Genomic DNA, 60,948 nt, shown 5'->3' on the forward strand with positions numbered 1-60,948 from the left:
CAGTGTGGTCTGTGCCTTCAAGGCATAATTGAGCCCTCACTTGGCTAATTGTTTTTATTCCCAGTTACTCTCCTAGAAGCCCCAGAAGGTTATAACTATGCAAATTAGTACTTTAGTCATATTCTTAAAGAATACATATGATTCATAGTACAATAGAAAGTGCTGTGAACAATGATGATTTCTCTTCTTCAGAAAACAGTAGGTGGTGATTTGTCTTGTATTGGTAAATCTATTTTAAGTAGAGAGGCTAAAATCAAAATGCCTTTACATGAACCAGCCCGAACTACCTTGGTTCAGATAAAATAATGCAGGATTGCAACCATCCAGAAGTTTTAGTTTCCCAATACTCGTGTTTTGTTTGAGTCCCCTATAGGCTTCCCCACTGACAAATGGATGTGAAGAAGAGCCTTCTGATTCCCCTCTCATTGTGGAAGGGGAGTGAAGTAATCAGGAACATGAAATTTTATCTGAAGACCCCTTTCCTGTTGCTCAGTGTAAGGGGGAGGACTCCTTTGTGAGTTCCCAGGCCCCTTCTCCCAATGGCCCAGTGCAGGAGTCTGAATAGAAGCCTTCAGGACCTCTCTGAGAGCAGAAAAGGATCTTCCTCCCCCATCTCAATCCTGTTTGAGGAGATTGAAATGGCCTATGGGCCTGAATACTATCTCACCCTGTCAAGCTAATTCTGGGTCCTCATCTCCACACAATTCCCCTCTAATGGGCACTGGCCACTTGCCTGAAATTGACTTTACCATACCCCTTCACCAGCTCTTTTCTTTTCCTTTCCGTAAATGTCTTCAGGGAGGGAAGCCAATGCTTTTTATCCCTTCCTCACATCTGATTTTCTTTTTTTGTGGGAGTTGCCTAAAGTTGGATTACTGCCCTTCCTAGTTCAAGAAGATCTTTGGATAAAGGACTCGGCAGTGGAAGAGCCAGGATTAGAAGTCAGGAGTTCCAGGTTCCCAGTCCTATACTTATTGTACTAGATCATGCTGCCTGTTAAAGTTATTGCTTGAATATAAAAGGCATATTCACACAATAACAGAATGCAATCTGGAGTCTGGAACCAAAACAGTATTGGACACAAGGTGTGTTTACCATGCTGCAGCCTTTCTACCTTACTCTGTGAAACATAGACAAGTTATTGCCTGCAAATAAATGCTGAAAGCATTTAATCAACAACACCTCTAAGCTATTATTCACACAAAGTGGCAAGATGAAATCATGAATAATGAGAAGTTGCACAAACAACATTGAAATGATGCTTGTGAAAGGAGAGCTTTGGTGGACTGGGTACATCCTTCATATGGGGAACACCGGGCTCCCAGCGAAAAATTTCCAAGGTGCAAAAGATCAAGAAGGAAAAGAAACAAAGTTTTGAAAACAAAAAGCATCACCTCTTCTGAGGCAGATATTAATATGCAGGAAGCTACTGCTGTAAACAAATTGGTTTGGCATCCTTTGGTATCTATTCAGGATGTTTTGAGATGTATTGAGAGCATTTTGCAAGTAGGAGTTGCAGATAATCTGTGTTTACTGATGAGTGAGTAAAACTGACTAATCCACAGGGTTGAAATGTGGACAGTAAAAATGGTGGCATTTGTGATTCTGACTTCCGTGCCCACATTCACAGAACTCCCCACTCACCATCCCTAGTACTCAATACTACAGACATTGCCCTGAAAAAATCCTCTGTGAAGTATTTCTGTATTGAGCCCCAGTCTTGCAACTAGAACGATGAGGACAGACCCTGTGCAGAGCTTTGTTGAAGTTCTCAGGGCTCCTACTAAATCTATGGGTTCACGTGCATGGATCTAGCTGCAGAATCAGGGCCTAAATGACTGCTATTTAATTTCAGTAATATTTGTTCTCTGTAATTCACTGCATCTAATTTGTATGTACTAATGGGATCTGTTATGACAAAAATACAACTGCCCCTATGAAATGCATAAAAATTGGTAGACTATTATAATTAAACAGGTTTTCACTAAAATATGTCTGTCTTTTAAAAAAAATGTTTAAACCCTTTGGGCCAAATTCAGAGGTGACAAAGGGTGGTGTAAATTACATGTTGGCAGCTGGGTGTAACTTATGCTGTGAAGAAACAAAAGGGGAGGGTGTAGCAGGATAAGTAAATTAATAGGAAGGTGTAAAATAACACAAGCCTCACCAGTTTTCATAGAATCGTAGAAAGATGGAAGACTTCATTAGATCACCAAGTCATCTGCCTACAGTACATTTTCCTAGTGTTTTGTTTGGTCTAGTTTTGACATTCTGGAAGGATAAGGCTCCACCACTGTCCAGGATTTCTCCACAGTGTCAGTGTGGAGATTTCTCCACAGTGTCAGTTTCCTAATATTGAGATTACATTTTCTTCTCTTAGGTTCATCTCATTCATCCAAGTTAAACCCTGGTGTATGACTATAAGTAATTCTGTCTCCTATGGATACTTGCAGATAAAACATCTATCTTACTTATTGCTGAACCAACCTGTATATATTTAGCTTTTAAAATCATTCTTCATAAATCAGTCCTTGCCCCCTTTTGCCATTTTTGTTCCTCTTCTCGGAACACCCTTCAGTTTGTCGGTGTCTTTTGGGAAATGTGGTGTCCAGAAGTGAACAGACTATTCCAGAGGTCATTGCACAAGAGCCAGATAGTGAGGGACTGCTACTTCTCCTGTTCAGTCCATTTTCACTTGCAGGTGGCTTTATCCATCAGAGCTTTCTGGCCTGTTTTCTCCCACTGAATATCTGTATTTAATGTTATTTTTTCCCAGGTATTTTACTCTGCATTTTTCCGTGATGAATCTCATTTTGTTATTTTCAGCTCAGGTTTCTAATCTCTTTGTATCATTTATCTGTCTCAGCTGGTGTTTAGAACTCCTCCCAATAGAATAGCATCTGATTACTCTTTCTTCCAGATTATTAATGAAGATGTTAAATAAGGCCTTTACTACCACCTGTCCCTCAATAGCTCACTAGCAGCTCCCACCAAGTAGATACATTGCAGTTATAATCACTATTTGTTTATGGTTGTTTTAATGAGTGTTCATTCCGCATAGAAGAGCTTTTGTCCAAGACAATTTGAAGTCTTTATTTAGACTTTTTGTCTTGCATCTTCATGCCCTCTCCTGCTACACCCTCCACTGTCCCATTAGTATGTAAGCTACACCTATTTATACCAATTTGCAACTGTTTACCAATATATAACCGACAACACCATTGACCATCTGTGAATTTGGCCCATTGTCTGTGCCCTAGATACTCTCTGCCCCCACATTACAGCCATATAACTTGTTTTAGACCAAGTCTGGGGCTTGGTTGCTTATAACTAGATATTAATGCAGATTATTTTAATCCTTATCGGATTCACTGACCCTCCAGACCTCACTATAAACATTGCCCAGAAAATATCACAAAAATACCACTGCTGTTATTGCCAGTGGTGTGAGTATTTAGGAAAATCACAGACCCAGTTGCTGGCAGTATAATAAACAATACATAGGTATACTGGCATCTTAGTACCAATCTTTTAAAAGGGGAACAAAAAGGAACCAGGGAATTATAAACAAGTCAGCCCAACTTTAATACTGAAAAGATACTTGAACCAATTTTTGATCAATCAATTTGTAAGCACCTAGAGGACAACAGGTTTATAAGGAATCACCAGCATGGATTTGTCAAGAACTAATCATGCCAAACTAACCTAATTTTCTTCTTTGACAACGTTACTGGCCTAGTGGATGGAGGGCGGGGGGCAGCAGTAGACATGAGATATCTTGATTTTAGTAAGGCTTTTGAAAGAGTCCGAGATGACATTCTCATAAGCAAACTAGGGATATATGGTTTAGAAAAATTATTATAAGGTGGGTGCACAACTGCTTGAAAGACCGTACTCAAAGAATAGTTATCAGGGGTTTGCTGTCAAACTGCCATGGCCTATCTACTGGGGGCCTGCAGGGGTCTGTCCTGGGACTAGCATTAGTCAATATTTTTATTAATGACTTGTATAATGGAATGGAGAGTGTGCTTATAAAATCTGTAGATGACACCAAGCTGGGTGGGATTGCTAGCACTTTGGAGAGCAGAATTAGAATTTAAAAGGACCTTGACGAATTGGAGAATTGGTCTAAATTCAACAAGATGAAACTCAGTAAAGACAAGTGCAAAGTACTTCAGTTAGGAAGGAGAAATGAGGGGCACAGCTACAACATGGGGAACAACTGACGAGGCAGTGCTACTGCTGGAAAAGGATCCGGGATTTATAGTGGATCGCAGATTGAATGTGAGACAACAGTGTGATGCAGTTACAAAAAAAGAAAGAAAAAAAAAAGCGCTAGTATTATTTTGGAGGGTATCAAAAGAAGAGTCTTATGGAAGACGTGGAAAGTACTCTAACTGGCAGTGATGAGACCTTAATTGGAGTACTGTGTCCAGTACATTAAGAAAGATGTGGACAAATTGGAGAAAGTCCAGAGGAGAATAACAAAAATGATAAAAAGTTTAGAAAACCTGACCTATGAGGAAAGGTTAAAAAAACTGGCCATGTTTAGTCCTGAAAAAAGACCTGAAAACAGGCTTCAAATATGTTAAGGGCTCTTATAAAGAGGACGGTGATCAGTTGTTCTCCATGTCCCCTGAAGGTAGGACAAAAAATAATGGGCTTAATCTGCAGCAAGGGAGATTTAGGTTAGATATTAGGAAAAACTTTCTAAGGGTAGTTAAGCTCTGGAATGGGCTTCCAAGGGAGGTTGTGGAATGCCCGTCATGGGAGATTTTGAAGAACAGACTAGACAAACACCTGTCAGGGATGGTTTTGGTTTACTTGGTCCTGACTCAGCACTGGGGGCTGGACTTGAGGAATTTCTCCAAGTCCCTTCCAGACCAACATTTCTATGATTCGAGTACTAATGGTATGCACTGGTACACATTATTGCTCCTCGAACAGTTCTCCACTATATTAGCTATAGGATTAACATTCAGCTCTTACGCACAGCACACAAAGTTGTGTAGTGCAAAGATGCAGCTGTCTGTCATGCTGTTTGAATCATCCTAGGGCAGTGAACTTTGGACACTGGGTGTGTGCAGCCACAAGCAGTAAGCACATCACTTATACAGCAAGTCACTGACATTTCAATATTTCTCTGTCAGCTCATTGATCACATGGGATTAGGAGCAGGAAGAGGGCGAGAGTGGGGTTATCTGGGCACAACAAAACTGATCTGGTTTTAAAGCAAGGGGTTGTACAATGGCACATGGTCTTGATTAGGGGCTGGGTGCACCAGTCCCTTTGGACCTGATGGGTTGACTTTGGGGTGTTTAGGCACATTCACTATTTACTTATTTATAGCATCCATGCAAATTAGCACTATGGAAGATTAAATGGAAATATATATACACACTTGATCCATGCCATACTGGGGGAATGTCCTGCTGTCCACCATTATGTACTGGTTCATACAGTGTGCAGTACATTATTGCCTAAGGTCATCAATAATAATAATTTGTTGACATGATTGTAACCATCACATGTCTTAGACCAGCAGCTGAATCACCTCCAATTTAAAATTACAGAGTGACTGGAAATCTTTGAAGAAATATGGCCTCCAATGTTTGATTTTTTTTTTTTTTTCAGTTTACATGCTGGTCTTATACAGCTGGTCTTATATGTTGTAGTGTTATAAAAACATAAGATTCCAAAGTGGTATGCATTGTTTCCTGCGGTGCACACTGTGCTTGAGGTGTTATGACATTGCACAGATATCTACTCGCAGGGGTATACGAAAGCATGGAAGCCTGTTTTCTATTCATGACTCTGCCTCGGGTTCCCCATCTGTAAAAAGGGGGTTTGTTGACCTACCATGTCAAGTGCTTTGAGATCCTTGAATGAAAGATATAAAAGTGCCAAGTACTATTATTTATCATTATTTGTTTGATGAGGTGTGTTTCTGTGTGATACCTATTATGGGGACATCAAACTTGGTTCCTTGCTCTGGTATTGGTATTATTGTCTTGAGCAATATGTGTTGATGTGATATTTTCAGACTTGGATCATGTTGCTGTAATGATCTCTGATGGTACTGTGCAATTAAGACCCAACCCTGCTTCTATACCAAAAGATAATTAGTAACTTGTTTAATAGCCTAATAAAGTATATTGCCCAACACTGATCCTAGGGCTGTGACACATCATGCACACTTTTAGGGACTGGATATACCATGATTAGAACCGAGTGAATAATTGATTTTTCCTTTTGGTGAGTACCTGGATCTAGCATGGTAGAATACAAAAGAAAGCTACGCAGAAAATGTAATAACAACAATTCTTGGCATTTCTATAGTGCCTTCCACCTGAGGATCTCAAAGTACCTCACAAGCATGAATGCATTAAGCCTCACGACACTCCTGGGAAGTAGGAAAGTATTATGAGATATATTTTACAGATGGGAAATGAAATACAAAGAGGTTTAGTGACCTGTCTAAAGTCACCCAGAGGGACTGTGGTAGAGCTAAGAATAGAACCTAGATCTCCTGACCCTCATCTATTACATGTAATTACTATTGTTTATCATGAATATAAAGCTGCAGATCTGCACAACGCTGTACAGTAGCCTGTAAAGACCGCACAGATAACAGGACTCTGCCCCTAAATATTTTTGGGTGGGCCTGTGAAACAATATATTGTTCTCCACAAACTCCAAGCATGATCACACCACTATAGACAAGGCTGGATTGAGAATTTTGGGGAGGGTCAATGAAGTGATCCTTTGGGTTACTGAAAAATGTCTCCTTTTACATTAAAAAGGGGGCAAGGACAGCTTCCCCTTGCCCCTTCCAGGTCTCCTGCTGGAGGGTATAAGGAGCTTAGCTACTTGTGCTGGAACGTCTGTGCTGTTTCCAATATTTAATTTTTTTTTTCTTGGGCTGGTTCCCCAAATAAGCTCAGGTATGGGAGCTACTGGGACCATTGGAGGAGGTGTTGGGATGTGTGAGACTTTACAAGCACTGACATATTCATCATCACAACCTCCTCCATCCCCTATGAGGAAGAGAGATAAATATTATTCTTCCCATTTTACAGATGGGGAACTGAGGCAGAGAGGTTACATGACTTGACTAAGAGCCACAGAGGGAATCAGAGCAGGGTTTAGAATGCAAGAGCCTTACACAGAAATGCTAAACCATAGCAATGGGTTTACACTTTCCTGTCTATCTGTATGAGGGAAAGGGCAGCAAACAAAAATCAAAAAAACAAACAGACCCAAGATAGCTTTGTCACTTCCAAGTTCCAAATACTGAGGAAAGGAAGAGTAAAACCATTGACCTTGTGATTCCCAAAGGTCAGGGCTTCCCATAGAATATACAGTTTAAAGGCACAAGCAAAACCAAATGGGACAAGACAAGACACAGCATATCCAGATTTGGGTGTGTCCATTGTACTGTAGCTTAAATACTTGAGTGGGTGTGTATTTCAAATGGAAAAGTTTTCCAAATAGCTTCATAAACAATATATAGTGATTTGTACTTATGACCAGTTTCGCCCATGCCACTTGCAGCAGTCTCCTCTGGCTAGTCATCCATTAGTAATTGACCTTCTTTCTTTAGGGTACACTTCATACAGTTTTAGGGGTGGGGCACAATGGACAGTGTAACCCTATGATTCACATTTAACCTTTGTGTCCTATTGTCTGAAACAAAATGCATTCACACTTGGGTATAATTTTGCCACAGGATTATTCTTATCCATATACAACTTCCCTTAGACTGTGTCAAGCATACAGCTGCTTTAACATGGCTTTTTTTAGGAAAAGGCCTGGGATGGTCATGATGGTGAAAAGGGCCAAAGTCATATTTGCAAAGCACTGTGCAAATAAACCCAATCAAAAAAAGAATTTTGATTCTTTTACCAGGTAGAGAGATCTCATCACTCCTTAAGGAGCTAAAGCGCTCGGGAATGATCTGGATATAGCAGAGTAGTGCTAGAAATCATCCCATACTGAAATCTTGGATCTGAACATCCCTCAGCTGTAAAGAAGCTCAGTTCTGAAGCCAAATTTCATAGCTGGCCTATAATTCTATAACCGACTGAAGCAAAACCCCACACCAAATACCCCTGAATTTTGGGCAAATTCAAATCCAGATGTGAAGGTTGTGGCATCAGCCCATCTCTAATTAAAACAACCAGATTGAAACCAACACGATGCCATGCAAAAGAGCACCTTCATCTTACTCTGCTGCGTTGAAACTTGGGCACATTTTCACTCGTATAGCAGAGTTTTACAGATTTCCTCCAGCTACACTTTTGGACTCATATGGAAATCAGGTGACAAGATAAAATTGCAAACAATGAAATTACGCAAACCATAATAAAACTAGGTTTATAAAAGTGTACTTTTGCTGACTTAGACTCATCCCCTAGGAGGGCAGGTTCCCAAGGCAAATGTTACATAGTCAAACTGTTCAAGAATGTTAAAAATGTCAATGTCTTTGGTGGGGGTTTTTGGTTGCTGGTTTTTTCACCATTGTAAGGAGTGGTAATTTTTTTCCCCAAAAATTCAAAACTTGGGCAAAATATGTTGATCGGGTCTATTCTATAGTATTTTTAAAATTTTTGGGAAAAATCAAGAGCCGGCAGGGATAAAGATTCAAAGCTGGGACTTCTCCATTCTGACAGACCCTGCAGAAGCAAATACATTAGTTTGGTGAGTTCCCGTTGCTTCCCGTTGTGAAGCCAGATGTATTAGTAAGAAAAAAGGATACTCAGTAAGCAAAAGGAGCAGGAATCGGTCACAATTACCATACCAAGCACAAACGCATTTCCTTGCCAACCTGTGGAAAGCTCTATCAATCTAGAATTGGATTCTTTGTCTTGCTAAATCAGTCATCCTGTACTCTTACAACAAAAAGCTGATCAGCTGTCCATGCTGTTGTCACAGATCCATAGGATCAGTGCTATGCCCCAGCTTCTAAACAGTCTCTTGGAACAACTCCTTCAGTGTGGCAGATCCCCAAGGGGTCTCAACCTCCTTCTGGGTAGGGCACACCCTGCCTCCTAGACTGAGTGGGCTTCAGCACTCCTGCTTCACACTCAGCAAGTCCAACTGAGATAGGTTCCTAATGGTGACTTGGACAGTCTTCAGGGACTAATGCACCCTGGGTATTTGCAGTGACACCCAAGCAGTGTTTTCAAAACAGAGTAGGATTTATTAGTCAACTGGACCACAGCATTGAAAGTCCTTATGTTAGCCTTATAGAAAAATAAAGCTTAAAGCATAGTCCATTATGGTCAAGCCACAGTTCGTCAGCTAAACTGTAGTGAGTTCCATTTTCAGGCTCTGTCTCTCTCTGATTTCATTAATCCCAGGGGAGAGCTACATGGTTCTTCCAGAGCCCACACTTATTGCCCAATCTCACACCTCTCAGTCCTTTGTTTTTGAGCTGGAGTCTCTGCTCAGCTTCCCTGCTGAGAGTGTCAATCCATGCGTCATTGGAGCTTGCATTGTCTCTCTGGACAACCTGCTAATCAGATCAGTTTCAAGCAGTTCCTTAATGACTCTGTTCATTTCACCAAGACATGGAGACTCTTGGGGCAGGTCTACACTAAAAACATTGCTACTGAATGCATCCGATGAAGTGAGCTGTAGCTCATGAAAGCTTATGCTCAAATAAATTTGTTAGTCTCTAAGGTGCCACAAGTACTCCTTTTCTTTTTGTGAATACAGACTAACACAGCTGCTACTCTGAAACTAAAAACATCGTGTCTGTGTAGCACTTAAGAAAAGATGCTCCTGTGCAGATGGGAGAGAGCTCTCCTGCCTGCATAGATAATCCACCTCCCAGAGACATGGTAGCTATGTTAGGGGGAGAAGCTCTCCAGCCAACATAGTGCTGTCTACATTGGGGGTTAAGGTCAGTATGATGCAGCAGAGTGATGTAGTTATTCTGACATAGGTCTGTAGTATAGCCCTGCCCTTAGTCTGCCCTGAGAATAAACTTAGTTCTTTTTCCCTCAGTGGGTAGCAATGCAGAGTCTGACAGTCCCTGGTACCATGCTGTGTGTACCCCATCCCAGGCAAGCCCTATATAGGCTTCAGCTGTCCCAGCTCTTTGGTCTGTAGAACCTTGGTAGGTTCCAATAACCCCCTCCAACTACCTTGAAATGCTTTGCTCCTGCCAACAGCCCCAGAAATCCTCCCTCTGTGATGCATTTCTCCCAACTGCCCTGGATTCTCCTCTGTTGGCCACCTATCGCCTCCGCGAGCAGGGAGAAAAGAGCAGCTGTAGAATTACCATCAATAGACTCACCAAACTTCCCTCTGCTGACCCACCAATGCTCAGCTGATTCACAACAAAACTATAGATCAGTTCTTCCCAGCCAATTGGCTGTGACCCTCAAGTGGGCCATAAGAGCTCACCCACTGGGTCAGACTGCACCAATTAAGAGCTGCACTGTACTATCCTGACAGAGGAAGAGGAGAAGCCACCTCAACACACAACACTAGCCATTCCTCCAAATACTGCCTCTCCCACCCAAAAAAGCAACCAGTTTCTGCACCCAGCACTAAACATCCAAAACAATTCTGATGCCTTTGACAGGTATAAAGCAGTCCTTGCTTAGGTAACACAATATTGCAGTAGCCTTCTACAGTATTAGGTGTGCTGTCTGTATAGACACTATTCAGTGGTTGAAGGCACATAGCTTCTTTGATTTTGGAAGGACTGATTTTTCCAGACATAAAATAGTGGAAGGCAAAGGTAAAGCATTTTGGATTAAGAATAGGCATCAAACTGTTGAGACATTAGCATGTATTTTTTAGAATTCTTTTTGTACCAGAGAGGTACAGGCAAAGGTGAAGTAAAGTGTAAGTCCTCTACTTAGCAGGGAAGAAAAGCAGATGACATCAAGAAGCGTTAAGTGTTTAATGCCTGTTTTGCTTCAGTCTACACTAAAAAAGTTAATTGTGAACCAGATACTTAACACACAATATTAACAACCAGGGGGAAAGAATGCAAACCAAAATAGGGAAAGACTAGGTTAAAGAATATTTAGATAAATTAAATGTATTCAAGTCACCAGGGCCTGATGAAGTTCAGCTTAGTGTACGTAAGAAACTAGTTGGAACAATCTTGGAGCTGTTAGCTATGACTTTTGAGAACTCATGGAGAATTGGTATGGTCCCAGAGGACTGGAGAAGGGCAAACATAGTACCTATCTTTGAAAAGTGGAAGAAAGAGAACCCGGGGAGCAACAGAACAGTCAGTCTAATTTCCAAATCTGGAAAGATACTGGACCAAATCATTAAACAATTTGTAAGCAGCTAGCGGATAATAGGGTTACAAATAATAGCCAGCATGGATTTGTCAAGAACAAATCATGCCAAACAAACCTAATTTCCTTCTTTGACAGTATTACTGGCCTCGTAGAGGGTAGGGGAAAGCTGTAGACATGATATATCTTGGTTTTAGTAAGGGTTTTGATAGAGGCCCCCATGACATTCTCATATGCAAACTAAGGAGATGTGGTTTAGAGGAAATTACCATAAGGCGTGTGCAAAACTGGTTGAAAAACTGTATTCAAAGAGTAGTTATCAGGGATTTGCTGTCAAACTAGGAGAAAGCATCTAGTGGGCTCCCCCAGGCATCTGTCCTGGATCAGATACTAGTAAATATTTTCATTAATGACTTGGATAATGGAATGAAGAGAAATCTTATACAATTTGCAGATGATACCAACCTGGGAGTGGTTGTAAACTCTTTGGAGGATAGGATTAGAATTCAAAAGGACCTTGACAAATTAGAGAATTGGTCTGAAATCAACAAGATGAAGATTAATAAAGCCACTTGCAAAGTACAACAAAAGGTTATGTATCAAATAAAATCATAATACGATATCTAGAGACTAAACTTAACAGGTTAGCCTCCTATCTAAAGAAGTTTATCTCACCCCAAATGACCTTTGCAGCATTTCAACCAGGGCAGCTTGTGATCCCATTTGTCAGTGTACTGCCCGATTACTTCCTAGGTGCAGGATAAAGTGGTGTCTTCCTTGCCTTCTGCTCATTTCCCCCAGAGTTCATTGTTTGTACCCAGAATCAAATAACACCCTGCAGCCTATTCTCTGGTGTACTGCCTCCCTGTTGATTTCACATCCCCCTGTTGACTTTGAATATAAGTGGAGCTTCCATTGTGTTGGCTTACAACACTTAATTTAAATGTCAACAGAGACAAGTGAATACGCATCTTTTGGCAGGAAACCTGTTTGTCAGCTATGCCCTGAAACAGACTTTAGGAACATATTTTCCCTATAGATACATAACTCCTTACATTTTACAACAATATTAATGACCAATGTGACCCTGGCTTTCATTTACGATTTCTTGTGATATATGTTGGTGAACTAGAATGTACATACCAGGACCAGGATAGTTTTTGTAATCCCCTTGCCAGTTGGCATTGGGAGATTCTTAGTCACAATCCCGCCCTGATCTTAGGGGAATGGTGGTAGTGGTGCTGATCATGCATCCTATGGTTGCAGAGGGGCTAGTGAAGTGCACTGCCAAGTGTACATGCTACTTCTTTGATTAGGAGCAGCACACACTGCTGACAGCAGAAAATATGCTAGCTGGCTGACCAGATGAGCACCCGCTTAGAGAGCAGAGCACATTGCGGGGGGGGGGGGGGGGGGGGGACATGGTGCATAGATGACCATGCTGCCCATGCATTTCCTCCCAGTTCTGGCAAGCACTTGGGGAGAAATCCTGTCATGTGGCTGGCTCAAGAAAACAGGATCCTTACACCCTCCTTTCTCTTTCAGAGTGAGAGCCAAACATGAGATGATTCCTAGACCAGTTCAGGACAGAGCTTTTCTGATACACAATGATTTGTAGACTATTAACCCTTTCTGAAGCCCCAGATAATGCAAAGCATACAAACTTGATTCTCTATCTCCTTGGTAGAGAGTACAATATAGCTATGCATTTTGAACAGGTTTAAGTTTATTCATTATTTTTCCAATAATTAAAAATGCTAATAGTTTTGTAAAAAGAGAAAATTGGTTGGGGCAAATGGTGCCATACTGGACAGGCATGGTGGAACATCAGCTACCTTAGTGTACTGAATTATCTAGATCGCCATGTATACATAGAGTAAATTCAGTAAATAAATTAGCCCTAGATATAGTATATTACTTCATTTCCATTTAATCTGTACCTTTCTTACACAGTAACCCAGTCTGATTGCTATGTGAGCCTATGGCTACCGACTGCTTCAGTAAAAAAGGCCCGGACTAAAACTGTCAAGAACTCCAAAAACCCAGTGTGGAATGAAACCTTCCACTTCAGGATTCAGAGTCAGGTCAAGGTAAGACACCGTGAACTCCTTGCTGTCAGGGGCTGGTAGATCTCTAGTCCTGCCAACCAAACTCCTCAAATGACCCTTGCACCCTGACCATTTCTGAAATAGTAAAACGAGACTTTTCACAGCAGTGAAAGTGCTGCTTTGTATCCCAGCTATGTGCCGCAGCCTCAAAGTAGGAAACCCCTCAGCCCAACCTGGATGCTGAGCTGCAAGGCCTAGGCTGTTGAACTGTGCACGCTAGAACTCACATAGCACATGAACACCAAACAAAGTAATGTGGAAGGGCTGGTTATACTGGAAAAGATGCGTGGCCACACTTGAGCAGCAACTAGTATTGCACAAGATGTCACATTTCTACTCAGATGCTTTGCTGCCTCTAGAGAGTTTTTTATACCTTTGTGTACAAGATGTGAGGACACATATCTCCATCTAGCTACCATTGCTCGCTGATGGCAAATTGAATTACACTTCCGAACTGATTAGCAAGCCTCATATTGTTTGCAGAAAGGGAGAATATTTAGGATAACTATTTTCCCCTCTGCACAGCCCCATCACGCATTTTTGTGCAGTTTTGCTTCCCTCTTCATCTCATAGCAGGAGGGAGCACAAGGCATATATAATTATGCAGTAATTATACTAGTTCGTTTTATATTATATGCTATTACATTTATTGGGTATAAAAATAATCACCAGCTGACCTGCAGTGTGGATTACTAGAAATAAATAAATATGGATTGATCCTGTAATCACCAGGAGCTTAACAGTAATTTCCCTGCCCCACTATAGTACTTGGGGTGGATATACCTGGCAATAACCATATAATGGTTACCATAATATGTATACTATGTAACATTACATCTTCCATTTCTTTCTCATAGAGGGGATAAGAATAGTTTTTTGGATAGCAGGGATTACTGTAGATAAATCTTTGAGCCAACTCAGTAGAGGTTGCCTGTCTTAATTCATGTATAGGCAGCTGAGTATTATTTGACCACACTTCTAGCCTTTGACACTAAAAGTGGGCAGGCAACAAAGCAATATTTTATTTAGACTTTAAATATACTTATTCACAGCTGGGTCACTGCCAAACATCCCCTTTCCTGTTTTCTCTGTCTCATTTTATCACTCACCTTTTAATTCTTCTCAGAGAGGTGACTAAGAAAAAGCAGAAAGCCTACCAGGAGTGGAAGATGGGAGGGATTGGCAAGGAAAGCTACTTTATTGAGGTCAGAACTTGTAGGGATAAAGTGAGAAAGGCCGAAAGCCATGTAGAGTTGGACCTTGCAAAGGCAATTAAAACCAATAGTAAAAGGTTCTATAGTCATATAAATAAGAAGAAGAAAAAGAAAGAAGAAGTGGGACTGCTAAACACTGAGGATGGAGTGGAGGTTAAGGATAAACTAGGCATGGCCTAATATCTAAACAAATACTTTGCCTCAGTCTTTAATGAGGCTAATGAGGAAGTTAGGGATAATGGTAGGTTGACAAATGGGAGTGAGGATATGGAGGTAGATATTACCACATCCGAGGTAGAAGCCAAACTCGAACAGCTTAATGGGACTAAATCGGGGGGCCCAGTTAATCTTCATCCAAGTATATTAAAGGAACTGGCACACGAAATTGCAAGCCCATTAGCAAGAATTTTTAATGAATCTGTAAACTCAGGGGTTGCACCATATGATTGGAGAATTGCTAACATAGTTCCTATCTTTAAGAAAGGGAAAAAAGGTGTTCCAGGTAACTACAGGCCTGTTAGTTTGACATCTGTAATATGCAAGGTCTTGGAAAAAATTTTGAAGGAGGAAGTAGTTAAGGACATTGAGGTCAATGGTAATTGGGACAAAATACAACATGGTTTTACAAAAGGTATTTTGTGCCAAACCAACCCGATCTCCTTCTTTGAGAAGGTAACAGATTTTTTAGACAAAGGAAATGCAGTGGATCTAATTTACCTTGATTTCAGTAAGGCATTTGATATGGTTTCACATGGGGAATTATTAGTTAAATTGGAAAAGATGGGGATGAACATGAAAACCGAAAGGTGGATAAGGAACTGGTTAAAGGGGAGACTACAATGGGTCACACTGAAAGGTGAACTGTCAGGCTGGAAGGAGGTTACTAGTGGAGTTCCTCAGGGACTGGTTTGGGGACCAATCTTATTTAATCTTTTTTTTACTGACCTTGGCACAAAAAGTGGGAATGTGCTAATAAAGTTTGCCGATGACACAAAGCTGAGAGGTATTGCCAATACAGAGAAGGACCGGGATATCATACAGGAAGATCTGGATGACCTTGTAAACTGGAGTAATAGTAATAGAATGAAATTTAATAGTGATAAGTGCAAGGTCATGCATTTAGGGATTAATAACAAGAATTTTAGTTATAAGCTGGGGACGCATCACTTGGAAGTAACAGAGGAGGAGAAGGACCTTGGAGTATTGGTTGATCACAGGATGACTATGAGCCACCAATGTGATATGGCTGTGAAAAAAACTAATGTGGTCTTGGGATGCATCAGGTGAGGTATTTCCAGTAGAGATAAGGAGGTGTTAGTACCATTATACAAGGCACTGGTGAGACCTCATCTGGAATACTGTGTGCAGTTCTGGTCTCCCATGTTTAAGAAGGATGAATTCAAACTGGAACAGGTACAGAGAAGGGCTACTAGGATGATCCGAGGAATGGAAAACCTGTCTTATGAGAGGAGACTCAAAGAGCTTGGCTTGTTTAGCCTAACTAAAAGAAGGTTGAGGGGAGATATGATTGCTCTCTATAAATATATCAGAGGGATAAATACCAGGGAGGGAGAGGAATTATTTAAGCTCAGTACCAGTGTGGACACAAGAATAAATGGATATAAACTGGCCACCAGCAAGTTTAGACTTGAAATTAGACAAAGGTTTTTAACCATCAGAGGAGTGAAGTTCTGGAACAGCCTTCCAAGGGGAGTAGTGGGGGAAAAGACCTATCTGGCTTCAAGACTAAGCTTGATAAGTTTATGGAGGAAATGGTATGATGGGATAGCCTAATTTTGGCAATTAATCGATCTTTGACTATTAGCGGTATATATGCCCAATGGCTGGTGATGGGATGCTAGCTGGGGTGGGATCTGAGTTACGACAGAGAATTCTTTCCTGGGTATCTGGCTGGTGAGTCTTGCCCACATGCTCAGGGTTTAGCTGATTGCCATATTTGGCGTCGGGAAGGAATTTTCCTCCAGGGCATATTGGCAGAGGCCTTGGGGGGTTTTTGCCTTCCTCTGCAGCATGGGGCACGGGCCACTTGCTGGAGGATTCTCTGCACCTTGAAGTCTTTAAACCACGATTTGAGGACTTCAGTAGCTCAGACATAGGTTTATTACAGGAGTGGGTGGGTGAAATTCTGTGGCCTGTGTTGTGCAGGAGGTCAGACTAGATGATCAAAATGGTCCCTTCTGACCTTAAGGTCTATGATTCTATGAATTCTGCAGTTCATTTCCCCACTTGTGAGGGCTGGAACTGCTGTTTCCTACACTTTTAAGCATTATCTTACTTTTGTTTCTAGAATATCCTGGAGCTGAAAGTCTGTGATGAAGATGAACACACTCCAGATGACCATCTCCTCACTGTTTTTTTCGATGTATCTAAAATCCAACTTGGAGAAACAGTTCGGCTGAACTTTCTGGTGAATCCACAGGTGAGGATTGAAATCAAAGGCAGAACTTGATAAGAAGGATACACTTGTCTCAGTTTTCCTTGTAAATGTTCAAACTTATTTTTTCCTTGCTGTGTACTTATAGTATTAGCCATCTCCCCATATCAACTTCTCAGCTTGCCTCATTGTAAGACACCTCAACATTGTTTCTGTATTTAAAAGTGTGGACAAGCACCTTCACACAGTTGTTTAAAGAATGTTGGTGGGAATTTGACACTGTTGACCAAGTCTGTCTTATTGCTGATCTTCATAGCAAGGCTGAACCAGCCAAAGACTATAGTATCATCCCTAATGGCATTAGAGGCTCTTTTGCAGTTGGAGCTAGTGGTTCTGATCTGTGGATCTATTTTGCACTGACACAGAAACAACTGATGCAGCAGTTATGTACTGTGAGCCCAATGTTCAAACATGAATGTCTAAATAGGACTTAAATCCACGTCTTTGTGGTAAATATAAACTGATTCTATGCTGGGGTGCTCTGAGAAATATTAATGCCAATTTTATAATTTAAGTCTCCAAATTCAGATTTGGGTACATATATCAGAAAATTGGGCCCCATATTTCATGTTTTCTTAAGTGACAAATTATTGTCAGTAGAATGTAAGGTCAGTTGAAAGGAAAATTTAATGTCTGACTTATATGGTGTATTGTGACCAAGCAGGTTAGGTACTGTTGCTGCTAAGGTAAGGAACGTTTTCAAAGACAGGTGAAGCTGTCTATTGCTCATTCAGAAATATTTCTCTCTCTTCATCATTCCCCAAAGAGGGAAAAGAGAGTGACAGGTGTGACTTATTTCAAAAGCCTCTCCTGGTAATGGGAAAATCAGCTACTGGAAAGCAGAATAATATAATGGATATAATATAAATTAGATTGAAACTGAAGAAAATGAAGCACATTGCATTTGCACCAAGACGAGGGAAAAGTTACATTGCAGAAGTTCTATGCATATCAAGGGGTCAGATTTATACAGTATCTTTATGGAGAAGAGTAATCATGTAATGACTTAATTCATTTTCATTTTTAGGGAAAGGAAGAGCTAGAGGTTGAATTCACAATGGAGAGCAGGTGAGTAAAATCCAAGTGTTGTCAAATAACGTAATTGTTAGAGGAGTCAGAGATTAATTAACAACAAGGAACATGATTTGTACACTTGCTCTCACCTAAAGACACGTGGCCGGACCCATGTGGATGTAGTTGATAGTGTATGTTCAGCCTTACTGGACAAGTGCATTAGCTGGATGTTTCTGAATGGCATTGAGTAGTGGAATAGTTGGCAATGTTGTTTTTATGAGGTCACACTTAGGCATCCAGGTGAATTTTAAAGCTAAAATGAAAATTGAGGGAAGTGCAGGAATGTCTGCTGATTTCCCCCACCAGTTGGTCTGTATGTGGCATTTAAAACAGATTTAAGTACTAAAAAGACTTCTAATCCATATCTGTGAAATAATAAGATGGGCATGTATATCTCAGTTTTAAATTTAGTTTTGCTATTGATGTTCAGAGTGAATGGGGAAAAATTGTCTCCTTATGCTTATTATGATATGTTGGACTAATTCATTAGCCTTTCAGCTCTGGAACTCCAGAGTCAAGTGTGGATATTTTTGGCCAATGGAATAAATTCAGTGGTTTCTATCTGTCAGCAAATTCAGCTTGATGTACATTTGAAAACTACCCTCTTTTGGCATAATAAGCAGTCTCTGCTCAGCAGAGCTCTAGTACTGGAATAGCAGGAGCTTTAAAAAGCCAGATTTATTTAGAGTTTCACAGGAATATGAAGAAAACTGGAACATACATTGAGAATTACTCCTGTTGCTAGCCTGTGCTGTCAGACCCAACACTTCCAAGAGTGACAAAAAAATTAAAATAAGCAAAATACAAATAAAGAACAAAAATGGCAATTCATGTCCTTAAATTATTATTTAAATACTAGTTACGAACTGAGTATGTTTCTTTCTTTCTTTTTAGTCCAGATCTTCCTGAAAACATTGCTACCAATGGTGTATTAGTGGTAATTTTTATTTTCTATTATCTTTCCTCTACTGTATAGCAATGCACATCATACCGCTTTGAACAGAGAACGAGTTGCCCCACAGTTATCCTTCCAACACAAAATCTCTTCTGAGAAATAGGCTGGCATTGGATCCCAGTGAACATGACAGTCAGCTCTCCTGCACATCTCCCATGTTAGGAGAAACTGAGCTGGAAGAGCTGTGAACTGCCCCAAGCCGCCCTCCTCCACAGTCCCACAGAGTGTCACCGAATGGCAAAGACTAGAAGTGGTACAGCTGTGAGCATCCTCACAGCCAGTGTTCCCGCTCCATTATCTAGAGTGACTCCTGTTGGGAGAAGCTAAAATTGGACTAGCTGTGAGATTTCCCATACACCATTACCTGTAGTGTGGCTGGTATGAGGTAGCAATATATCTATATAACTGTAAAGCTTCTTCTGTGGCTGGTCCTTTCAATTACAGCTGTTATTTCAGTAGCTTTCTCTCATATTTTTTCCTGGGGAATCTCTTGCCTCCTTGGTGCAGGCCTGAAGATACTTCTGTTTTCTCCATCCATATACACCCATCCTAGAAGTCATATAGTAAGTCTCAACCCACCATCCCTTCAGCTGAGGACTAGATACGAGTCTCTCCAGAGACTTTCATTGGAAGCTGTTGCAAAGCATCATAGAGTAATTAGTCCTCCCAGGGGCTGATCTTGCAGTCTGCACAACACCCCCACCTCCTTCCCATCTGGATAGCAAGAGACTAGCAGAGGAATCAAATTTAGTTTTGTTTGTGTCATTTTATCTATCTTTTATTCGTTGTCTCTGGTACAGTCTCGTGAAGTTTCCTGTTTGGAAGTTCAGGTGGATGAGGGGAGGATAAAGAAGGAATCCACAGGTTAGTACCTCCTTAACTGGTAGAGTTGGATGAAACTGGTTAAAATTTTATAGCAAAATTTCAACAGAACAGTATCTACCATTTGTGGGGTGATTTGTTGATATGCATTACAATAAGGGCATTTGGTGTTTTAAAGGAAAGGAGAAACTCCCATCAAGTCCTATGGGCTTTGGATCAGGTTCTAATTGATCAGACAACATATAGAGAGTATTACAGCATTCACAATTGAACACCAACTGTAGTTAATTAAACAGAATAGTTTCCATCACAGCATCCTGTTGCCTGATGCTCATGGTTTTCTGAAACATTCATATATGGAGAGGAAATTTTCCATGCCTGATCTATTCCAAGAGTTGGAGCGAAATGTCTCCAGGTGTTTGAGTTCAGAGAAGATGGGAGTAAGTGGGGTGAGAAACAAAGCTCTTTTCTCAATTTAAAAATTTCTAATTGCCCTTTTCAGACAAAAATACCAGCAGTTTGAGACCTGAAATATACTCTATATTACCTGAGATACTCATTGCACATCTTGGGCTGTGCATAGCCATTTTGTTTCCTCTATATCCATAGCCTTATGGATTTGTAATGCAACTTTTAAAATATCATGTGTTGGTCCCTGATCCAGCAAAACATGTAAGCATGTGGATCATCACATTGAAGTCAGGGACACTTGCTCTCATGCTAGATCAGAGCCCAAGTTCCTTGACTGAGAAAATCCTTTTAGGGATTCCATGGTTGGCCTATATAGTCTTAAATATGTGGATTGATGTGGTACTTTTCCTGTTGTTCATAGAGAATGGAGAGGTTTGGCCCAAACCAAACCTATCTACTGTAAATACCAATTTTTAAGTTTATACAGACAAGCTTTTGAATTCTCTGAGTGCCAAAAGTGTCTAAAACATTGCATAAGAGTTAAAAATGTTTTAACACTCCCTAGCTAATTGAAGAATAATCAAGTAGATGAAGGGTTGGATTCTTTTTGATTTCACTGTGAACTGAGCTGGTTTGAAAATCCCACCCTTCTAGAAACAGGAATTTCCAGATAAAGTTATAATCAACTGAAACCAGTGGTTTTGAATGTCTGGTATCTCACCAGCAGTGAAAGAACTGCTACTGCAATGCTCTAACACTCCGAGCAAGAATTATAGTGCAGATCGTTAGAATATAATGAGATTGTTTCATAAAGGAACTAAAGCTGAAGCCAAGATGCACAGATAAATCAGTATAATTGTTTATGTAACCTAAACCATTGACTGTCAAAATGAATGTAGCGTATAGTAGAAGAGCTTTTCTGTATTGGAGTGTAATATGACTCTCTTATAGGGCAATCCTCCCAATTACATGAATCTCTTTTATCTGGAACTCCCTTGTACTCTACAGTGTAAATGCCTTATGGCCTGATTGTGAGAGATGCCAAGTCCCCTCATTGACTTCACTGGGAGTTGATGGTGCTCATAGGACTGGGCCCCTAGACAATGTTTATTATGGCTATAAAACATTATGGATACATGGTTTATATGGTGTCTTGGAACATTGTTGGCTTATTAAGCAGCATCCACATTATGAACTTAATGTAGAGAACTCTGAAATGTTGTTTTAAATTAGTTAAAGATGTGATAATCATGGGTTCAATGTTTGTTTTGTCACCTGTTTAGAAAGAAAATTCGCATTTACAGTGGAAGGATCCTATGAAGGAACCCAGAACCTTTCACTGAGCTCCTACCTTTGTCCTGCTTCTCCTGCCAGATTCCACTATATCAAGTATAATCACTCAGAGCTGGGCATTGCACTACCAAAGATGAGACAGCTCTCTGTGGTACGTTATCATTACAAACCTTTATGAGCACAGCTCATCGGTTCATCTTTTCTGGGGACTTGGAAGTATGGGGGCGAAATGTTTAACCATTTTCTCCTTGTTGTATTACAATTAACCTCCCCTAACATTTTCTTTTTAGTCTTCCTCAAGTCAAGATGAAAGTGAGTCCCTGACTCTAGCTCTGAATTCACTTCCCATTCAAGATAAAGTAACAATAGGAGAGGTGAGTGTCGACCCACCAATCTTTATAGAATAAATACCAAACCAGGATGCTTTCAACTTACAGGAAAATAACTTTGCATTGTCATTAAACTCCAGTCAGTTTACATGTTGTTGCGTACACAGACACATTCACATGTTAGAAGAACATGAAGGTTGCAAAGTCAAGCACTTGAAAGTTAGGAGATACCAGAATTAAGGTTGCCTGTATAACTTCAGTTCAGTTCCCTTGAGCATATGCATTATAATACCATTTTTAATTATATGACTACATGCTATTTTTTCCCACAGGACCTTTGCCTCATTCAGCTCACAGGATGGATGGTGCTCATTTAATAAGCAGCTGTTCAATATTTTGATCTCTCCCCTTTAAATTTGTGGCCTCAAGCCTTATCTACTCCCCACCATTCAAACCCTGCTCCAAAGACACAATTATTAATTTCCTCATGGGATTTTGTATGGTGCTCATCACTAAGACTGCAAGTTTGTCAAGGAGGTCATGGACTTTCTGTGACCTCTGTGCCTTCTGCAGCAGCTGGTGCGGATGGCTCCGGAGCTGTCTGAGCAGCTCAGGCAGCCTCTGGGCCAGTTGCACCGGCCGTTGCTGGGGCAATCTTGGGCCACTCTCCACCCCCTCCACCCCAGCAGCAGCAGGAGAAGTTTTGGTGGGGGGGCTCAGGGCTGGGGGTTGGGGGCATGGGAGGGGGTGAGGGCTCTGTGCGGTGCTTACTTTGAGAGGGCTCCCCGGAAGTGGCAACATCCCCTAGCTCAGCATGCTGCCTCTGCATACAGGCACCGCCCCCGCAGCTCCCATTGGCTGCTGTTCTAGGAGCGTAGAGAGGGATATATTGCCACTTCCGAGAAGCCAGGTAGGGAGCCTGCAATCCCCGCCAACCACGCGCCCCCCCAGCACCAGTGGGGGTCCCGGGCTGCTCCCACCTGAGCAACCGTGGTGCCCCTGGACCTCCCCCCAGCACTCGCGATGCCCCCTAGACTGCCCCCCGAGCACCTGAGGCCCCCCGCACCCTCTGGGACACCCACTCATGGCACTCCCAAGATTTAGTCAGGGGTATAGTACAAGTCATGGGCCATGAATTTTTGTTTACTGCCCATGATCTGTCCATGACTTTTACTAAAAATATCCACATCTAAAACATAGCCTTACTCATCATAATAGTATCTGAGTGTTTCAGAAACACTGATGAATTTATCCTCCCAACCATATGCGCTGACTTCTGATCGTGCCGGTGGGTGCTTGACCCCGCTCTGACCCCAGCCCCACCCCAACTCCACCTCTGCCTCACCCCTCCCACCCCTGCCCCGCCCCCATTCCAACCCCTTTCCCAAAGTCCCTGCCCCAACTCCGCCCCCTCCCTGCCAATAGTCCAACTCCTTCCCCAAATCCCTGCCCCAGCCCCGCCTCCTCCCCTAAGTGTGCCACATTCCTGCTCCTCCCCATACCTCCCAGAGCTTGCTAGTTTGCCGGCGGCAAGTGCTGGGAGGTAGGCGGAGGACCGGGAACACGGTGCGCTCAGGGGAGGAGGCGGAGCGGAGGTGAGGTGAGGTGGGGTGGGCGGGGGGAGCGAGCTTGGCTGCCGGTAGGTGCAGAGCACCCATTAATTTTTCCCCATGGGTGTTCCAGCCCCAGAGCACCCACGGAGTCGGCGCCTATGTTCCCAACAGCCCTGCAAGAGGAACAGCTATTATTATCCCCATTTTACAGATGGAGAACTGAGATAGAGTGGAGTTGAAGTCCAAAGTGTCCCCACTTCTGCAAATCAGATCACAAGGTCTTAAGGTGGACCTCAATTCATGACCACCTGTGAAAAATCTGGTTTAAATTAATTGCTCAGCATCACATAGGAATTCTGTAGAACAGGCAGGGATTAGAATCCAGTTCTTCAGGACAGCATTCAACTGCCTTAACCATGAGACTATCCTTTCTCATCCTCTGATCTTCTGCACACCATTCACTACACTTCCAACTTCTGCAACAAATGAGACAGGGGTCCCACAGAGGGGTTGTCTTTAGTTTACTACCCAGATGCATCCCCAGAGCAGATCCATTCTGAGCACTGAATGAACCAGGGGTCCTGTGGGGAAAAATAGTTTAATCAAAAATTAAAGACTGTATCATAATGTGGATGCACAAAAGGCCAAATTAAGGTTGCACAGATAACCTTAATTGTGGCATTTCCTAACTTGTGAATGGTTGACAGTGAAAACTTAATATTCTTTTACTGATTTTTTTTGTAATTGTAATTTTCAGTGTTTTAAAAATGGCAAACTGAAAAAGCAGAAATCCCATCATAATGGTTGCCATCCTCTATATGGAACAGCACTAGAAGGGGATGTGACACATGCCCTTTGCTAGTGGGTTTCACAGATATTTGCTGAGAGCAGAGGAATTTAGAGATTCAGGAATGCTGGGTCCCATTCCAAGCTCTGCAGGTTAGCATGTCTAGTGGTCAAAGATCCTTCTGTCCATTCCCCCCAACATTGATCCCTTCTCCTCCATCTCTTTCCACCTGTCCATGGCCTAGTCCCCTCTTTTCCACACCCTGTCTTCACATTTCAATCCCAATCTCCTTGCCTAGTCAGTCCCAATCTTCACCCCAACTCTCAGTCCCATTCTCCACCCACTCAGAGCCTCAATCCCAATCTTCCTGCAATCAGTCAGAGTGTCCCACTGCCTCCCAGTCTCCCCCCGCCCACCTTCCAGTCCCAGTATCCTTGCCCAGTCAGTTCTAGTCTCACCCCCCACTCCCCCAAATCCCACTTTTGTCTTTGTTCTTGGTCTGGCTTTTGTTTCACAGAATTACAATTTCATCAAATTTGGGTGCATTTTCGTGGGAATAACAAATGGCACATCCTTGACAGAAAAGCCAAATTTCAAGTCCCTGCTCCAAAGCATGGGGGCACTGCAACTTCCAATGAAAATACTATAAGAATTTTTCTAACATGAACAAAAAAAATAATTTTTCCTTAAACTCATTCCTGGAAATGGCTGAACCGTACTGTCTGAAACTTTCCAAAAATATTCATCCTGAGGCAGAAACCCAGCATGGAAAATTTTAGCTCAAACATTAAAGCCTGGCAACGTTACAAACAACTGAAAACACAGGGTCTATAATGGGAAGTTGGGCAACCTTAATAGAAGGTGGTGCTACCAGACTTTCCTGTAACAGGAGAATTTCTTTGTGCTTTGTGCATCAGCTTAGCTCTGCCTGCTTCGGGGAGGGATTTACTTCCTTCTTCCACTCCCTCCTTTTTCATCAGTGAAGACAAGAGAAATGGAGTCCAAATTAAAACCACAAACCAGAGTGAAATCCACACACACACGTATGATAAATGAATGTAAAAAATCAGTTTGCACCCAGAAGGTTGGAATCTCAGATGGCCTAAATTAGCATAGTCTCATTGACCTCAATGGAACTATGCTGATTTATAATAGCTGAGGCTCTGGCCCATTATTAACCCATGTCCATGGCTAATTAGTCTGGGATTTAGAGCATACATTGATATGCGTAGTTTAATTAAAGGTGGCAATTACTGGCTGAGGCCTTATGTCTTTTAAACTGGTACAGGTGCCTGAAAACATTGGAAACATTGAGTTAAAATAGTAGACTGAGGATTAACTAGTGGCGTTGAGTAGAACTGTGTGAAATTTTTCAGATGAAACTTTTTTTATGAAAAATACAGATTTGAGTCGATGAAGACTTTTCACAAATTTGTGTTGAATATGCTGTGCTGTTTCAGTTGAAACCCTCCCCCCCAATAAATTAAAAAAAAATGAAAAATACATTTTTGAAATGAAAGGCTTTTGATTTTTTCAATTCAAAATAACTTTTTGTTTCGAAATTTGCCTCAATTTTAGTTGTAAAAAAAGATTTAAAAACTTGGAAGTGAACCATATAATTTTGGGTTGACTGAAACATTTAATTCAATCCAAAACAATTTTTAAAAACTTTTCAGTTAGCCAAAAAATTGGAAAAAAAATTCATTTCGGGTCTATTTGAAACAATTCCCCTCCCCCCCTCCATTTTTTGTTTTGCATTGTCCAGTAAACCGAAAAATCAGTTATTCGCACAGCTCTAGTTTTGAGTCTGTCTATAACTGTATTTCTCGAATTATTGATGGTCAGGCTCTGTGGCTTCAGTGCTAATTGTGGAGCAGGTAAAACTCATCCCAAGGCTGAGAGGACACACAAGCCTAAAAATATGATGACTCTTATAATTTTCCCTTTCTTGGTTTTCAGACCAGAACGTTTGATTTGCATGTGAAGACAAAAGAATGGTAAGAGAGTCCCAATCTTGCTTTTGGATCTGTGTGGATAGACCCCCACAAGGCCCAACTGAAATCAATAGAGCTCCATACAGGCATGGGGATCTGTCAATTGCGAGAGAAGGGCATTTATTCTTTGGAAGTGGATAATGTCAACAGAGCTCTTCCCTTTCCTTGCTGGGGAATAATGTCTTGCTGCAATCATTTAACAAAACAGAATAACCTGTAGTTGATTTCAACAGCAGATGAGAATATGTAATGAAACACAACACATTGCAAATAGGCTAATCATTTTAATGAAACTCTTTCATTAGATGCCATAGAAGCACCAGTCAAACTAGCAATTAGAAATCTGTACACACACTGGCTGGTCTGGCGTCATCTTCCTTCCCACAGCCTTGTTCTTCTATGGTACACAATTTAGGGCTCTACCCAGCAAGGTGCTGAGCTTTTTGGCCCCGATCCAGCAAACCACATAAACCCATGCTTAACTTTAAACATGCTTCTAGACCCATTGACCACTCATGGAATTAAATTTAAGCACATATTGCTTTCTCTCTCTCATTTCTTACATTAGTCTGTCTATACAGAGGTGTTGGAATGTCTTTTCTGTAAACATATCCAAGGTTATATATATATATAGAGAGAGAGAGAGAGAGAGAGACTTGAAATTGACTACAACAGATGATAATTTGTGGATTTTGCCTTGGCTTCAGGACTCAGGGCCTGTTTAACAGCTCAAGAAAACTAGATGTACGTTTGGGATTTGACCTGTGCCCAGAGGAACAGAATTTTCTGAAGAATCGGAAGAAACTGGTTGCTGCTGCTCTGAAGAAGGTTCTTCGGCTAGAGGAGGATCTGAAGGACCATGAGGTAGTTGAGGCAGAAGAATCTTGTGTCCTGTATTGCCCCAGATGAATGCCGAGTCCTGTTGGGTACCAAAAGCCTGGTCCAAAGCTCATTGAAATCAATGGGGAGTCTTTCATGGTCTTTCAGTGGGAGTCACTGTTGGTGCTGGTTACAATGAGTGATGTGCTGTTGGAGGGGACTGAGAAAGTAGGGTGTGTCCTGTGTAGAAAGGCGATACCCAGGGGATCCTTCTCTCTCCTTTCCCCAGGCCAGGACAATAGGCACATGAGTGTTCTACCCCCTTCAGTCCCCCATTCAGCCCAGGAGAAGGGCGTTCCATGAGGAAGTCTTCTCTTCAGGTCCTGTTCAGGCCAAGGAGGTCTCAAGTCTGACAGACAAATGTTCTAGTCTGGACTGGCAAATCCTATATTCCTATGTTGGCCTCCAGGTGAATACCCTGTTTAGGAGAATCCCAGAGCTATGAGTTTGACCCCAATTACCATACATATTCAGCAGCAAGGAGAGTATCAAACAATTTAGAATGAAGCATATGCAGGGCCGCCCTTCTCGAATTATTTTGCTGTGCCACAATTTATGGGAATGCTGTAACCACTCACAGATCAGATTTATTTTTTGCTCACCTTTTGTTTATCTTTCTCCTTTTTAACCATTAATGCTCCTCAGTGTTGTTTGTCACCAACTTTCTGCCATTGTGTGTTGAACAGGTGCCAGTTGTGGCTGTGACAACAACAGGAGGTGGGATAAGAGCTTTGACAGCCATGTATGGCAGCGTTTTGGGTCTTCAGAAACTGAATGTTCTCGACTGTGTTTCATACATCACTGGCTCATCTGGGACAACATGGTAAGGAGGTCATTTTATAAGAGTTTATTTGATCCTTCTATAAGCTTCTGGGGGAGAGAGACAGTGCTCAAGGAATATGTTATCTTGCTTGGAAATACACTACAGGGTTATGCCAGCATAGCTACAGCATCCTAGCTATTCAGCTACAGTCCCTGTAGACACGGCCTAAGGTAAAATTTTCAAAGTTGCCCAAGTCCCATTTTAAAAAATGATTTAGGCACTTGGGACCTTAAGTCTCATTGAAAATCAATGAGATTTAGGCTCCCATGTCACTTTTGAAAATGAGACTTAGGCTCCTATAGGTACTTCAGAACATTTTCACCTAAATTTTTCTTATTTTCTAGCTAATCGTTCTTTTCCTGGCACTTAAATTTCAGCTAGCAAAAATAATGATCATTTTAGGTAATTTAACCCCAATCATGAATATCAGTGGGGAGTCATTGGATAGCCTACCGTACAGTATATTTTCTGAATGGAGTGGAGTAAAAATTACCAGATGAAACAAGTGGAGTTTACCGGAGATTTGTGAACATTTCCTCACTCCTGGGTAAGGTTTCAAGCAAACCTGTGTTGAGTTTTGACAGTGAACCTCGACTGAATTTTTTTTGCGTTGGGTGGAAACCATGTTGAAACTTGGAAATCATGTGGCTTTGCACATCTTTGACCCAAAACCCAGTGTTGTCAGATGAGTTTCCCTCTGGGCTTTGGAATTTATTCATCTCTGAAACTCTAAACAAAACATCAGTGATGTGAGTTAGCTTAAATGAAGTGAATCTGAAAAAAGCTTGCATGAAGCTCTGCCACAGAGATCCTTTGAATTTCACAGTCCCCTAATTCTAATTCACTGTTGTCTTTAACATGGTATTTCCTGTTCCCAGGACCATGACAAACTTGTATGAAGATGATGATTGGTCACAGAAGGATCTAGGGGAGCTAATCATTGAAGCTCGGAAGCAAGCATCCAAATCCAAAATGAGTGCTTTTTCCTTGGAAAGTTTGAAGAATTATCATAGGGAGCTGAGTCAACGCACCCAAGCAGGATACAAGACATCTTTTATAGATCTCTGGGGGCTCATGATTGAATCCATGTTGAATGATGAGGTACTGTATACATCCCTCTTTTCACTAAGGATTATGTTCTCTTTCTAAAAATTAGGAGAAAATTAAATCCTAGGAAGAGAGAGCCATTCAATATCTTTATAGAGTTATTCACTCAAAGAAATTCCACTGGATTGATGGCAAATCAATACCTCATGCACAGAATAGGACTTTACGATCACATGCTAATGACAGAGAGATACAGAGTGAGTTACTAAATTTTGTGACTTAGTGAATAAATGAACAAACAGAAGAGAACAAATCAAGGGCAATGAAACACGTACTGCGTTTTCATGTATTTTCTCAACTGTAGTTTCAGGTTAATTATTTAGGACAGGGATTCACAATCTGAAGGGTTGCAACCCTCTTGCCCTTCTCACACAGTGAAATGGCAGAGGGAAACCTGGCTAGATCCTGACTAAATGAAAGGGGAATTCAGATGTGGGTGGGAAAGTTTTTGTTATGGAAAAGGAGTATCAGTATAGAGAAGATTGAGAACCACTGATAGGCTAATAATCCAGAGTATATTTATAAATTAAAGAGATAAGGTGGCTGAGGTAATATCTTTTATTGGACCAACTTCTGTTAGTGAGACAGTTAGCCAGAGCTCACTAACAGAAGTTGGTCCAATAAAAGATATTACCTCACCCACCTTGTCTCTCAAATATCCTGGGATCGACACAGCCACAACAACACTGCATATACTAGTAAATGTTCTGTAGCATATTTTGTAAAAAAAAAATAAAAAAAAAATAACCAAATTTTAGTGCGCTGAAGTTCCCCTACAGCATCGGCTATTAAATCTTTGCTGAGAACTGGAGCAAGACTGTCAATTTTTGTGGGGGTTATAAGGGGTGTGATTTAGCAAGGTGTGTGTTAGTGCGGTTCAACTATATTAAAATACATTGTATGTTCAATACAGTCATTAAAAAAATATAGTGGATCTACTGCTCTGTCAGACCTTAAACTTACAGGACCTTTAAAATTGCTGTTTGTCAGCTTGTGGCAGCGGTTTTGGATTTTATTTCAAGCAGGTGTTTCTGTGGCTAACTTTGAAAGTTATCATAAGATGTGCACAAGCAAAGCTTGAAAAATCTCAGTGGTATTGCCACACTAATGGTGAAAGAAGCCCTTTCAAACTAAATGGGCAAAACCAAGCCCCTTTTTCATGTGACATTTTTCATTCTTCTCGGGCCAGAAGTTATTTTGTAAAATTTGATAAAAATCTGTTTAGCTGTTTTGAGAGATCATTTCAAAAATATACTTCATTTCAGATCTTTTTTTTCACTATAGGTACAGTAGAACCTCAGAGTTACGAACACCTTGGGAACAGAGGTTGTTCATAACTCTGAAATGTTTGTAACTCTGAACAAAACTTTATGGTGGTTCTTTCAAAAGTTTACAACTAAACATTGACTTAATACAGCTTTGAAACTTTACTATGCAGAAGAAAAGGTCTGCTATCCCTTTATTTCTTAGTAGTTTATGTTTAACCCAATATTATACTGTATTTGCTTTTTTATTTTTGTCTCTGGTGCTGTCTGATTGTGTACTTCCGGTTCCCAATGAGGTGTGTGGTTGACTAGTCAATTCATAACTCTGGTGTTCGTAACTCTGAGGTTCTACTGTAACTCAATATTGGCTTTTTCTAAAAAACCCCAAACTTTGGAATTAATTTAGGCAGAGTGTCATTGACATGGTGGCTTGACAAAATCATATTTTAAAAAGATGACATTAAAATATAGGAGAACAGTAGAAATAGCATTGTCTATCCTATTTTTTGCACAATACATGAAAATGCCATGCTACGGATATACTGTGTAGTCTGCAAATTCTAGAATCACACATTGAAATAGAGTGTAGACAGTTTAGTAGGATCCACCTTCACCAAGACCATTGAGAGGCCCCTGACTTCTTCCCAAATCTCTCTTCCTGTGAGTGAAGTACATAGAGGAGAACCTAGGAGGGAATTCAGTCATTTCAGTGACTTCCGAACTCAGATGTTGTAGTTGTGCAATGATTAGTGTAGGCAGCACCTCTACCAGTACATGGAGCTATAGCTTTATCTTAGTGTTAAGTTGTTGTCTTGTGTGTTATGTTGTTGATCTGACCTGAGGGAGGAGTGGGGGTTGGCACAAAGTTCAGTCCTGTCAGTGTGTGCCGGAGTTGGTACCTGCAGTATCCCAATAGAGCTCTGTGATTCTGTAAGTGAGTATTACAGTAGGTTCCTGTGTCATTTTTGTTGTTTCTCAGCTAACCATTTTTTCTTCAAAAACAGAAAGAGGAGCATAAACTCTCTGATCAGCAACAGGCAGTGAATTGGGGTCAGAACCCACTGCCCATCTACCTGGCTCTCAATGTCAAGGACAACATTACCACTAAAGATTTTAGAGGTAATGATTATATTCCAGAATTACAGCTGAGTTTAAATCTAAGAAGGTCCTACTTAGGCTTGGACAAACCAATTAGATAACACAGGAACCTTCCAAACTTTCACCCTGTGACTGAAACAATCCTATTAGGAGGGTTAACAAAGTTTGCATACTTTAACATACATATATTATTGTGTTTCCTTTTGTGTGTGCACGTCTACACTGGGATCTAGCCAGGACCTGAAGTTAAATGTGCAGGATTATGGTGAAATAAGATGTTCTCCCAGTATTACTCCCTCAGCCTAATTGGAAGCAGGGAGTGCTGAAATCTTGTAAGAGCCCATTCTCATGAGATTTCCAGACACAACTTGCAGACCTTAGAGGTCTGGATATTCAGTTATGTATCTAAACTTACAGGCCCTTAAAGAAACTAATTCTCTGAACCTTTTGGAGATCACTTATCACTAGTTCAGTGCTTCTTTTGCATGACAAATCAAAAGGAATAGAAGCCAAATTACATCCTGGTCTCCCTTTCATTGGAGGAACAAACCCTTTCCTTGGTGAAAAGGAAGTTGAATCTATGTTCTCTTTCAGATCCAGTATTGCTCCATCAATTAATCTGAAATGGACAGGAAGTGGAAAATAAAGTGGTGTTACACTATTCTCGGTCTTCATTTGACACATTCATAATTCTGATTTAGAGGCTGTACATGGGATTGAAGTGATGCATAGACCTCTTGCTGGCCCTTGCATGGGGACAAATATCACCCTATATGTATCTCTCACATTTACTTGGTACATGAGTGTTTGTTCTGACCATTGCCAGATTAATTGTAAATATACCTTTTACCCATTTGAAATAAAATGTTTATATCCACAGAGCACTAATCCCATTCCACTGAGAGTTCCCATCCATTCTTTTTGCAAGGGTGGCTATGCCACTGGAGATGCTCCCCAGTGTTTGCAATGCTGCCCACCTTTAGGTCCTGTCAGGGGAGAGCTACTTCAATTGTCAGTTGGAGATGCATAGGAGCCCTGCCACTATAGGTTGCCATGGGGACATGCTGACTCATTTCTCCTCCCCATTGCTCCTAGCCATGCTTCTCTTCTGCTACTTTGGGTGACTGGCTGCAGGCTCCCCCGTGGAGGGGTTTGGGGTTCCTTGAACTGCCAACCCCCAAACTGGGTGGACCTTGTGCCTCCGGTGACAAAGCTCATGTAAATTGAAAATGAACTAAGGCCACTGTCTGGTCCATTTTGAGGACAGAGCTACCCCCTCCATTTGTTAAGTCCCAAATCACTCTCCATGTCCTTCAGTGGCACTCATAGTAAATAAAAATGGCTAGTCACAAACAGTGGTGGTTCCTATAATATAGTTCACCTTGAAAAGCTGAAGCTCAGAAGGTTTATTCTACTTTTAACTCTCTTTAACTGCTAGCTAACACCACGACTAGTTACCCACTGCAGTTAAATAGGTTTTTGTGACTCTGTTTGCAGAGTGGGTGGAGTTCACTCCCTATGAGGTGGGATTCCTGAAATATGGAGCCTTTATTCGTGCGGAGGATTTTGGAAGTGAGTTCTTCATGGGCCGGCTGATGAAGAAGCTCCCAGAATCTCGGATCTGCTTCATGCAAGGTGTCTTATTCACTTGGGAAAGTGTTTACCTAATAAGAATACTAATAGCTATGGAAACCAGTGCCTGGCAAGCCACTGTTCTGTGACTGGCAGCAATGGTGCAGTATCAATTGAAGAAAATGTTTTTATATCTTAATGAGCAGCAGATAAAGTTAAATGTGATTCTAAATCTTCCTAATAGTTCTAAACCGTTGCATTTGGTTTCATTTTCTTGTGATTCCAAATGATAGATTCAGAGCAGATGTGAGATTTTATACATCTTTAACACCTGAGTTTGCAGAAAACATCACACACTTTTATATTCCAAGTCTCTGCAGTTCAGCCCTTTAGGGCATAGTTCTATTGTTAATTTATAACCCTGAGGAATACAGCACAATAACACTGAAAATTTAGCCCAATAACTAGCAGCATATCTAAACCCAGTAGTAATGTCTTTTACGCATACTGTATGCCAACAGCTCTTCAAGAATTTAAAGAATAGTTACATGAATAAACAACATATAGTAGCAAAGGGGGGTTATGAAAGAAGTTGGAGAAGCAAGGTATAAAAGAAAATTATATATCCACAGAAATTTGAAAAAAGAGAATAAATAGAGATATAGAAAGTCTGCCATTTTCTGGCAGTTAGAGAGATAAGAACAAGAGCACCTCAGAATTTTTTTTGACAAATTGCTTTCATTGAATAATACTGATTTGTCCAAACTGAAACTGTGAAAAAGGGTCAGTTTTGACAACTTTCCTGACTCAAGGGGGGTGGGGGGAAAGGTGGAAATTGTCAAAATGGGAAAGCGTTTTGTCATTTTTTTAAAACAAAACATGCTGGTTCTCTGCTTTAGAATGATTTTTATTTTGAAATGTAATCTAATTCGGTGGGGGGAAAGGGTCTAATAAAAGAAAAAAGTTGAAATCAAAATGAAAAATTTCAAAATTATCAAAACAAAATGTTTCAATTGACCTAAAGTGGGGGAAAATTTGAAATTTTGGTTGTAAATATTTTTTAGATTTTTGACTTTCAGAAATGGGAAAAAAATGCGAACTTTCAAAAATATTTGTTGGATGGGAAAACTATGTCCCACCGAGCTCTAATGACAACCTTTGTGGCTGATTCCCTGAATTAGTGCTGATTAGAGAGAGTTTTTATTTGAATTTTTTTTTATTAAAATGCCTTTCAATTAAAACAAAGACTTTTGAAAAAAGGTGATTTTAAATTTTCTGGGTTTTTATCAAACTAAATATTTTGAACTATGTTCCCTCCCACTTTTCAACCCTCCCATTTCTGTTTGCTAATGAATTCAGTAGAATGACTGATATCTAGGGTCCTCCCTCACTCCACACACTTTTTTACTTTATTTTTCTATGTTTCCTTTGGCCACACTGTAACTTTTCAAGACTTTTTCCACTTTGGAAAAGTTACAGAATGGCAGAAGGAAAAAAACCAAAATAAGTTGGGAATGGAAGAGCCTGACTTTGAAGATTTTTTATTCTACTACATTCAGTGACAAAAAGGGAGAAAAAGAAGAGAAAGGGGACAAATTAAAATTCAAAGTTTGTCAAAGATATATTTCAGGGAAAAAGAAAAGCAATTGTTCCAGGTCAAACCCTATGAAGTGGAAACAACTTTGAAATATCCTGTGAAGTTTTTACCAATTTTGAACCATCTCTCTCATTGAAATACAGAGGTCCAACAGCTGAGGAGCAAAAGCTGGATTGAGGAATGTGCCAATATTTGGATCTAGGGGATAGTCCAATTTCAGAGGTGTCTTATTTTGATAATTTGCAGTGATTATAAATATGGGTGCAAATCAGCTTTGCAAATTTAACTCATACAAGATCTGCAGACTTTGCACCCTCAGGAAAGACTTGCTTTACATTCTTCTTTTCCTGCTCCAGGAATCTAGTTGTAGAAGCCTGGGCTATATGTTAAAATTAGAAAGAAATGAGAAAGCAAATTAGAACAGATTTGTGGGGAAGGACAAAAGGTCGTGTACACTACAAATGCTTCAGTCTTCACTTGGACTCATAAGTTGCTATTAAATCTCTTCCCCTTGATAGGAATGTGGAGTAGTGTATTTTCCAAGAATCTCTTGGACGCATGGCATGCAGCTGACAATTCAGAGGACTTCTGGCATAGATGGACCCAAGACAGAGTGACTGAAATAGGTAAATCTGGTTTTTCCTTCCATTTTGTTTTGATTGGTCCTGCATGCTCATCTGATGTGAGAACTATACCCACATTGGCAGTGTGCTCAGTCTCAGGGCCAGGGCAGGACCAGGAAGGGTAAACCGTGCCTGGTGTTGCTGAGCAGCACTCTCTTTGGTTGATCTTGAAGCAGCAATAATAAGATACTCTTTAGGTGAAGGAAAGTTGCCAGAGTGTAGGGCCTAATGAAAATGACGCAGTCTCAAAGGACTGGGAAGAAGAATTTCCTCTACTGGACTTAGTGTTCGTGCAGGAAAGCACTTAGTGGTGCTTCCCACATAAAGCATATTTTGCCTGTGTTCTGGAATCTCTGCTAGCCCCCCAAGTTTGTTTCCGGATACAATTCAAAATGTTGGTTTTTACTCTAAACATTTTCCCTGGACTACCTTGGACACTACCTTATTCCTTGTGTGAAACAGCAGCAACTAAGGTCAGCTGGACTGCACAAGCTAACACCTTTGGGTGTAAATGGGTGGGGCTGATAGCAGGGCATTTTCGATGAGGGGTCTTTTACACTACAATTTGCCTCCCCTTTTCTCTGCATTTGCTGGCTTTGAGATCATGTTACAAAGTCAGTCTATTTCCCCAGTTTTCCTAAGCCAGGTCTTACGCTAGGGAATTGTCATTATAACTATGTTGTTCATGAGTATATGAAATCCACCCCCAAGCTATCCGATTAAACTGACATAACCCCCTGGTGAAGACAGCGCTATGTTGACGGGAGGGCTTCTCCTGTTGACATAGTTACTACCTCTTGTGAAGATGGAGGTGAAGTACCTATGCCAATAGGAGAACCTCTCCCGTTGGTGTCAGTAGTGCCTTCACTGAAGTGCTACAGCTGTGATGGTCCAGCGTTTTAAGTGTAGACTTGCCCTTAGTGTTGGGGTTCTGTGGGAGTAAGCAGAGCAGGTGAGGGAAATGTTAGTTTTACTGGGTCCAGGAAACTATTAATATGGGCATTAGGCCTACTGGATTTGAATGTTGTTGTTTTATTTTTTGTAATGTATAGATATCTATTTTATTTGGACCTTTACAGATGAGCCCTTCTACAGTTTTGTGTGCATGTATGTTAAAGAGAACAATAATCTCAGACATAAACCAAAAACAAATTTTGAATATTCCTTACTCAACAGTCTAATAGTAATAATAATGATTCCACCCCTATTAAACCAACCTTCAATCTCCCCAACATTCTCCCTTCTGAAAAGCTTGGACACAGACAGGTTTTGCAGTGTTCACCAGGTTTACTAGACCAAGGGAGGAAGCAAGTTCCAAAGTTAAAGGCCCTTTACCGATCATGCTTTGCCCGCAGTTCCTTCATGGTTAAACTCAAGGGCCTCCACTGATCTCACTGCAGAATTATCTTATTAAGAGACTGGCAATCTCTCTGGTGTAAACAGCCATTTGGGGCCAGATTTTGAAATGAGCGTTAGACACCGAGATACCTTTTAAAATCTAGTCTTTATAGGGTTAAAATCAACACATTAAATTGAAACAGAAGATAAATTGGTAATCCATGCAGAGCACAGGAGTAATGTACCCCTGCCGGAAAGACTGCTAAGCTCAAGGTTGCCAAATTCTGTACTAAACAAATTTTATGAATCAATTTGAAATGTAGTCCCATTCGGATACATTACAATAATCCAGTACTGAGCTGACAAAATGGGTACCAATAGAGAGCTCCAGATCCAAAAGAAAAGTCATATCCTTAGAGCCAAGTGTAGATGGGAAAAGTATTCTTGGCTGCTGCTGCTACCTGAGCACCCAGAAGCTGTCTGAGGATCCAGTATACGCCACAGGCAGTGAAACTGTGTCACGAAGGGTCCTCGGAAAACCCAGATCAAGGGAGATGAAATAATCGGGGCCAGTTCTTTCAGTTGCTTCCCCCAAGGAAAAGAATATCATGACAATGTTGTCTAATTTGAATCTCGGCCCTCATTCTGAAGGTGCATGAAGGGCCTGATCTAAAGCCCATTGTGGAAAGACTCCCATTGACTTCAGCAGGCTTTGAATCCAGACCTTAGGTGCATATTTAGAAAACTATATAAATAATAAATTATTATTATTACTACTATTGCAGAAGACTATTCCACACCTCCCCGTTCACCTGCCCCGAAAACATGAATAATTTATGATATTTCTACCACCTTTCTTCAGAGGAAGAGCCTGATCTACCTGAGAGGCCACATGAGATGGCTACTTGCATGTACACTCCTGCAGGAGGCATTTCCAATGCACTTCGAGATATTTTAACGGATCGCCCAGCGGTATCAAAGTACCACAGTTTCTTAAGGGGTTTCCAGATGCACAACGAGTACACACAGCATGAGCAGTTTTCTAAATGGAAAGGTATAGTCCTGCCACTCAATTTTGAGAAGCTTCCTTTGAGATAATTTGGGGGTCTGAAATTTAGTGAGGGAAACCTGTTTGTCTTGGAGGGAACTGAATGGGCTTTATGTTTAATTCATGCATTATTTTTTCCTGAATAGGACAGGGAGAATTAATTAGCTTCATTTTTTTAATCCCTTCACCCCAAATCGCAAAACTTGAAGCTAATTTTTAACAGAACTATTCAATTCATCTATTGATTTGTTTGGGGCTGAAAGTGCTTAGTGGAATTGGTGTGGTGGGACCCCACTCATTTTGTTGTAGGTCACATGGAAAAGCTCTCTCAGGTTTGGCATGATTCATCGATTTTGATGACCGGACAGAAGAGACTGAATGGACAGTCAGAAGGAATGCCTTCTCAACCTAGGAGAGGCTGGCTACTAGAGCCAGTGCCTGGGGTGAAGTAATAGGAGGATGCCAGAAATGGAATGACCATCTATGTCAGAGAGGACTCATGTCAAGGCATGGATTCTCAGCCTGAGGGTCATGGCCCTTCGGGAGAGTGGGAAAGGGAGTTCCATAGCTCCAGGTAGATTTTAACAACTTTTCTTTTCTTTATGCCTAGATAAAAATGGGTCCCAAAATGGTAGGAGGTGGGGTCCTGAAACTCTCCCCTCTTGTAACATGGGGTCAAAGTGCAAAAAATGTTGAGAACTACGGACAAGTTATAGTGGTATAGCTGTCACAAAGCAAAAGAAATTGTGCATTCCTTGGGAGGGAAGGAAGCTGTATTTCTCTTTTCTCTCTGACCCTTGAAATTCAAGAGGTAGCAGATCTGCTCCTGCAGTGGTTCGTTTATAAGAAATACTTACCTTTCAGACACTATGCTAGACTCTTTGCCTAATCAACTGAGACACACTGCAGAGCATCTGGAGCTGGTAGATACTGCATTCTTCTTTGATACGAGTTACCCACCACTTATGAGACCAGAGAGGAAAGTGGACGTCATCCTGCATTTAAACTACAGTGGAGGATCACAGACAACGGTAAGAGCAGTCAGCTTCTCCTTTGTTTTCTTCAGTAATGGCCATTTGTCTGTAAGTCTTTATTAGCGAATGTTAGTAATTTCCTACTTTTAAACATTAGAAGAGAAAGGTGATTCCAGGAGGAAAAATCTTGATCTAATTTGAACTACTTTGTAGATAGTGGCATGCATCCCTGTTTTGGGAACAATGGTCTATGCGCCACATTTAATTAAAGCATTGGGTGGCATGGCACTAAGGGATAGTGATGGTTGAGATGGCACTTCCATTAGAAACCTGTCCTGTATTTTAAGGAATAAATTCAACTCTTTGACAGCCATTAGGGTTTGAATGTTCATTTTCAGTCCACATGTGATTGATAAAACTTTATTTGGTCTTTTTTATTTATTTACTTCCTGAGTTATCCAAGGGTGATTTAATGAATGGAGAAATTCTTCACATGCTTGCTTGTATTCCCATTTAAATGTCAGACTTGTTTTATGAGAACAGCTCATTAGATTTCAGTGCATTAGAATCAGATTCTGACTGAGAGTCCTACTTCTGATTTGTCCTCAAACTCTGAAATGGAGTCTAAACCAGATCTGCAGGCCACCTCCCTGACCCATCTATAATTGAATGCAGACATTATCTTTGGTAACACCATTCTTTCCTTTGAATTCTTGCTGTGTTGTTCCCAGTCAAATTCCTGTTTTATAACTCTCTTGGCCACTAGTGTCTTTAAATGAATAGTATAATTTTGAAGTCTTTACAATCTATACTAAACGTTTTCCTGTTTTGTGTAGTAAGATTATTTTTGGACAGTCCTCCAAGGAACAAAGTGAAATGTATTGTCAGCAACCCGTTTAATGTAACCCATGTGTCTCCAGTCACTTGCATTCCTATTGGCATCCCAGTACAATCCTGTCCTGACTTTTGTCTTGTTGTTGGTTCTAATGTTTGTTCTGTTCTGCGGTGATCTAGCCTCTGGACCGGGCCTCTACGTACTTCTCAGAGCAAGGCATCCCATTTCCTAAGCCTGTGTTGAATGAGGAAGAAAGGAAGAATCTAAAGGAGTGTTATATGTTTGAAGATGCAGAGAACCCAAGTGCTCCCATACTGCTTTATTTCCCTCTCGTGAATGACAGCTTCCAAAGATACATAGCACCTGGTAAGTAAACAGCAGTCAGTCACTGCATTACAGTCAGCATGAGCAGCCTGCTCACTCTCTAGAACTTTGTGTTTTATTTCATACTAATAAACATGTCTCTTGGCTGGGTCCCTTTTTCTACTTTCAACATCACTACTTCTAAATGATCACTTTCAGCCAGTAATATCACTCATTTATAGAGTTTGGGCAAAAATTTTCAGTTTTCTGGCAATTCCACAGAAAGCAAAAATAAAAATTGGTTTTGGATTCAACCAAAACCAATTTTTTTCAAAATTTGTGACAAATTGAAAAGTTTTTTTTTTTTTAAAAAAAGCTAGCTGAATGAAATATTTCATCTGAAATGAAATGTTTTGTTTCAATTTCAAGCTTTTTTATTTTAAAATTTTAAAAAATGAAAATAAAGGACATTTAAAATAAAAATAGTTTTGAATCAAAATGTTTCTGTTCAAAAATATCAAAACTCCCCCCCCCAATATGAACAATTCAGCGAATTTGATGCGAATTCATGAAATATTTGTGTTATAGTCTGAATTTTTCACTGAAAAAAAGGTTCTTTGCAAAATTTCACCCAGCTCTCCTCATTTGTCCCATATAACCACCCTTATTTTAGTCTCACATTTACCTCAGTCTGACTCAAACTTGGTGTTCTCTCACCAAGTATTAGTGTAAATAAATCAAGACCACAAAAGTTTACCATTAAGGTTAACGAAAACATTCAGTTTAATATAAGTTCAGGCACCTCTACAATATTTTTTAATTCCATGATTTGTTTTTTAGGCCTTTGTTGAACAATTTGGAATGCCAGCACAAGTTATTTAAGTCTTGGATGGCTGAGAGCTAGGCTTTCAGTATAAACCATGTGTTCAACATGTAAGTTACTTGAGGCAGCTGTGGGAAAAGGTGAGGCAGTTGAGGTTGTATTCTCTCCATATGTTGGTGTTACTCAGCTTTACGTAACTTTTTTCATCAGATTTGGGTACTGCAGTTTTCTTGTTTTTCCAGGGTTTACCTCCGACAGGGATCTGGATAAGAAGGAGGTGAAACTGATTAGCAGAGTTTGCAATAGATCCAAGGAGCTGATAAAGTGGGTGTTAGCCCACGAAAGCTTATGCCCAAATAAATTTGTTAGTCTCTAAGGTGCCACAAGTACTCCTCGTTGTTTTTGCTGATATCGACTAACATGGCTACCACTCGGAAACCAGAGCAAATTCAGAATCATTAGACTTGATTAAGCATTTGAAAATTTTTTTTTGTTCACCTTGCTGTATAACTGGTATTAAGTGTCAATTGATGACATAGAAAACAATTGTATGCCTTCACAATTTTTCCCCTGAAACAAAATTTTGGTTCCTATACTAATCTCCATGGCTCCTTCTATTGGCCACAACGATTCACAGTTTTAGGATACTTTTGGATCGTCATCTACTCATGGATTATGAGGGAGTAGTGGTAACGGTGTCATGTTGAAAAAGGATATGTTAATCATATGAATGTGGGTATGTACCACTATTTTTTGTGTCTGTAGTTAGCTAAGATGACATGGCCTTTCTCTGATGATATGGAATCAGCCACCATCATCCATGACTTTGTCATTTCCTGCTCAGTCTAATGCACTGTGCTGTGCTCAGGGATACTTTTGCAGACCACTCAAAAACTTCAGCAAATACAAAATGTAGTGGGCCATCTGCTTGGTGGAGTGAGCTCACGTGAGCACATTATACCTGTGATCTGTGAATTGTACTCACTTCCTATGCACTGTGGGAGAAATTCAAGGTGTAGGGTTTCATTTATAAAACCTTGAGGACTTTAGGATCTGGCTGTGGGTTCTACACACACAACTGAGGTCTGGAGAAAAAGTGCTCCTTGTTGACATCTTCCAAAGTCCAAGTTTAACAGCCTTCAGAGTGCAGTGCAAAGCATATCTTTTAAATTGATTTCAGATGATTGTTGGGAAGGTTTTTCTTATGGGGTGAAGCAGACATGGGAGGAGGCTGTTTGTCCTTTATACTGTGGGCTGTTTGAGGAGGTGGTTGTTTATGTTGCAAAACTATTGGATGAATCACAATTTTTCTTTTTGTGATAATTTCTGGAGATACCAGTTTTCTACTTCTTCCTGCTCTCTACGTCCCGTTTTATTTTTTCCTCACTGTCATTGAAACCTCTTCCTCTCCAGATGGGGTGGTAGACATGCAGTCCCCTGTAAGGCCCCTATAAATGACTTTCCATGGACAGTAGGAGGTGCTGACAGCAATGCAGTCACCTTCATTCTCTCACTCATCACCTTAGGTTTCAGATTTGAGACTGATGTTCCAGAGATCAAAGTACTGGATTGGGAATTAAATCTGTCAGCACCCTCTGGGCTGTTCTTGACACAGTGTATTAAATGGATCTATACCATAGGGTATAACAGGGCCTCAATAGTGAAACCCATTGTTTTTGTTTTTTTCATTCCCCAGGTGTGGAACGCAGTGCATCAGAAATAGAACTGGGCAAAGTTGATGTCTCCAGTTTCTATTCCCCATATTCTACAAGGGAGGTCTCACTGAAGGCACAAGATTTCAACAAGCTGCTGAAACTGACTAATTACAACATCCAGAATAATGAAAACTTGATTCTTCAGGCCTTGCATGCAGCGGTGAGGAGGAGAAAACAATCTCAGACCCAGTCCCCATCCCAAGCACAGTCATCCTCCTGAAAGACATCTTTCCTGAAACCCCTTTTCTGGCCTTCAAACAACCCCCCAATCTCTCCAAGATCATCATCCTCATGGACCAGGACACACTAGCTCAAAGCAGCACCAGACCCTGCCAGAACAACAGATGAAAAACCTGCGGACATATCTCCACTGCTACAATGATCAACATCCCTCTCAACACTTCTTTCAAGATCCATGGGTTCTACACATACCTTTCGCAATATGTGATGTACCTATCCAGTGCACTAAATGACCCAATAACAACTTTGTGGGTGAAACCAGACAATCACTATACTTTTGAATGAGCTCACACAGCAAAATTATAAAGACAAAAATACCCGATCACCTGTGGTGAACACTTTTCACAAAGCGATCATTCCATATCTGATCTCTCAGCCCTCATCCTCAAAGGAAACCTGCACAATTCCTTCGAAAGATGAGCCTGGGAGCTTAAATTCATAACTTTGCTAGACAGTAAATGTCAAGGACTGAACAGATACTGGATTTATGGCTTATTACAACAATCTATAATTCACTATCCTTCTCCCCTCCAGCTTCCCCCTGCTGCCACTTTTCCCCCTCTGACTGGTAAGGTGCTAACAGGTTACTTTACCTTGAATGATCCCTTGAAATATGTGTCAACTACCGATGCTAAACAATATGTTCCACCTTGTGTTTAGCTGTGATACTGAGTACATTTCCCTGACCTGAAGAAGAGCGCTGTGTAAGCTTGAAAACTTGTCTCTCTCACCAACAGAAGTTGGTCCAGTAAAAAAAATATTACCTCACCCACCTTGTTGCTCTAATCCTCCTGAATGCTCTATCTTCTGCAACTTGGGAGTGACTAAAGCTTTCTAATGTTTGGCCAGACCAATAGATGTTTAACCTGGGATGCTTTGGTGGATTCTGATTCATTTCAATTAAGTAGCCATCCCAGGAAATAGAGTTAATTGAGTCATGACCTAGGTATTTGTTTTAAGTAAAGGACAGTTCATGGTATTTTATGAAATACTATACATAATATACACATTTAAAAGCCATAATAAAAATGACAGCACAGTAAACGAGCATTTAAATAATCTTTTAAAACCTCAGTAATTCTGGTTTAAGTCAGGAATGTCTGCTCTGTGAATTGACTCTCTGTCAAATAGTTTTACCCACACACTGACTAGTCTACTTTTCTGGCTCCATTTCACTGTTATGGAGAAAATGCAAAGATACTGCTGTGTGCATAGGGCAATCAGTGTAACTCCTCCTCATCTATCTGTCTATTTTCAGCAACTGTTCTCTTTAGAGTGCCTAGTACCTTTTCAGCTATAAAATCTCCTGTTGTTTCATTGGCATCCATGTTAACAAAATCCATAAAATCCTCGCCATTCGTAAGAGGATCATATCACATTATTGATTAAATTCATTTGTTTCAGTTTTGTTCTCCCTATCACATGAATTAAATAATATCCAGCCTTTTAAAAACAGCTCTGTCAAGTGTATTCTTTCATGAATTGCTATACTCAGTGTAGCATAGAGCATCAAGGAGATTCACTTTCCTCACAGTTTCATCAGCACGTTGCCCTTCACCTGTTGTTTTTATGAATGTTTTGTTTGATGGTGGCCTTTAAGTTTATAATTACGCCCGTGCTTATTAGTCAGACCAGTCTTGTGATGTTTGAAGAAGACCATCAGCTTCCGACAGCGTCTCTCTTTTCCTGTTCATATGGGTGTGTGCTGAAGGTATCCGCCCAAAGTGAAATTTGATCAACCTCATCTTAGCTCTTGTTCAACACAGTGAGAGAAGCAGGAATCTTATGGCAACAACTAGTATGTGTTCATTTTACTGCAAGATCATATCTTAATGCATATACACAAGAGGGGAAAGGAGTAAAATACCAATAAGCTGTGGACTGCACCAGGAGGGTTAGCTGCTATACAATCATGTAATATCAAATGCAGCTACTAAGTGTACTGGTATATAATTAAATGACAGCTTGATAATTATACTGTCCTATATGCCATTGACTAGCTGCTGATCCAGTAGACTGACACAGAGCATGTGCAATGAAACAGCTGAGGAGACTTCTGTAAAATAAAAGCAGTGCCAATTAATTTTCATAACACTGTCAAAACAATGTGTTTTAAACCGTGATCACAACTAAACTGCATTTAGCAAAGAACAGTTGAGTCAATACCCTGCCTGTGAGTACATTAAATGATGTGTGTGTAAGCATGAAATAGGAGATGGAGCACACTTGAAAAATCAAAAAGCAGCTATAATGATACATATGAATCTGAGTTTTCTACACAAGATCATTTATCTACCTCTGTAAACACTCATGTTTTATTCACAAGCAACAAAAGTGCTTGAAGAAAAGCAGGTACTAATAATCAAACATCACATACTGATGCATGCATCTAGTGTACAAAGAACTCTGATTAAAAGATAATTGTAACCAAAATATGAATGTGATGGACATTAAATTGCATGCCACGTACCATGAGGCTGCAGCCTCCACCAAGATGGCAACAATCCAACAGACAATGCATAAACTCATACATTTTCCTGCAGTTTCACATTATGCTTTTCCTGGCCTTTGCTGACTAGCCCCTCCTCTTCAGATGACAGGCTAATTTATCCAATCCTAACTCCAGCCTCCTCTTCCCCAGACTGGGTCCTTGCTACCTGTCTCCATCTTCCTACTCACAGCACAAGGTTCCTGACCTATTTCACTGGTAAAGCTTTCTGACAGGCCATGATGAAGATTGTCCCACTTACCCTGGACTCAGACTGGAAGGCTCAGCCTTGAAGCTGCAACCACTCAGGCTCCTGCCAGTGGAAAGGTAATAAAGGCACTTTCAGGTTTCATTACAATTAATAGATTTTTAAGGCTGGAAGGGATCATTAGATCCTCTAGTCTGACATCCTGCATAACACAGGCCATTACATTTCATCCATTTACCCCTCTATTGAGCCCACTAATTTGTTTCACTTTGTGGACTGGGGAATGGCATGGTGTCGTGCATGGTGCCTCATGCAGTGGAATGGAGGAAAAGGGGAGTGAGTGGACCTGGGCAAGACACTTGCAGGTCTCTCGCCCCCAGGAGATGCTTGTACTCACTCTGAAAAAGCATAGGACTAGCACTATGCCTGTTTATAATTCATGGGCTGACAGCTGATCAGCTGTGTGAGTTTTGAGACTATTAGCATCACCTACGGTATCCCTCAGCTAGGCGTTTGCACCCTCAGATGTCTGGGGACATCATCTGCAGATGGTTGTGTGTGGGGACCTCTGCCTGCTTTTGTGGGGTGGCACTAGGGCCCTGACAGCACATGCAACCATTATCGAATTCTAGAATTTAAGGCTGAAATGGGTCACCAGATTATGCAGTCTGATCTCTTGTACATCCCAGGCCACCAGCACCACCCAACACCCATACATCAAACCCAACAAGTGAAATTAGACCAAACTATTATGTGCCACAGGCAGAGAATAGAAGGCGCCGAGGTGCACCAATGCCCAAGACCCTGCGATATCAGGGAATTGACAAGTGGTGAAAGACATCAGAGTCATACAAGTGAGGTGTGGTGAGAGACACTGGGGGCCTATATGAACATCTAAATGGAGTGAGAGATGCCAGAGCCATATATGTGTGTTGATGAACTGTTGGGACTTGGAAGATGGAGGGTGCTAGGGAATTCTGGATTATGATTGTGAGACTTTTATAATTTATATAAATAGCCCTTGAGGGGTTAATTTACCTGGAAAGCTTGCTAGGAGTTACTGGGGACTCCGGAAGAGAGACCTTGAAGCAGAGCCATCCTGAGGACATGAAGGGGCACCTGAGAAATGGCGACCTTATGACAGGACTAAACATGGGCGGTATCAGAATCTGGCTCTTAGCATTTTTGCTATTTTTGGTGTTGTGGTCACCTGTCATGTGAAATTGTTTCTGCTTCCTGACTGTCTCAGGTTTTTATATGGCTCCCACTACTGTAGTATCTGAGCACCCCCCAATTTTCAGCGTATTTGTCCTCAGAACACCCTTGGGAGGTAGGGAAGTGCTCTTATTCCCATTTATAAAATGGAAACTGAGGCACAGAAAGGCTATGTGACTTGCCAAGGCCACACAGGAAGTCTGTGGAGCAGAGACCAGAACTCCCGTATCCTAGACTACTGCCCTAACCATGGGACCATCCTTCCTCTCTACACTGAAAGCCTGAACATTTTTAAAACAGGTAGATAAGGAATAACCAATTTTTTGCTGAAGCTGTTTGGCAATGGAAAATCGGGATTGCAATTGTCACATTGTCCACAGAAAATATCTGCTTTTCATGGAAAATTTTGCCTTTTAATCAAAAACTGAAAACTTTTTTTTTTTTTTTTTTGCTGACAACTTTTAAATTTGGGAGTTTTCATGCATGCACAAATACGCTTTGCCTATTTATTTCTTCAGTTGAAGTTACTGAAGTGTTCAGTTGTTTAACTAAAAATAAAACCAGTGACCAAAAGCAGAAATATTTGATTCAAAACAACTTTGTAACTTTAATTTTTTTATTCTGCGGTCTTCCCAGGCGTACGTTAATTTTTCTCACCGTCTCTGCCTCTTCGCTTTCAATACACATACGCAAATACAGATTCAGATTTTCAAAGCAGTGCAGGGGATTCAGCCACACATCTTCTATTAGTTTTACTGTACTGCTTTGAAAACCGCAGCCAGTACATATATAGACACCATAGTCACAAATGCATATGCACGTGTGTATATTATATAAGTATGCACACTTCAGCATTCATTCTGGCATTTTTTGTCATTGTGCTACAGACAGAAGAATTCCCTTGCAGCTTGGTCTCTGTAAAAATAATTAGAATAAGAAATCTGCAAAAGGTGGAGCAGTGTATCTCAGTTGTTCCTTAGAGGTTCCTTGTAGCTCCGAAAGTAATGAGTATAACTGAATGCCGTGTGTGTGTGTGTACATGCACTGCAGATTATCTGAACTACACTAGCGTCAAACTATATATGACAGGTTTCCGATGAAGTGAGCTGTAGCTCACGAAAGCTCATGCTCAAATAAATTGGTTAGTCTCTAAGGTGCCACAAGTACTCCTTTTCTTTTTGCAAACTATATATGCAGCATTTTGCTCCTCAGTGGCTAGTCTCCCACTCTGACCCAATGCTCCAGGATCCATGAAAGAGGAATTGCTGATGCTGGGTGGATGCCAGTAGCTCTACAAGGTAACACAGGAGTACACTATGTTGCCTTCTTTCCTCTGTATGCATCTGCATAACCCTTTTTACTTACAACTGATGCTCCTACAGTCCTCTTTGTGCAGGAGAACACAGACTGCAATTTGGCCCATTGAGAAACAGCTTATTTTTCTGTAAAATATTTACTAGAATTTGTTTTGAAAAATTAACTGGATTTTCCAGGCAAAATAAATAAAGGAAAGTATTTCTGAAGGGTTGTGGGAATAGCTGGAAGCAGGAGCGAGGTGGGAATTGCTCAGTGGCTACATGGTGTAGGGGAGAGGGATAACCCACAAGAGCTGCATGTGTTTGGAGGATGGGACTGGCCAACTCAAGAAAAGAATCTGGCACAGAGAGGACGGACAAGGCTGAGCTGTACAGGGAAGGGAGGTCATTTTCAAACAGCACTCGAAGAAGTTTCTGTGTGTGTGTAATTAAAATAAAAGTATCTACATTTAGAAAATACATATATTTCAATATAGATTATTATTCAAAAGTTTCCCTTTAATCTATTGAGTCTAATACAGAGAGTGTTGCCTGAGCCACAGGATTACACAACACGTCTCAAGAGGGCATTGCAAAGTTGGCTTTATACCACCTTTACACACTTCCAGTATGAAAAGTACAGAGAAGGGCTATTAGAATGATCAGGGGAATGGAAAACCTACCTTATAGAGGAGATGCAAAGAGCTTGGCTTGTTTAGCCTAACCAAACGAAGGCTGAGGGGAGATACGATTGCTCTCTATACATACATCAGATGGATATATACCAGGGAGGGAGAGGAATTATTTAAGTTAAACACGAGTGTGGACACAAGAACACATGGATATAAACCGGCCATCAACAAATTTAGGCTTGAAATTAGATGATGGTTTCTAACCATCTGAGGGGTGAAGTTCTGGAACAGCCTCCCAAGGGGAGCAGTGGGGACAAAAAACCTAAATTGTTTCAAGACTGAGCTTGTTAAGTTTTTGGAGGAGATGGTATGATGGGACTGCCTACAATGGCATGTAGCCGATCTGTGACTGCGACACTAACGGGCGGAGATGGGACACTGTACTTTGCTCTGAGATAATTGCCACCTTAAATGTTCTGTAGATCTTACAAACTGGTTCATTGACACCTGTACAATTTCCATCAGCTACTTTTGATTTACAAGGCACAGCTCTGTGACAGTGCCAAGACATTCATAAGCATATGTGCTGTTCCTACAAAAACTGCCTGGGGTATGACAGTTTCTTTTCAAAACTACTTGATCTGATGTGGACCCCATGTTAAAATAAATTATTGGAGTTTGGAGATTCAAACTTAGTTTGCACTCATGATACTTTGCCAGCCAGTATACTCCCCTGAGCTTCCTTTGTTTTCAATGACATTTCATCTTGTGAAACCTGAATTTCACACAATTTCCCCCATTCGGAGAGATTTAAAATAACAGAAAAGGCCTGTCAAAGCTGTTTGATAAGGAGCCATATGCCAGCTCACGTTCAGTGGAATGGAGAATAGCTCTTCCCTCTCCTCAGACTCCTTTATACTGAAAGATATTAGTGCAGGAGTGCTTGGCACCAGTTAAGAATTCTCCTCCACTAAGGAAATTCTCTGTTGGCCAGTTACAGAGAGATTTCAGCTCCCTTGTGCTACCTGAGTGGCACAAAGGGGCTGATCAGAAAGAAGAATGTGGTCCACAGTTTCTGATGATTACAAGCTTGTTTCCTATGGGTTAACGTTTTAGGTAGTTTCGTTCAGAATCCCAACGCAGACCTCCCCACACATGAGAGTTTAACTGGGGTATGGGAAGACTTTCTTTTTGCAATAAGGCATGATTACTCCCGGGGAGTTTGCATAGTGTACATGTAATCTTATTTTTATTTGCATTAAAATGCAGCCAAGTCATTCAGCTAGCGAGTGTGGGATGTTCTCCTTTAAGCTAATTTCATTTTGGTTGTTTCTGATTGAGGCATGGAGTTACTGGAGGCAACAGCTATACTTCTGCTAGTACTGGGAACTTCAGCTGGGACTTCTCACCCAATCACTGTCTTAGTTCATGGAAGGAAACCTTCACCTGACGATGGGCCCTTTGAAAAGCTACCAATGAAACATATGAGCAGTCTCGTTCACATAATCTTTTATGTATTTAGCAACCCTTTTTCCTGAGAAAAAGATTTTCATTTTAGGAGTCAAAGATGACTTTTAAAAAGAAATCACACTTGCCTCTTTGTGTTACCTTTGCTAATGCCTGAGCTCTTATAGACTTCTTCTTAGTCCAATCCTGAGGGTTTTTTTTAATGTGACAGGCTTAATTTATGATAAGCTTTTTTATTAACTAAAGCTAACTTTGCTCCTGTTGAAGTCCATACCAAAACTCCCAATAGCAGTACTGCCAATGGCTTCAGTAAGAACAAGACAGGGCGGCTGATTTTTAACCAGCTCTTATACCAGCCAAATCCTGAGTTTTATTATTACACACCTTGTTTTTAATATGCTTTAAAAATGTCAGCCTCTACCTCTCTACCACAACAGCAAATTCTTCTCGCCACCCTGTGGCCAGAAGTAACTCTGCTACGAAGGAAGGGAAATGGTGAAGTAAGACATGCATGTGAAAAAGCCCCCAGTACATCTTAGTCCATTCTGGTTACTGTCCCTGATCTGCAATAGCACTACCCTAATAGTGGGAAGCAGCATTACAAGGCATTGTGGTGACACTAACAGAGAAGAGCCAATGTTGGCTAGATGCCAGCATTGCCCGTAGACAAGTATGAAATCTTGGTCCCATTAGAGTGAATGGAATATTTGCCATTAACTTGAAGTGGGACAGGAGTTCACCCTGAGCATTCCACAGCCTGTCTCATGGTCAAGAAGGAAGAAAGGGAAGGGCACAAGCCTTTGAAACTGAACTTTGATGGTTTGCTAACTTGCAAAGCATCTCATGTGTGTTATCCCAAACCAGTGACTGCTTAGATATGCTGAGGTTGAGCTGGTAGAGGGAAATCCTAAAGGAAACATCCAAGGAACACTCAGAAATAAGAGTCTGAGGTGGGGGTGGTGGCGGGAAGGGGAGAAATAGATATGTGGGTCATTAGAAGGCCTCAAGTAGGCCTGTTAACAATTGTCTCCTATGTATTTTAGAAGCCATTTTGTAACCTGTGACTGGAACCAGGTGGCATAATGGAGCCCTTTCCCTTCGCCTGGCCATTCCTCCCTCATGATGGAGGGGTGGCCTGGCCAAATTTGTGTGGCATAGTGACCCCATGCACCAGCTTGCCCTGCCACTCACTCAAATTTAGCCTGGCTGTCTCGCCCACCATAAAGGGCTGGCTGGGCCAATCTCCCCCCTCTTGCAGTCCTTCCAGCACCTCTGGCTGCTCTCAACATCTTGGTGGATGCAGTAGATCCAAAATTTGATGTGTTAGCTCTGGATACCAAAGAACATCTTGAAAATACATCCAAATAAATATATTTCAATCCGAATGAACAGCTCTTATAATCCACTAAATTCTGTGCTTTTAGCCCAGAGTGAATGAACTCTGAGTATCTCCAATTAAACTGATGGGCTAATTAACCAAGGTCCAAATTGTGACCTGACTAGGTGTGGTATGGGGTGTAAGTGCAAATTTTGGCTCATTGCATGATTAGCACCTACTGACTTTGGGTTGACTTCTCAGGCACACTAAGGCCACTTTATGCTGTCATAATGGTGGAAAGGGCGTTGGTGTAAATGAAAATCAGTCCCAATACATTTCCAAGCTTCTCTGATCACATCACCAGATTGGCATCCATGAGTGATGTGACTTTTACCTCCAGATCACTCAGCACTAGCTACCGTGTGGTGCTGCCTCCAGTGATGACAATGGAAGCCTGATTATAATCTGCTACTATTTAATTATATGCTTCAGTAATGATGTGACCTCTCCTGTCCTCCCATTTCCTCCTAAATAGCTCTTCCAAGGCTCACTGAGAGAAACAAAGTGCATTTGCTTCCAGCTATATTTGGGTTTGTAGTTTTTTGAGGTTTTAAAATCCATATTCAACTCCTGTGGACCATCAGAGCTGATTAGTTCATGCACAAGATCTTTGGATAAATTCAGCCCAACTCAACACATCAATTAATTATTTATTTTAATCTTATGGAGGAGGAAGCCTCACCAAACCTGGAGGTCTTAGAGCTCTCACTGCCAGTCAGCTGGTTTGGTTTATAGCAGTGCTGATGAGCTTCTGTTCTTTGGTAGCCCCAAATTTCACTTGGAAGTGGAGCTGGTCAGAAGATGGCCTTTTTGTCCCCACAGAATATTTTGACTTTTTGGCACAAACTCGAAAGCTGAAAACTTTTGGCTTAAAACTGCAAATTTCAACTGAGAAATGCCACTGCAGTGCCTCATGCCTCCATTCTACTCTATTGGCCAGGCTTCCTGCCAGGCTACAGCTCCCATGCGGCACTGTGGTTTACCCTCCTACTGAGCTGCTGTGGTGCATCATGGGAGATGCAGTCTGGCTGAGGAACCTGGCCCGTAAAGGCGAAAGGGGCCATGAGACACCTGAACTACAACCTCTGGGAGCCAATCTGTCTTTCACTATTTATCCACAGCGATTCAGGGAGCCCCTCCACCCCCAAATCAGAATATCCCACAGCCCAGCGATTAGAGCACTGCTGTGGGGCTGGAGCGTCCACAGGGGAAAAAACGGTGGGTGCTCAACACTCACTGGCAGTCCCCCTATCAGAACCCCTCACTCCCGCCAGCACCTCCTGCCTGCCCGTGGGCCCTGCCAATCAGCACCTTCCCCTTCCTCCCTGAGCATCTCCCCCCACTGCAATCAGCTATTTTGCGGTGTGCAGAAGGATCTGGGGGGGGAGGGGGAGGAGTGAGGACACACCGTGCTTGGGGGAGGAGGTGGAACGGGGTGAGAAGAGGTGGAGTGGGGGTGGGAAGATGCAGGGGAGGGGCAGGGGTGGGAAGAGGCGGGGTGAGGGTGGAGCAGGAGCGGGAAAGGCATGGTGGGGGTGGGACCTTGGGGGAAGGGGTGGAGTGGGGGTGGGGCCTGGGGCAGAGCTGGGGGTCAAGCACCCTCCAGCACTTTGGAAAGTTGGCTTTTGTGAATTCCTTTCTCCCCAACAGGCTGCGGAGGGAATTGAACCAAGGTCTTCCATATCACAAGCGAGTGCTCTAGACACTGAACTAAAAGTTACAAGATGAACATTGGCACCGCCACCACTTTGTGTGGCGTGAGGCATGTGCCTCTCTCATTTTCACAAGAAATGACTTAGGCACCTTAGAGTGTGATCCACAAAACTCAGCACACTAGTAGGGAAGCCACGTAAACTAGTCAATGAGAGACACCAGTGAGAGGGCTGTGTCCTAAGCTGAGCCCCTCTTGCGGACATAGGCGCCTAAGTCCAAGCTGTTTGGGGACACTTAGCTTTGCTTGTGACTCACAAGTGGAAACCTCTCTTTGGTAATAAGGTGGCTTAGGTGCCAAAGTTCTAGGCCCAACTACTGTGACTATTCCTTTCCACTGGTCATCTCTTTGTCTTCTGTGGAGTCCATGTACTTGTTGGTGATGTTAGCATGGTAATTCCAGGTTGACATACTAGCAAGGGTATGTGTTTGTGTGTGTGTGTAATAGGCACTGAATAGGCACACATTTATGCACCGGTTGCTGACACAGGCCTCCTGTGCTAATGCTCTCTCATCCTGTAGAACTCTGTGCTAAGTGGCATGTTTTGTGAGTGCCTCACTGCATGGCAAGAATGTACCCTGCTGTTATGTTAGTGAGAAAGTTGTAGGAACATTAGACAATTGGTTTCCGACCAGTGCCTTGCTGGGTGACAACTGCCCTTTCATAGAACTGCCTCCTGACTTTTGTGCCTGGTGACTGTACTTGCTTATTGCCTCCTATTTGCAGATCTGATTGTGTAAGGGGTAATACAGCTCCATGACAAAGCCTGTCTCCCATACATATACTTAGTGTTGTATACTTGGGAACTGGTTCAACAGTTAGCAGAAGCTGAGCTAAATATATTAACTATCCAGTCAGTCTTGCTGCAGTGTAGCTTGCCTGTACATCTCTGATTTGCTGTTTTTCAAACAGTCAGCTTGTGTATGGAGCTGCATGCTGAGATTCAGGGCTTCAGCTGTTCAGATTTGTGGTAGATATTAATGTGTATTCTCTCTCGTCCGATCTGCTTCTTGAGCATTTTCAGAAGGATGTAACTATGTAAATTCATATTTTATTTTAACTTTGTATAATTGATGTCAGACAAAGTGTAATAGGGAGTACTGTGGACAGAGAGGCAATGACTTTGCCTCTGGTGCTCAAAAATTGATGTGCCTCATAACCAGGGAATATAAGTGCCTCATTGGTCAAGGTACACTTATATAAGACCTGTTTTTAGAGCTGGTCAGAAACTTTCCAATGGAACATTTTTTTCATCTGAAAATGCTGATTCACTGAAATCAAAATCTTTTGCAGGAATGTGCAGATTTCAATGACTCTTTCAATGGAACATAGGCAGGTTTTGAAACCCTCCTGATTTCCTGCCAGCTCACCTGCCTGGCTCCTCGGCAGCCTGCCAGGTAGACTGCCTTTGATTTGGGACCTCAGGGCTTCCAGAGTCCATGACAAGTGGCCATGTGGTCTACTCCAGGGTCAGAGGCTCTAGGAGTTCCAGGCCTTCCAGCCTTATATCATGATGATGATGATAACACTCTTTCTGTTCCATTAGTACATTGGGAGGATGTTAAACAGCAGCTACTAAAGTTAGACGCTTTAAAATCAGCAGGCCCAGGTAACTTGAAGCCAAGAATTTTAGAAGAGGTGGCTGAGGAGCTCACTGCACCATAAATGTTGATTTTTCAATAATCCTTGGGACACTGGGAAAGTTCCAGGATACTGGAAGAAGCTCATGTTGTGCTAATATTTAAACACAGTAAATGAGATGACTTGGGTAATCATAGGCATGACAGTATGACATTGATCCTGGGGAAGATAATGGAATGGCTGATACAGGACTCGATTAATCAAGAATTAAAAGAGGGTAATGTAATGAATGCCAGTCAATATAGGTTTATGCATAACAGATTCTGTCAAACTAACTTAATATTATTTTTGATGAGATTACAGTTTGTCTGATGAAGGCAGTAATGTTGATGTAATATACTTAGACTTCTGGAAGGCATTTGAATTGGTACTACATGACATTTTGATTTAAAAAAAAGATATAAAATTAACATGCCACACATTAAATGGATTGAAAGTTGGCTAACTGATACATCTTAAAATGTAATTGTAAAGGGAATTGTCATTGGATGGGTGTGTTTCTAGTGGGTTCCTGCAGGGATCTGTTCTTGGCCCTACTCTATTTGACATTTTTATTAATGACCTGAAAGAAAACATGAAACCATCACTGATAACGTTTGCAAATGACACAAAAATTGGGGGAGTGGTAAACAATGAAGCAGACAAGTCACTGCTACAGAGCATCTGGATTGCTTGGTAAGCCAGTCACAAGCAAACAATACACTTTTTAAATGACTAAATGTATACATCTAGGAAGAAAGAATGTAGGCCATATTTACAGAATGGGGGACTCCACCTTGGGAAGCAATGACTCTGAAAAAGATTTGGGAGTCGCGGAGGATAATCAGCTGAACATAAGCTCTGAGTGTGATGCTGTGGCTAAAAAGACTAATGTGATCCTTGGATGCCTAAACAAGTGAATATCGAGTGGGAGTAGAGAAGTTATTTGACTTCTGTATTTGGCATTGGTGTGACCACTTCTGGAATATTGTGTTCTGGTGCCCACAATTCAAAGGCGATGTTGAAAAAAACTGGACAGGGTTCAGAGAAGAGCCACATGAATGATTAAAGAATTAGAAAACATGCCTTGTAGTGATAGACTCAAAGAGCTAAATCTATTTAGCTTAACAAAGAGAAGGTTAAAGAGTGACTTGATTAGTCTAGACTCTAGAAGTACCTGAATGGGGATAATTAACCACTGGAACAATTCACCAAGGGTTGTGATGGATTTGCCATCACTGGCCATTTTTAAATCAAGATTGGATTTTTTCTAAAAGATGTGCTTTAAGACTTATTTTGGGGAAGTTCTATTCAGGAAGTTCTATCATTGGTCATAGTGGTCCCTGCTGGTCTTGGAATGTCGAGTTGGGAATGTGGAAGCCCTGGGAGCCACTGCTGAGCCAGGAACCTTGGAGCTTGGGCTCTCAGAGGGAATTTCCTTTTGATTATTTCAAAATGATTTTTTTTTTAAATTTCTTGCCACAGGAAATTTCAAAACTTTTCCTTTTTGTTCTAAAACAGAATTTTTCCCCAAAAATTTTGGAATTTCTCATGACCTATTTTTCATTCTGAAAATTGTACCATCTGGGTTAGACACAGCAGAATATCACTCAAAACATTACCAAGGTCTATGTTTGTCATGCTATAGTCATTCTTGCCTTTCTTTACAAAATACAGGCAAGTTAGCACCTGCACATTGAAGAACTGGAAAATATTTCACAAATGGCTGCTTCAAGCTGTTACGCACATAAAATGGCAAGATAAAATCATGCACAAAGAGATTGCTCAAACAATTCGAAGCAATCTCTACGGAAGCACATCTGCACCTTCCCATGGATAATAGGCTCCCAAAGAAAGCATGGAATGGGAAAAGACCAAGAGGCAAACTGAGGAAGAGACACACAGATTCTTGATAAAGAACTTCTCCTCCTGTGAAATTAATATTAACATGGGAAGCTACAGCAGAAATCAGTTTAGCAATCAGCAAAGTAATATCTGCTGTGGAAAGATCTGAAATGAAGTGAGAGAAGAAGTATTTGGCAAATAGTAGTTACAGACCCAACAAGAAATACCCTCTTCTCTTGTATTTCCTTTCTTGGCCTGCAGATATACCTGTGAAACAATAATTAAACTTTCTAGCCGTTTGTAGACTTATTAGAGCACTTGCTAGATCTGTGACAAGTAAAACATTTGCCTGCACTGTATATTGATAACTAGAGAGGTGGCTCTTAAAAACTTGAGGATTCTACCTATTACCTTTCATTTAGGAATTTAACTGTACATATTTTTTTAAAGTGTGAAAAAACCCCCAAACAAAATGAGAAACTGAAAAACATTTATTTGGATCAAAACCCACCATGAAAACTAAACAAAATGAAAGAGGAGATAAAACGTAGTTTCATTTTGGGTTTTTTGTTTTGTTTTGTATTTGTGTAGTGTATTTTTTGTTTCTATCCAAAACAAAAAATTTCTGTTTCTTGCTGTGGCAAGAAAACAACAAAAACAAAAACAAAAAAACAAAAAAAAATCAGACTGTTTTCCTAGCGGTCCCCCCCCAAATTTGGCAACTGAACTGAAAACCCAATGATTTGCTCAATTCCTAATGTGTGACTCTCATAATCTGGAATAAGAGTGTTTACACGTGAAGTTAATCAGGAACAACTATATGTGTAGACGAGCCCTGAGTCTTCAGACAGCCTGAAATGATAGCTCTGAGAAGTGTGAACTGCTCTGGTCATCTCAAGTAGGTGATGAGGTGCTAACTCTGAAATATATAGATGACTTTTAAATGTCATTATTAATAATATTAACAATAGTAATACTAATGATAGCATTGTTAATATTGACCATGTTAAGCAGAAACATCAAACTAAAGAGTTTATTTCACAGTTCCAAACTGCCTACCACACCTTCTCACTTTCCAACAGCTCCATCCCACGCCTCCCCACCTGCTGAAACCTAGTTTTTCCAGTGACCGTTTCTCTGAGGCAGTTATGCTTTGTCAATACAGAACTCTGCAATACATAACAAACTGAAAATGTGGGTGCTCACACATAAAGTTGACAAGTTTTAACTAAAATGGTTTAACATCACATCTTTAGTTAAACCAGTGCAATTTTGTGTGTACACCAGATTTAAGTCAACACTACTATGAGAAGTTTGATATTTTTCATTTCCTGACTTGAATCTTTAACAAAGGAATCTGAAAGCTATATTAAAATCCTTCTTGTCTGTTTACTGATGGTAAGTGGATGTGCGTGAGTAGAGGGTGATGTAGCCTGTTTCCCTGCTTTCAATCAGCTCTGGCAATTGTACAGGGAAGGGGCTGTAGCCCTGCGTGGAGGGCATGCAAGGCAGTCCTGCCCACTGATTCCTGTTCAAGAAGCAAGGAGTCTTCACTAGTACTAATTTATAGAGCTGCTCAAAAATGATCAATATGTAGATTAAATATTGTTGCCAAAAGTTTTCATGAAAACTGTATGCAGTTTTTTTAAAAGCAGCATAAACTTAAAAAAAATCAAACTTTTGAAATGTCATTAAAGTTTTTCAAATAGTGGTTAAGGCTGTGCTAAATGGTGAAAAATATTGAAAATACATTTCAAACAGTTTTCACTCATTATTTCAGGCAATTCTGATCTATGAAGTTTGTTTCTCCCCTTCCTCCAACCCCCCCCCCCCCCAGCTTAATGTATTTTCACATCTGAAACATAATCAGCCAAATTTGGAACCTTGAATTTCAAAGTCAAGCTTAACTCAGAATGGGCCTACTGTATTTTAAAGCAAAAAATCATTGAAATTGTTACAAAATATGGAAATTTTGAGTAGTTTCATCATTTATTGAAAATATTTTGCATAGTCTTATGATGATTCATTTGCATTTTTAATCTTGCTACTGTGATGAAATCAGTTGTGTTTTGGCATCTGGTAAAGCAGGCAACTTCCAGTAAAAGATGAAAGGCAGCTGCTGGGTTTTAATGCAGCTCTGCTTGATTTGATATTGCATAATGCCGGAGTTGCCACCACACCCGTTCATATCCCAGGTCTCTGGATTTAAGATGCTTACTTACATTATAGCCCTCCTACTGCCCATTTCTAACCCTGAGTAGTAGCTATTTAGCTTTAAAGGGCAGGTGAACACACATCAGCATGATTAAGCACAACAGTAATGGTCTTTAAAAATGCAACTGATGTTCATACATATTGCATCCAAAACTCTTACAGAAATGAATGGCAAACAGGACAGAGAAATTAAGAAGAGTAGGAAAGGGATTGGGGTGGGAGAGATTTCCAAATCAGATCTGGAGAGAGATTTATAGTAGATGAGGCAGAGACAGGGGACAGCTGCCACCTTATGACAGTTCAGGGTTATAACACTCAGGTGTCTCCTTATATTACAGGTAAAATGTAACAAGGCTACACCAGTGAAAGCAGGCATTAGGGAAGTGTGACTATCTTAATATTCAAATGATGATCAGGTCTCTGGGAACGCCATTATTAGGAAGATATTCAGGAATCTTAGGAGAAACTTAAATCTGGAACTAAAAAGGCTAAAAGCTGAGGGGTGATGGGCAGGGGAGTGAGAAGACACAAGAAAAGGCAAAGTGCAAGAGAAGTGAGCATTGTTCTATTTTTATAAATTACAAGTGTCTCCTTCATGAGAATAGTGACAAAGATGCAGGGGGTACCCAGATTAAGGATGGCACAACAGTGACAGAAGTATGTGACTGGAAGTGGCTAGAAGATGGGCAGCAGGCAGCACTGCATTGGCAGTCAGGCAAAAGAAATTCAGCACATACATACCTCATGAGCAGGATGAGCTAAAAGATATGTAACTTGCCCAGCTTCACAAGTGCAGACAGAAAGGAGAGAAGAAGTCAGCCAGTCCTGAGATTTTATTCATATACTTACCATATTTCATGATAAGTGTGGGACTGTCTTCTTTTGCACTGTGCCCCTTCATGAATGCAAAGGCTGAAATATCAGCAGATAGACATATGCAGTCTTGAGTGGGCATTGGGCACAGCACAACTTAGGCTAGGAATGACACTTAAAGAACTCATAAAAGCCCAAAGTTGATATTTAAAAGCCAAAAGAGGGAGGTGGACCTTGAGAAATAGTAGATGCTCATAGTCCAATATGGGAGGATGCCACATTCCCGTCTGTGCTAACTATCCTCTGTGGGAGAACAGTTGTAGGTAACTGGATGATAAGAAAAGCATTAGAATAGTGTGCTAATGTAAGCGAGGATTGTGACTTTTGACCTCTGTGAGGCAGAGACCTCCCATATGGGGATGAGAGTTCTCCACCTCACAGGTATGCCTTCAATACATGCTCAGCAGAAAGCAGATGTGGTCAGTAAGTAGGGAAATACTGAGCTCTGGCCAATCACTCTTGTGGCTGGTGCTTTCTAAGCTGACAGACATAACTAGACAGACATATTAGTTTAGTTTCCTGTGAACTGTAATTCTTTGGTCTAATTTGGGTTGTTGGGTTTAATATGTGGGTGCTGGGTGGAGTTGGTGGCTTGTGATATGCAGGAGATCAGACTAGATGGTTTGGTGGTTCCTTCTAGCGTTAAACACTGACTTTGTCATGTGCACTAGATTCCATGCTATCACTGGGTATATTGCCAAGGTCACGGGTGTCCCATCCATCGCCAGTAAGGCCTCAGGTTGACTCACTGAATTCTCTCTCTGCTACCTCCCTGCCCCTTCCAATTTGTTCCCATATTTGCTGGCACACTTGATAATAAAACTGTTCAACACTTTCAGTTTTCTGTACAAAATTCAGTAACGCAAAGACAGTGATTAACTGGCTGGGTATCTTTGCCCTTACAAGATTTGCAAGCTCTGTAGCTCCATCCTTGGATCCTCATTTCCCAGCTCCAGGAATCTAGGTGATGGAAGTCTGGCTACATGAATGACAGGGCTGAGTTAGCTGAGTGAGGATGCTCTTTCTCTTGATGCAAGTGTGCTGCATTACACAGTTCTGGTCCCCTCACTACTGCCTCCATTCAGAGCCAATGGAGGTGGCCTGGTATTTCTTCTGTAGTCTATGTCTAAGGACCTTTGTTTTAAGATTTTACTGTTTTTATTTATTTATTTATTTTTTACTGAAAATGTCCTGGGTTTTGCACAAGCTATTATTTGGTTGTTACCAGTTTTTCACCTGGAAGTGCTGGAACTCCCTGAACCCTGGTCCCAACTCTAGAAGGAAAGACGGTGGCTTGGTAACCTGGGCAGACCCTAGGGGGATCCCCCTGGACCTGACTCCCTGCTCTGGAAGGAAAGATAGTGGCTCCAGGAAGCAGAAGTGATGGAGAGGGAAGCATGATGAGATGAAGCCCTTGCCTCCTCCACCTCTTCTGCTTCCAGGCTTGCTCTGGAAGAAGAGATGGGCTGTCCAGGTTACTGAGCTGCCATGGCAGAAGTA

At 41.1% G+C, this 60,948-nt stretch overlaps 1 protein-coding gene across 1 annotated transcript; it reads left to right on the forward strand.

Moving 5' to 3' along the window:
- The first annotated feature begins 12,493 nt into the window (after positions 1 to 12,493).
- LOC102947735 (cytosolic phospholipase A2 epsilon) lies at positions 12,494 to 42,496 on the forward strand. Its single transcript, XM_043549387.1, has 19 exons — positions 12,494 to 12,560; positions 13,221 to 13,357; positions 16,898 to 17,029; positions 18,072 to 18,112; positions 19,013 to 19,055; positions 19,874 to 19,937; positions 21,590 to 21,750; positions 21,890 to 21,973; positions 26,228 to 26,265; positions 26,991 to 27,126; positions 27,828 to 27,964; positions 28,843 to 29,065; positions 31,341 to 31,455; positions 32,932 to 33,069; positions 35,122 to 35,229; positions 37,427 to 37,618; positions 38,477 to 38,643; positions 39,601 to 39,787; positions 42,244 to 42,496. The coding sequence occupies exons 1-19, from the start codon at positions 12,494 to 12,496 to the stop codon at positions 42,480 to 42,482; spliced, it is 2,409 nt and encodes an 802-aa protein (XP_043405322.1). The 3' UTR covers positions 42,483 to 42,496.
- The last annotated feature ends 18,452 nt before the right edge of the window (positions 42,497 to 60,948 follow it).

The sequence above is a fragment of the Chelonia mydas genome, chromosome 6, assembly GCF_015237465.2.
Source record: "Chelonia mydas isolate rCheMyd1 chromosome 6, rCheMyd1.pri.v2, whole genome shotgun sequence".
NCBI classification, from domain to species: Eukaryota; Metazoa; Chordata; order Testudines; family Cheloniidae; genus Chelonia; species Chelonia mydas.

What these genes read in the sequence shown, in the direction of transcription:
- LOC102947735 (XM_043549387.1), top strand. Translation starts at nt 12,494, where the DNA reads ATGGTGGTAGTGGTGCTGATCATGCATCCTATGGTTGCAGAGGGGCTA. An exon ending in AGTGAAGTGCACTGCCAAGT is followed by an intron (nt 12,561 to 13,220) that starts GTACATGCTACT and finishes TTTCTTACACAG; the next exon opens with TAACCCAGTCTGATTGCTAT. An exon ending in GATAAAGAAGGAATCCACAG is followed by an intron (nt 19,938 to 21,589) that starts GTTAGTACCTCC and finishes TCACCTGTTTAG; the next exon opens with AAAGAAAATTCGCATTTACA.